A 69,995-nucleotide genomic window follows, 5' to 3' on the forward strand; every position below is an offset into this window, starting at 1 on the left:
CTCTAATGCTTTGGTGGAGAAATTACTTCTAGGATCTCCTTCTGATGAAGATTTTTCTACAACTTCAGATTTCATCTTTCTTCATTTCATTTCATTATGCTTGGTTTCTTTTCCACTCTGTTGCCTTAAATGACTCCTTTTATTAGACTCCTTTTATTAAGCTGCTGCTTAATAAAAATGCAGTGGGAAACGCTGAGGAGGAAGTACTCTTAAACACATCTTGGGTCTCTCCTTGCTTTTTACTCATGCATTTAAAAATTCTGTGGTGGTTGGGTTTGGGTTTTTTTGTTTTTTAATAATGAAAGCCAGTGTAAAAAAACCAAACCAAAACAAACCAATCAAAAACAGCAAACAAACACACAAACATACAAAAAAACCAAACCCAAACTGGAAAACTGTCTGGTGCCCGATTCCTGTTTTTCTTTAGTTCTGGTGCCTTGTTTTCTCTGCCTCCCTTAAGACTTAATTTCTTTATCTGGAAAAGCTTAACCGCCTCAGCTTCTGTAAGGCTAATTTGAAAAGCACAGCTAAACCTTCAGGTAAAAGCATAATTAAATTATTTAATACCGTTAAGACAAATCCGTTTGTGTTTTTCCATCTCGGAGCGCAAAATATTCTCCAGAGTGACATTTAGTGCTACTGCTAAAGTGTGCATACTCTTTGCCTGTGCGGTTATCCACCGCTGCCTATGGAGCTCTGCTTTAATACCACCTGATTTGATCACTGGCTCGGCTTTGCGAGGAAACAAGCGTTGTGATTCCCCTGGCTCAGCCTGCTGATCACCACCGCCCCAACCCCTTTTGACCCGGGGGGTCAACATCAATCCAGCGAAACAAAGGAGGCTCAGATGTAACCTGTTCCTGCTTGTGGTTTTGTTTAGCTAGCTGCAGCGATCTTATTAGTCCCCTCAGAGCAGCAGAAAAGCTGAGGCATTTTCACTGTAGCACCGTGCTGCGGGGTCAGTGAGCCGAGCACGGGTATCTGCTACCTGGGGCTGGATGCACAGAGGCGGGGGGGGTGGGAGAGCCGAGAGGGTGGCGGTGACTTCGGGCAGCGGGAGAGGCTCTGCAGTCATTGTGCTGGGTGGAAAACGGGTTTTCACCAGCACAGCCACCGGGCAAACCTGCTGGGTTTTGCTTCGCTCTGAGAACAGTGTTAATGAGAGAGTCTACCCCGTGAGGCTGAAAAGCCCCATTAGCTCCCAGCCACCTCTCAAGCCATGCATCCTGCTCATGGGGTGTGCTGGTCTGCCTCGGGTTCTGTCACTAGAGGACAGCTTCAAGCAGCAAGGAGGCTGGATGCTGTGGCATGCTCAGTGGGTAGGAATGGAATACGTAGCTAGAGGCTGTAAAGCTTTTTGTTTCAAACCCAGCAAGGAGAAGGTGCACACCATGCTCTCCTGTAGAGATGGAACATGCTCTCCGCCCTGTGGGTTGCAGTGGCTTGGAGGACAAAATGGCTCCAGCGCTTTGCACACACTGACACTCTTTTGAAATACAAAGATGTGTGTTCACATCAAAAGGCATCTCCATTTCACAGGTAAAACCCAAATGAGCCAGGTAGGGGCAGCTGCTCAGGTCTGTTACATCCCATGGATGCTGTCTGCAAGGCTGGGCAGATTCCGGCTGTCCCTGCTGTCAGCACCTCACAGCCCTGAAGCCCTGAGAGTGCAGCCACATCGGGCTGCTCATGGTAAAACTATTTCAATTAGATTTAGAAATAAATTTTATATCTTTACCAGTTTAGCCAGCTACTTGTTCAAGAGTCACTGTAACTCACAATACTTCTGTTTCTGCCTTACTGCAAGATGGGCTTAGTTATATTATATCCCTTCCAAAGTCAGGAAGAATTTGGTATCATTGGTATTTTCTAGCCTCTTTTAGAGATCAGCAGCTGCTGACTGGGATGTCCTAGGAACCAACCTGGGGAGGGGGGGAGGGAGGGAATCCCACCAAAACTCAGTTTGCAGGGAGGAAAAGACAAAAACACAAAAGGAAGCCCCAAACACCAATAGCAAGAACATAAACCCCAGGCTTCAGAGGCTGCCAGTCTGCGAGGCAGAGGAAGGCGCATGCTTCGGCACCGCTGCCAGCAGGTGGACTCTGAAAGCCCTCAGAGGAGCTTAGCTTCCTGTGGGGCTGGCAGGCGCCCAGAGCCCGTGTAGGTGCCTCTGCTCCTTGCCCTGTGCCTGTGGCCTCCTGCTCCTCAGCCCTGCCTGGACCAGCAAGATGAAGTGGAGGAGGATCGTGACCTTTGCCATCCTGCAGGCTCAGCCCCTAGTCACAGGTAAGGCGGGATTTTATTTTAAAACTTTTGAGGAAAGAACACTTTGTTTCTGTGCTGGATTCCCCACCATCTTGGTAGGAGGAGGACCTCCTGTCCTCCTCATCATGTCTGGAATCATGGTCAGCTGTGAAAAGGGAGGAGGATTCATTGTGTAGGACTGCCCTCATGAAAGAGACCTGGGGCTGGGGAGTGGAGGGAGGGGGCAAGGATGGCTCTTGCTGCTGGTTCAGGAGGGACATCTCTCCGGTCAAAGCAAGGCTAACAACAACTTGTCTGTAAATAAGGCACTCGGCACTCATTTGAGTGACTTTCCTTGGGATTTAACAGGAGAAATTTGGTGCCATCATGAAAATGTTGTGACTTGTAGTAATCTGTGCAAGAGAAGCTTTTAATTTAGTTAGGTAAAGTTAGGGCCGTGCTACTCATAAGGGTATTTTTTTAGGGGGGTGGGTATTGGTTTGCAGTAAGCAGCATACCCATCAGGCTGGAAATAGGGTCTTTCATTTCATGTCTCTGCCTTCATGCTCCTCTCTGCTAGAAACAATGTAAAATGAGGTAAGTTTTACCTTTTTATATTTACTCGTGGTGGTGCATATGCTGGCCCCACCTGGGGAGAAAGTGAACTTTGATATGCACAACTCTTCAAAAGTCACATTAATTTTATGAGAGAGGAATGTACTTTTTAGTGGCTTAGTTAGTCCAAAAGAGCTACAAAATTTACATCTGGAGAAGGCCTCAGCCAAGGCCGAAGTTTGGAGAGGCCAGCTAGATACTAGTAGGCCATGTTTGTGCATACCATAAAGCAAAATACGCTGGAGGAATTTCCCCCATAACATATGCCCTAACTCTGCTTAATGAACAAGCCATCCTTACGCTGAAGACCTTTGGTGACTGCCACAGACTTTTTATTTGAAAGTTTTCTGGAGATAGGAGGTTGTGCAGCCATTTACTGGTGCTGTGGGACCAGTTGTGGTAATTTGCAGAGGTTGTTTCAGGAGGATTTTTAGCAGCTTTGAATGCTCAGTTGGTAGGCCTGCCTTCTGTTCATCCCCCATTAGGTCTGAGGCCTCTCTCATACCTTTCATACTTACCTGTGATACGTCTGGTGCTTACATTTTGTAGTTTAAAAAAATCAGGTCAAAATGTAATCACAAAAAAATCTTTGCATTTTCTCCTTTTAATCTGTCACAAGATACCAGTAGTTCAGGCTCCTGTTTGTACACTTTTAGCGGAAAACTTTTATTGAAATACATTTAATAGAGTTTGTGGGTGGGTAAGGCCTATAGGGCTCTCTGGTGCAAAGCTCTTAGGGGGTATTCACACTTTTAAGGAATACATGAGATCAAATTTTGAACAGGCTAAAATTGCCATTCATTTGTAGATGATTGCCTGTGGATTTGAAAGGAAGTATTTTTCATTGGATACCTATAGTAGTTCAAAAAATAGTAGTATTTAACCGAGGAGTATAGGTATAAGTAATGTAACACAGTTGCTACATTGTTGCTACTTCATTGACGCAAAACACACAGCAACAAAAATGTAAGATCACCGTGAATTTAGTTCAAAAATGAGGCCAAAGAGATGGGTCTTTTAGTTCACAGCTATGAACAGAATCAAAGATGTGCTGCTGCTGCCTGGCGTGTTTTCAAGCCTTCTTAGAGTGAAGTGAACTTTCATTTTTCATAAAACAAGCTCAGATTCCGTAAGCTGCATACTGCCTTACAGGGAATTCGTCGCACTTTACTACAATATATTTTGTGGTTATTCTTCAAATGGTCAATTGAAAGATGCTGCCAAGACTGGGACTGCTGAAATGGCAAGGCCTTTCCTATTGGTCTTCTGAATGCCAAAGTAAATAGGCATGGGAAAAAACCAACCAAACCCAAACCTGTTTAAAAAATAATTCTAGAGATAGGCCAAATATTCTGGTTCAGATTTTGAATTATTGACATCAGACCAAGTTTCAGAATGCTCATACTTTGCCTTCAAGCAAATTACAGAGGGAAACCATATGATAGACACATTCAGTTTTCTGTGTTTTTCTCTCAGAGGTACAAAAGTGTACATCTGCATGTTTAGCCAAGATCCTCCCATAGCTGCTCTGTTCAAAAGTGCATTAAAAAATAATTTTAATTTCTGAGCAAATGACCTGATTAATCATGTCATTTAATGCAACTTAGGCATATTAAAAGATTTCTACCCAAATACCACAATTTAAATGGCAAAAACTTTTGGACAGTTTACAGAACTTTTAGTCTGGGGTGTGACAGGCTCCAGTGGCAATAAAACAGTACTGCAGGTGACACTGTTGAATTGCTCCCTTTTTTTTTTTTTTTTTTTAAGGATGATGAGATGACACTTTGATTTATACAAATAAGCAACACACACTTGTATATATGAAAATATGTGCAAGAATTTCTTTAAGTATATTCCCTGTTTTTCACTTTTCTTGTAATCATCTGCTAAACTGAATGAGATATTGTCCACTTTTTTTTGTGAACTCTGTGGAAACTAAAACATGTCAGCTTTTGGCAGATATTACACAGCTTATTTTCAAAATATTTTGCTGTTCTGCATAATTATGTCTTCTGCCCATTGGATGCCATGATGCCAGGAGTCTTTTTTTTTTTTTTTTTTAATCAGCTCAGGGACAGGGGGATAAAACAGGCAGGTAATGGATCTTAGTGTTCATTTGTTCCTTCCTTTTGATCAGATGACTTGGCAGGCCCACAAACTGCAAAATCTGTAAACTAAAAGTTGTTTTCAAGACTATTCGGGGAAACCCAAACAAGTAAATACGAACTATTTTGACTACCATCCCCATGTCTTTATACGCTGTCTCTTAACTCCTCCTAGCTGAGGTCTTGTTATGCCTAGGGAAAAAATAATTTAAAGGCTTTCTTTTACATGCTGCCTTTCCTTTTTCCCCTGCCTGTTCACGATGATTCCTTAATAATTCATGGCAAAAACTGTGAGCTGACACATTCCAGCAAATGGAACAAAATGTAGGCAAATGTAGCCTTTTTGTGTGTGTAAAGGGACAAAACGCAAAGCTCTTGCAGCACTAGATTAAATTCTCTGATGCTTATTATAAAGGAAGCATGTTCTATTGGAACCCTTCCAAGCAAAATTCCTAATGGATAAAGCAACTAGCTAATGATAACTTTCTTTTTGATTTTGCATGTATGCTAGATGGAGAAGTATATATAAGCCAGAAAAAAAGCTGTCTGAAAACATATTTTTATTTCTCCTGTGTGTGTGCGTCTTACGTAAGGTTGAACAAAAAAACAGATTGGGAAGTAAAATAGAAGGTTCACTAGCAGCTTAAAGGGGACAAGAACCTGATTTATTAATGAATGTACACATGAGAAACACTTGTGACAGCAATTTTTTGTTATTTGCACAAACCTGGATTGTGACCAGCACTGTAAGTAAAAACCCATGAGCAAGGAAAAAGGATATATATAAAATTAAATCATTTGTTTCATAATTATCTCCAAACTGTAACCAAGCTCCCTTTAAAAAAATTTTTTTTTTTAATTTCTTGCTTGCACAAGTGCAAAGAAACATCGGACTCCCATCCCATCCTCCAATTCATTCTATATTTGAATGTCTATACTGTATGTAGAAACCCAAGATGTATCAGCTATTCTGGAAAGAAAACTGTAGGGGTCTTAGGGTGGCCTGAATGAATGATATGACTTCTTAAAGATACTTTAAATATTTATGGTGTTAAAGATACCTGTTTTGTCTTGTTCCAGCTGTAGTCTTATAGGTACTATAGATTTTCACTGTTCCACTAATATTATGACTTCAGTCATCAGCTAAATGAAACATTTACTGATGTTTCTTTTTAGCATCAAGAAAACAATTTATGTTGTTTCAGTGTCTTCAAGAAGCTGAAAGCTTGCAGATTTTTCTGATATGTACTTTTGCATAATGTAGTATTTTGAGTTTGGGCTTGAATATTGTCTTAAGTAAATTCCATTCTGCTCATTAAAAAATACATAGTATTTTTAGCTTTTAAGGTACGACAGTCCAAATAATTTTTTTTTTCCAGAAAGCAATGAAGGTTGTTAAGTCAAATTTGTTGTATGCAACCAATTTATTAGTTAATATATATATGAGATAATATGTGCAGGCAAATGGAAAGCTTAGTTTACAGTTCTGAAGTCCATACATAGATCTCAGAAGGCAGTGAAAATGCATGTATTTAACCACATACAATGGATATATCAATCTTTGTGAAAGGTAAATTTACCAATGTGTCATTCTTTCAGTATTTTGGCAATTTAGCTGTTAATAATAAAGTGAAAACATCTAGCTTCTAAGCCTCAGATTGCAAGCACAGATGCCTGTAAGTTCTATTTAAGGGACAGGAGCCACGTCAGTTGAACCATATAGACTGGAAAGATTTGGATCCCTGCAAGTTTCCTAGGAGTAAAACCATCAACCTTCAGCAGCCCTCTGTGTGCCCAATACTTTGCTATATGTCTGTCAAACCTCACAAGATGAACAGCAAGTTTGGGGTTTTCCATCTCCACATACTCGTGGTATGCAGGATTATGATAAACGCCGCCCTTCTGCCAAGCAGGTGCCTGATGAAATGCTCAAACTGTTTGGGTTATTTATTTCATGGGAGTTGCAATTGTAGTGAAAACTTCATCTATATCCCGACTCCTTTTGAGTAGGAGAACATTTTAAAAATTATATTTATAAGTGAAGGAGAAGCCTCTTTGAAAGCTCAGATAACGAGGAGGTCAAATACGTATCAAATTAGAATTTGGTGGAAGATGACAAAGGAGAAAGGTTACAAAATTTTCAAAAAAATGACAGAATAAAATATAGGAGGAGACACTGGATAAGTCTAGATAAGGTGACTAATTGTCAACCTTTCTGTTTATTTTTTTAAAAGAAGTATTGCTATGTAGGATTTATTTTAAATTCAAGCTGCTCTCTCAGGTGAAAATCTTAAAATTCACCATAAATAAACTTTTTGAGTTTCCTAGTCAAGTTTTCTAGCTTCTAAAGGAAACTTTGAAAATGCAAGCCTGCCTGGCTCCACAAATGGAAAAAGAGGAAACCAGATATTTAACCCACACATTTTTTATTTTTTTTTTAGCCATTTTTTGGGGGGTGATAGGTCAACCTTCATCAGGATGCTGCAATGCTTATGGCTGGCAAGCACTGAAAATAGTTTTCTGGTGAAAAAGAAAAACATACCAGATATTTAGAAACAGAGGACGCATAGAGAAGCTCTCCTAAGAGCCCCAGAACTTGAATTGTAAAAATTCTTTAACAGATTTTTTTATCTAAAAAAAAAAAAAAAAAGTCAGAATAATGGACTGGAACACTTTTTTCATTAGATAAGATGTGATATCCAGGAAATAAAGGGAATCTTAATCTGGGTGGTGTTTAATTTCTTTTTAAGTAAAGGTACATTTGCCATTTAATAAGGAAGGATCTATGCAACTTAAAAAAACAAAAAAAACAAACAAAAACCCCCCATGTTTCTCTGGTTGTTCATCCAAATTTCTTAATCAGTTTGTTCCAGCTAGGAACATGGTGTTTTGCATTCATTTCATTTAGAATGTTGCTGTCATGTGCATGACAACCAAACCTGAAATGCCAAGTATTTATCAAAATGTTTCCAAAATATTTAATACATAAGTATGTGCTGTAAATTCATTCCAGTTCCCCATGTCATATATCTCATCACAGAGCAAACTGAGGCACTGACAGGGCCAAACAGCAAGATGTCAGTGCTCTCTGGATGGGTAAAACCCTCATACTTGCCCAGATCCTGCAAGGGGATAAAGGTTCTTTGCACAGAAGTAGAAGCAAGGCCCAAAAGTATTAGATGCTTTGTTTGCAAGCTATTTATTTTGAACTAATATAGACATCTAGGTCAAACTAAAAAATCTTTTATGATAATTTATGAGGTCAATCTGAAGCAAGAGTTTGATATAGTGTGACAACGTTACTGTTTAAACTTCTTGGTAAAGATAATTTCAGTGAAAGAGCTGAACTTCCAGATGTTAGCTACTGCACATTTCTGGTTACCAAGTGTGAGGGGGGTTTTTTTGTCATTCAGAAACAGCTGAATGGTTTGAATTATGTCCTGTAAAACTATACATAAACTAGATTCCTAGGCGTGGACCTTCCAGCTCACCATTACAATACAGCAGAATTTTAATCCTTTAAAGAAAAATTTTGAGTAGTACCATATTGCCCACTATAGCCATCTAATTATGATAATATTAGATCGTTTTTCTTTGGTTGCATATCAGCAAGCTTCAGTCAGAGAAACTAACATAAAATCTTTAGTAGGAGAAGTAATTTCTGTGACTATTCACCATGTGTTGTTGCAATTTACACTGTTTCCTTGTTCAGCCACGTAAAACCAATTGGAAGAAAAGTCTTACCAGAATTATTTGGAGTTATCTCCCTCTCTTTCTCCTTCTTTTTCTCTCTCCATGATGTGAGTTTGCACAATATCATAACTTTAGGCTCTTATGTAAGAAAACTAATTTCAGTAGCACTTTGTGCAAGCATTCAGATAAATTTCTGAAGACTGAATAGCAGAATAAATTCTTGAAAGTTGTGTTACAAATCATATTCTGAATTAATGAAGACAGGATACAGATAAGGAAGTATTACATAACTGATATCTTGTAAAAAAAAGTCTACATAAACTAAAGATCATTTTGAAGAAGCAAGTAAACCATTCTGTGAATTACTCTGAGTATAGTTGCTCTGTTCATAAAATGTCTTGTAGCAAACTAATTTCTTTTGGTTTTTTCAAGAATGCTACTTCAGTTCTGCAAATTTCTTCCTAACAACTTGCAGATAGTTTTCACTTGCTATTTTATGTTGTTTTATGATTTATTACCTAAAGGTATAATACCTGACTGAGTGTATGCAGGTGAACTGATTCTTAAAATTCTTAGTCATTTGTATTAGACGTTGTTAGATTCTTAATAAAATATTTTCAGGAGAGATGTATGGCAGTGGTGCTTTATGAAGTATTGTAAATATGCATTTTTGTTTGATTTTTAATTATAATTTTTATTTTTTATCTTAGGATATGCAAAAATTCTTGCTGCTAATTTTGGTTCAGAAGTTAGTACTTTGGTATCTGGGGAGTTACAAAGGCAACACAACCGAAGTAATCCATATGATAATTAACTGACTTTGGAGGCTTCTGCCATCTGTCACTGTGACCTCATGCTTGTCTGTTACCTGCAGTTTTTCTCTTCAGTTACCTGTTACATGATTTTCATTAGTAATGGGTTTCTAGGTTTTTTAGTCTCTCTCTGGACATGTAAATTCTCTGCATGTATTTTGCAGGGGGATTACTCTGATGAATAAATAGTAAAAATTAAATCTTTGCAGGTGGTAAGCTTAAAGAGAGTGGGTGAAAATAAATGAGAGAAGCATACCATTTGCCACAACTATCCTCTGATTCTCCTATTCCTGAGAAGAAAAAGGAGTTGTACCCCATCACAGGTTGCCTATTTTTTATGTTCTAGAAACTATTGACCTTTGAAAGGTAAAACTAAGCATTCACGTATTATACCCAGTGGACCAGAGAAGAAAAGCAAGGTTAACCCATCTGGATTTCAAGCAGAAGGTCAAACAACCAGTCCAATTACTTTAAAAAATAAGCACCTAATATATGCCATAAAGACTTTTTGGAATTCAGCTTCTCGGAATAAGCATCTAAAATGGAAAGAGAAAAAAAAAAAACCTCAATCTCTTGCTGTAAGATTAGTTTTAATTATGATTTCAGTAGAGTCCTGTCACCCTTAGGGAGGTGATGGGAGCTTTGCCTACACACTTGCACCGTGCAGCATGTGAGTGGGATTGTGCCGTGACTGCTAAGACCCAGAGCAGTGTTGGTCAAAGCACAGATGTGTGGCTGGGATGTGTGGCTGGGGCTGCCAGGGAGCTGTAAGTGCCCTCTCTCTCTTGAAAGCTCAAAACACTGCATGGAGTGGTTGCTTTTCCATCCCCATTTTTGGGAGATGACTCCTGCTTTCTGCATCAAGTGTAAGTTGGCTGAGAATATGGCTTTCTGTGTCTGGCAATTTACAAATAATTCTACTGAAAATAGCACAACATAGTCCATTTTCTGTGTAAAGTTTGCAAGAGAACTCAGAATAAGATTTTCAAGGCAAATGCCTCCCAGATGCTTGTCTGTTTTAGCTGTAATCTAAAGTCCTGATGAAGACTGCTTATAACTTCAAAATTATGGTCCATCCTCAAAAGTTTGAAAATACAAATCTCCAACACTCTTGTTCTTTACAAGAATCTTGCCTAAAATATAATGAAATGCGAAAAGTTATGCATACTGTGTTTGTTACCTGACTTTTTATCTAAGGATGCATTTTGATCACAACTCCAAGTGTTTCGCCTTGACCCAAATGTTAAAAAACCAGGAGATTTTCACAAAATTAATTCTCTCTAGAAGCAGGAGTTTTAATTTATTGTATTTTGAATTCTCACAATTTCAGAATTCCTTACTATTAATGTGAAATAGGCGGAACCGGAATTTTCCCTCTTCTACCTATTCACACAGATAATTTCACATCTTTTCTTTGAATAACTCACGTGTTGTTTTACTACTTGCCTCAAAACTCAGCAAGGTTATAATACTTTTGTTGCTGTTGTTAGCTATGTGTCTTCTGATGGAAAAGCAGCAGCAGATTTTCATGCTTGAGACAATTTTAAAAAGTTTAATTTTTGTTTTATTTTTTATAACTTCCTTAAAGAACTTAGATATGAAGCTTCAGCCCTATCTCACTGTAACATCTTTTCCAAAGTGTTTTTATCTGATTTTATCTTTCTCGGCTACGAAGAAGTAGGTAACAGGTTTACCCCCTTTCTCTCTTGATCTTTGTTTTACATCTGGAGCCAAATGTCTATTTGTTAGACACGATGACTTTAGTAGAAAAAAATAACAGGTTTAAAATAGAGCTTAAAGAGAAGCAACTTTCTGCTAAACTTTGCAAGGTATTTTCCTCCTTGTTTTCCAATAGGGTAAAGCAAACCCTTCCAAAGTATTTTGTGAGGCATCAAACAAAGCCTGTGAGCAATTAGCATTCTGCATTTGGGAAGAGGGAAATCCATATTCAAGTCCTTATCCTGTCTGACCCAAAGGAGGAGCTTGAAGGGGGCTCCTATATGCCAAGACATTCAAGAGACTCACTGGTTTTGGTGAGATATTCTAGTGGAAGTCTAGAAACATTCCCTGGTTAATATGCCATTAGAATTTGTGCTGGGAAGTTTCTGATAATCAAGTGTTATTTTGATAAACATTTACAGTGAAAAACCAAAATAAATCTCAACTTCAGTTGTCATGTTCTATCCTTTGCAGTGAATCAATAGATAAAATGTATTTTTGTTCTGCAGAAGGCTTAATGATGTTCTCACCTTTTTTGCAGAGCCTTATAGTAAGGGTCAGCATTAGAGAGTGGAGTATCTAGGTCTCCTCATCCATCCTTGCAGAAATTGTTGTGCTCTCTTTCGGAATAACTGCATTTCAACATGACTGAGTCCCTATGCTGGTTCCTCTGTGTGAGACTGCAAAAGGGGGTGTAGAGATGGTGCTGTTCTCTTGTGCATGGGTATCTAATAACATCAATATGAGTACTGATAATATATGCTTATATTGATGATTCTGTCACTTTTGAAACTATAAGTAATTACACAGGACTGGAAGATTTAGAAAAAGGTCCTAGGATACTAAATCTTTGGGCTATGCAATGGATCTGAGGGAGTCAACTACATGAAATATGATCAGAAGAGGCAGTCTGAGAAAGCTCAGCACATGTGCTGACCTTTCTTGAAGAGGATTATCTGGATCCAGAAAGAAGGGCTTTAAAAAAAATTGGCAAGTAACTTCACCTCTAAATGTGCTATCTACATGCTGTAACTAGTGTGGGGATAGAATTATTTTCTGAAAAACCTTTCCCTTTTAACCAGGTCAAGTCTGTGTTTTAGTAATTGCTGTTTATTTAAATAGACCTAAACTAGCTTTAAATTATCTGTTTTGTTTAGGCAGCTCCCCAGTGGTGTCAGCAGGAGTTTTACTTGGGCAAAACTGCTTGGGCATTTACCAGACTGCTCAGCCAGATTTTTGCAGCTCACACTAAGTTCTGTGTTGGAGGAAAAACGCTGTTACCAGCCAGTCGGATATCAAGTTAGCAAAGTTTTTGTGAGCCTCTGCTACCTCTGTAATGACTCCAATGTACACAAACATTCTGGAAAGGAAAAAGTTTCTCATTCTGTGCCTTTGGGTTCAGTGAGGTCTTAGCCACTTCTGAAGCTTTAGGTTCATACTGTAATAAACACATCGTAGTGTTCAGCTTTGTCCATAGATAGAAGGTATCTTGCACCCAAGGAAAAGAGTGCCTCTAAGTAGCTATACTACCTAGCTTTTACTTGTCAGTTGATACGTATAAATGATTTTATGAAGTGGTTTTTCTCAAGTCTGTCATTCAGTGTTTTTTTTCCTGAAGCAGTGTTTTCTCTTTAGGTTTTTATTTTTAGTGTTTTTCCATTTAACTCCTCATCATCTTAATTTGTTGTAGCTCTGAATAGTTTTTAAGTGTCTTGTGGTGTTTTTTAATGTTACCTGATTAGGAAGATTGCTTTCAGGTACTAAGAAAAATCAATCAGAGTGGAATGTAAACTTTTTAAATTGGCAAGTGCCATTTAGATCCCCCATTGTATTTTGTTTGTAGGAAATCAAAATAGTGCTTGCGTCTACATTGCTGCTACATGCACAGTGATCCTTACTACTTATAGGACAGCCTTTTCTTGCATTGGGAAAATGACTGGCCTGTTTCCTTTCCTCTTTAAAACACTTCTATCTTTCTAGGTTCAGCTGAAATTATGAGAGAAACAAACAAACAAAAAAAAGTTGAGTTATGGATATGCTCTTAGTTTTCCTGAAGGGGAGACAGGGAGGAAAAAATAATGTCCTGTACAGACTGTTATTTCACGCTTACAAAGCATCTTGAGCTCTTTAAATAAAGCTTCCTAGTGTGATGAAGAACATTTATTGAGCTCCATGCAGCAGACACGTGCTGTCACTGTTGATGCCCATACAGCTCTTAATGTGTTGAAGCTGGTTGGCACCTGAGTGTTATTGTTTATAGACTGCAGTAGTGGGGTTACAGATATATTTGCACAATTATTCTAGCCACCATTTACTCCCACGAGAACACCTATGCTAGGACCTTATAATTGTCATGTCTAAATATCTCATTTAGGCTAATTAAAACATGCGTTATTTTTAATGGAAATCGTTCCTGCTATTTCAGTAGATGTTGAAGTTCAGCTCTTAGCTGTCTGTCTTCCTATAAGTGCTTGCTGCTTTTCTCATGGGTAGCTCCTGGCTACTGAGGACTTGCCCTATGCATTAACTATTAACCAGCCATCAAGGCAAGGACTTCCTCTGGGGATTGACTGCAGTTTATTTGCTCAGTGTCTGCAGTCTCTTTTGCCTCCAGCGCTGAATATAGCAGCGGGGTCTTCAGCTCCCTGGTCTTTGGTTCCTGAAAAGTGAAATTGCCTAAGGGAAGCTATACTTAAGCAAAGCTTTTGTTCAGGGTGTTTTGGCTTATATGGAGTAACATCTATAATGTGGCTTGGAAAATGCTCATTGCATGGCACCTATCTCTGTCACATGTGGGAATGTGATGGCTATGAGCTTGCTTGAAAGCTCGTTCGGATTTTTTCCCAAAGCTTTTCATTCTTGGGGTCTTGAGTTGAGAAGGGACAAGGGAAAGTGGTAAATATTTGACAATAGAGCCCTGAAGTCAAATGGCACTTTGAATGGAGTTTATGTATAACTAATAAAAAAATAGCATCCTCAACACTTGTATGTAGCATGTAAAAGAACACCCACTTGTTTATTCGTGCAGAGGCTTTGGGACAGGTGATGATTGCTGTCTAAAATACACCAGGAAGAAGATTAAATGAAAATTAAATGTAAATCAGAGTGCATGTTATAAAAATAACTATGAACTGGTGGCTGAATTACTTCAGGGGGATTGGAAGAATCATTCACACCATCTGAATAATTTTGGCACAGGTTATTCTTGTGGAAAGTGGGTAGGAACTGAATTCTTACTTGGGAGAAGTTTGCTGAGTCTATAGAAAGGGCTTTTTCTGAGGGATGGCTGCAGGAGCAAAAAACACTTTTGCAAGGAGACCTTCTTCAATCCTTTGTCCTTTTTTATGTATTTGAGATGTGCACAAGAATACACAACATTTAAACAAGCATGTTACACACATTTATGCTATATAAGTTCATGGGTAGATACAAATGGAGATACTATTGATGCTGCACAAGTGTATGGGTGGAAAAATACATGGATCGTAAGTATGAATTACCAGCAGATCTCATTAAGTTCATATATGCTATTTAGTAAATTAGCACAAAAATCTGATTTGCTTCCATTGTTGAAGACATTTTTCAATGTAGATTTAATAAGGATCAAAGATGATCTTTAGCAAGTGTTTGTTTACTGCTAGATGCATATGTATTAAAACTACAAAATCTGTTTATAATATTTCTTCTTACATCAGATAAACAGGAGTTTTGTGTGAGTAAGTGATATTCTCCTATTCAATAGATGCAGCCCAAGGTGCGGGAGAAATGTTTTCTAAGCAGGTGCCAGGAATAATGAAATAGTTCTTTGTTAAGCTTGACATTACTATTTCAAAGACAGTGAGTTCTATTGCTGCTGGGAACTCTTCTGTTTCTGTCCTACTTTATTTCCCTTGCTGACTCCTACCTGGATTTTGTCTTTTATAAGCAAGAAGTGTGGGTATGTCTTTCTGGTTATTAACTTTCCTGCCAGTGACACATCCAAAATTTATTACTGTTTCTGTAATAATAAAGACAGCTATTAAATGGTTTGAAAATCCAATTAGAAATCAGGCAGCCCAGAAACATGAATTCATAAATACCTTTTAAAATTTCATTATATTTGTCTTTGACCATGCTGTGTGTATATCCCTGGATGTTGTTCTAAACACATATACGTAATATCTTGCTTGTATCTGGTGCAAGTCAGTCATTCCCAGGGGTCCTTCCAACCTGACATACTGAACTTATAGCCCAGTCTCTACTTGAAGCCACTTTCTGAATGAGCAATACAAACTTCTCTCCTTTGATTCATGTACATATTAAAGATTAATCAGTCCTGATTCAACTTCCCAGTATGAAACTGTGATTTCAACATTTACTAAGTCAGTTAGTTTACAAGTGACTTATTAACACTTAGAAGAAAGTCTTGTAAACCCTATTTGTCTTCTTGTTTTTCATTCATCTTATTTATTCACTTGCTATTTTTGATACAAATCTGAGATGTGTAACTGACCATTTACCTTACCTAATTCATATGAGAGGTACAGTCTTAATAAAACCTGCTACAGTTAAACTGAATAATTTAAGGTGTATATGTATTAGAATGATATACTGGCCTTAACTAAACCATAGGAGTTTTGGTTGGGTAACACAAACACTAACAAAATGTGAAATATTTCTTGATAATATTCCATTTGCTCCGAACTGTGAAGCATAGTGTTAACATAACTGTTGAAAAATAAGAGCAGCTGCATTACAGTTTTCTAATAATAAAAAAAAAAGCTCTGTGTGTGTGCCTGTCACATTTTACATTACTGGAAATTAAAGGCTAACAAGCTTCCTAGCTTTAAAATATTGAATTTGTTGAATGACAAGAGCCTGCTAAGAGAAACACCTTTGATATGATTTTAGAGAAATGTGTAACTTCCCTGCTGTAAGAAAGCTTTGAGAGAGAACAAAATTCTCTCAGTGTGGCTATATGGTCAGATTTGCTTTATTATGCCTTAAGGATAGATTGGGAAATGAAAATACAAAGAATCAAAACAGCTTTCTTCAAACATCATAGCAGAAGAATTTAGAATAGAAGAACAAAATTATTGTTACTGAGGATAAAATAATTATTTGACCTGCTCACTGGGTTTTCTGATTCAGATGATGTTCATGTAATCTAGTGAAGTACCCTCAATAAAACGTGTATTTTAGATGAGGAGAATATGTGAAAGTGGTTATGAAAGCAATTAATTTCTTCCTCTAAAGCTGCAGCTATCCCTTCATGTGATCTTTCTGTGTCCTATTGTTCTTCTCTTTGGTGTGGAAGTATGAGGTTTTTATTATGGTTGGCTTAATTTGTCCCACACTCTAATACCATATTTCAGTAGCAATTTCCTTTTAGCAGTGAAAATAATAAAGGAAAAACAACAGGTTAAAACTGCTGCTGCTTCAGGAGAATTTAAAACTGAGCATGGAGAAAGGCATAATACAAATCCTTTTAATGGAATTGTGAGACACAAGATTTTTTATTTTTCCCCTCTGTATTCCTTTCTTAGGCTCTCTGAACTGTCAGTGGTGTGGGAAAAGCAATAGTACTTGCAACTAAATTTAGAGAAAGGGCTTTTCAGCAGCCTTCTTGCTTGGATGCATCAAACAATAATAGATGTGAATATGTTTAATTTTTGAAACTTCTGGTATTTATGACCTTTGCTAGCCAGCTTACAAGTACAAACATAGTGCAGCTCTGTGACATGCATACTCTGAAATTTACATCAAACCCTATTTTTCTGAATTGTAACAAGTCTGAAGTCTCTAGCATAGTAATAACTGCCTGTGCACTTACCATTAAATAGAAACAACTTGTCTGTTCAATTCAAAATGAAAAAAAAAAAAAGAAAAAAGATAACATTTTGTTTTGATACTATTTCAATTAAATGTTCAATTTTATGACAGAAGTTACCTAGACAGTTGATCATAACCATGGCAGTCCTGTCAGCTCTAGAAAGGTGTTGATGGGCCTGTTACTTAAAGGAGAAAGCAGTCAAGACAGGAAACCATTAAACCAGCACCATACATCTGCTTGGCTGTATGTATAAGCCTGAGACATTCTGGGCTACAAGGAGGGGGACAAGTCTAATTCTTCCCTTTTCAAATGGGTGGGGTGATGCCCTGCCATAAGGAAATGTACCTTTGTTACACCTGTTTTGATTGGGGAAGGCTGTCACATTGCTTACTCCAAGGTGACTGCCAAAATCACACTCCTCCTTCTCCAAGTGGGTGACTGCTGGTGGGTGGGATGGTGAGGCCATGGAAGAAGAGGGCTTTCGTGTTGTGTGGGGTGTGTGAGATGTCACCTTTGTACTCAGCATCATCTATCAGAAACTGAGAATTGCACCTAGTGTATGAAATTAGTCTAGGCTGGTGACACCAGATTTTTGACCATTATTAGCACCTCAGCAAGAATCTGCATTGCAATATGAGTCTCCTAAAAGCCTCACTGCAGATGGATTCTTTTGTGAGAGCAGACAGAAGGAAGCCACTGTGCAGAATCAATCAAGCTATGCTGCAAAATCTGTTTTGTTTTTTTGTAATTGTCATTACAGTGTGGTTAACACATCTTGGTCTTGCAATGTAGATGGGACTATGAATTGTGTCTTTGCACCCCTGAAGTATGTGATTGTCTTTGGTTTTGGTTGGGCTATAACATGATTTGGGAATGTGGCTCCATACCACTAACACTGCAGAATAAACTGTGTTCTTAGCAGGGCTTGAGCACTTGTAATCTTGTGAGTACTTTTTCATCTCCCAGTGTAGACTTTTTTTAATCCTTTGCTGAATCATTACATGCTACTAATGATTTCTTAGAAATCTGAAGTGCTTCATAAGCATTAATAGAACCTTACACTACTCGTTCCTGTAATTTCTATTCTAATGGAGTAAATCAAGTCACAGAATGGTTAAGTGACCTTCAGAAAGTTTCTGGCAAAGCCAACAATGGAACTACCAACTGCTTTACCCATTAGCTATAATATGTTTCCATCTCTGGATTACTGATGGACTAACAGAATAGCAGACTAGACTAGAGGAGGCAAGAAACTCCTTAAGCAAAGGTACACATCAAGACCCTTGATTGTGGGTTTTCAGCCGCAGTAAGGGGAAGCTGTTTCACGTTGCTATTTGTAAAGAAAAACAGAGATATAAATAGAAACCCATGTTGAGATAAGAAAAGTATCTCCATACAAGCTGCTGCAGCAAGAATGAAAAGGACTGCAAAATAAATGCAGTGCTGAAGCATGTAGCAGATGAGTTGTAAGATAGTCTACATATCTTGACAATCACCAAATGAAAATAATTAAAAATCATAAGCCAAAGCAAAATCTGATTGACAGAACATTAGTGCCATGTCCAGCATGCAGAGGCCCAGACGTGGCAGTATGACATAGAACATGGTTAAAATCCATTCAGTGCTTCACAGCAGAATGCTGGGAATGCTCTGAGCTTACCACGCAGAAGACTCCAAAAGGACAAGCGCAGAGAAAAGAAAAGGAAAGGAGTGAATGAGATTCATCAGGTAGCATGTAGGTTAAGATAGAAAGGTCGCTGGGAAATGGAAGTCTTACCTGATATCAGATAAAAGTTTTGAGACTGTTTTTTAAAAGATAGAAATATATTATCATACTAGCTTTATTACTGGGAATGTGCTGGGAATCACAAAAGTAAGACAGCAGGATTTCTCTTAAGCAACCATCTGTTGGATAGAAAAGTTGAATCTGGCTTTTCCTTGAAAGAGCTGGGTATCAACAGCTGGCATTAGAAGGGTCTCAAGATGAAAATAAGCACCAAAAAGCCTGCCATGAAGAAAAATGATGTTGTTATGGCTGGAAGGGAAGCCTCTTTCCTTTGAGTCAGTTTTTCTCTTGAAATAGGAATCCTGCAACTGCTGAACTAAATTAAAGGCTTCAGTGGAATGAAAGCTCTCAATCCACCTTCTTGATTTATTTCTTATTTCTGGCAACATTTTAATAGAGATGTATGTTTGGGATTTTTAATTTTTGGGTTTTTTTTTGTTTTTTTTGTTTGTTGTTTTGTTTTGTTGTTGTTAGTTTTTTTTGTTTCAAGAGAAATACATACGAAGAGCAGTAATAAGGTCTTGAGTTCCCAAGCAATTGCTATGAGATTGGATAGCATGTGTTTGTTGATCCAGATACCCTAGGATTAGTGCCAGGTAGAAAACCTCAGCAAAGCTGCTATTGGTCTGTGCAAAACAGTAGGATGATGAACATTTGATTAGCTCAAAATGTTGGCATGTGTAACTGAAAAAATATGAAAAAATATGAGAACAGCAGGGGTTTTCTAAGGTGTTGGAAAAGGGTGAGGAGAGTGGGAGGCAAAGGAGCCACCATAAATTTTCTTCAGGCACAGAGGCTGAAATTGTTTTGAATTCTTCCCCTTTAGACTTGCCAGCCTAAGTTAATGGCAAGAACCAGAGTTTGTTTTGGTTTTTTTTCCAGAAAGACCCTGTGTAGGTGTGTAGAAAATGAAAACTTGGTAAGGCCATGGTCTTCAAATTCATACAATGAGTAAGTTCAATAACGTCACAGGATCTGAAGTTGTGATATTGATTTCCCTCTAATACAGGTAAACCACGATGCCTCTCACACTTCTGGTTTCATATGACTGTCACATACCTTTCCCATTTGTGGTGGGTGGTCTGATGTGAACTTCAAAAAGCCACTGCTTCTTTCTCTGCCTGTGCCTCTTACCAGCCTTTGTTACTTGACTACTTGGATTCTGATTCCGTGGTACCTCATAAGGTCCAGAAATTAATGTACTTACTGAAGGTAAGATTAAACAGAAATACAGTCTTTGCAGGACTGAGGCAAGTGCAGTCATTTGGGGACAATTCCTGTATTTAAGCAAGTACATCTGTAATACCACTAACATTATCACCCAAAACTGTGATGATTGAGGGCTGGGGACCTCATGACTATTTAATGATTTATTATAGCGATTGAGTCTTGCTGTTACCAATTTAGAGGCACTTAACACAGCAACAGCAATTTAGAGGCAAAACACAGCCCCTACAGTAAGGCAGGATACGATTGGGAGCTTCATGTGAAGGTGAACTGAACAGCTGAGTATCTCCGTCAACAGTCTCTAATTCAAAGCAAGATATTTGTTGTTTTGGTTTTAAATTTTCTGTTTCCAGAGGCATGGTTGTTTTCTTGAAAGAGCTTCTTAGAAACTAGCATTTCTTCCACTGCTGACTTGTTTAGCAGGCTGTTTCAGCACTGAGGCTGACCCTTTTCATTTTCCGTGTCTTTTGTGCTCAAGCCCTGAAATGCACAAGTTTCAGGCTGCTTTCCTCTCAGCTCAGCAGAAAATGTTAGCACTGCTGATCTCTGACAGAGCAACGGGTGACAAACTGCCTTGTCATTTCAATCAAAGCCACCCACCCTTGTCATTAGATTTATCCAGGGTTAAACCCTTCATTACACACCAGCCCCAGCTGCCCGGGGTAGCTGTTTTTCTTAATCTCTTGTCATAACTGTTGTAGGTTGGAGGTAGGAATGAAAGCACCTACTGACTGAAGTGACAGCTTTATTCTAGGAGCTGGGGACTCAGCTGAAAGGAAAAACAAATGGGGACATGAATTACTGGGTATACAGCTCAGAAGGATAATGAATTTTGTAGAATTAAGAGGTTTTTTTAAAAGAAATTACATAGCAGTTCTCATCTCCTACTTCCTATATAATCTTACTTCTTGCATATATTTTTCTGTATTCCTCTTGCTTAGTTCTCCCTTGTGAAACTGATTTTCAGATTTGTTTGCTTTTTTTCTTTTTTTTCTTTTTTTTTGTTTGCTAAGAGACTTCACTGTTTTAATTGGAACATATTCAACAAAACTTCCTACCAATCCATGAGCCTGTTTTTGTTTAAAAATGCAAATATGTAAGAAAAGATGATGCAGACCCAGCTGGTATAATCCATTTCACATTGTAACAGAAAAAGTACAAATGCATTTCGTTTTTAATTTTGTTACATTATGTCTCAATGTGTTAACAGTCTCTGATTTGTAAATTTATTTTTTTGTAATCTTGTCTTTATAGTGTTAGGGTAATATAGTTTGGTGTCTTATCTCTTGGAAGTAGGAATCTTGTTTTGAGTCTGACATTGATTTGCTTTACCGCCCACTTACCTTACAGCTAAGTGGAAAAAAAGGTTGCTTTATTATTATTATTATTATTATTTATTTTTCATTAAGTACTAAGCTACTTGACGTAAATAGCCCAGCTATACCCCTGGGAGACAGCTACTCCCTGAGTAGCTAAAGGAGAAAGGAATAAGAGACTTTATTTTTTCCCAGCCACTGGAAATACATTGGCTCTACTAGAATTCTTTTGAGTAAATCTTCTACATTATACTTCTTCATCGGATAAAATTTACTACAGGTACATTAGACCTTTAATTAAATTTGTGTAGTATGTTTAACTACTAGATATAGTGAACATGTATTTTTTATGACTTAAACCACTTCTCCTTTACCAGGGGAGAACTTGCTACTAGGGCTGTTAGGGAACAAGCAAAGGAGCACAGAGTAACTCCAAAGGATTTATAGTATGGTTGTCAAGAAAAAACCACATATGGTTGACATTTTTCTAAAATACAGTGGGTGTCATCAGACATCCTTTAAATTGATTATAAGGTAGCAGCAGGTGAATCCTTTGGCCTGATACGTTGAGACTGCAGAGGTTATGCAGAATCAAACCTTCTGTTACACAGAATTATGTGGTTACCAATGCCCTGTTTTGAGTCTGATTGTAATTTATTACTGGATGATTTAAAATTGGAGAGCTTTTCTGTAAGCTGTATGTGGAGTACAGAGAAAGGGAAAGATGAAAAGAAGGGAAGGAGAGAATGAGGCAAATATTCTCTAAAAGGTTAAAATACTTGCAGAGCCAGCCAAGGTGGGAACAAAAGGGAAAGAGTCAGAGGATAAGCAACAAGGCATAAGATTATGGGGAGAATTGTAGGTATGGTGGCCCATAACTTACCTTCATATGTTCCCCTTCATGTTAGATATGATCCTGGGAAGCCAAGCCATGATTCAGAGGCAAGATGCAATTCAAACACTGCTTTGATTGTGACCTTTTAGGTAAAGGTAAAAATTACCTTCCTAAAGTTTTGCTTGCATAGATGAGGATGAGTACAGAATCCCATAAGGATTGTGATGGTTGAATCTCTCACTGTCTGAAGCTGTGATGGCAGTATCTCCCTTGCAGGTAAATGCATAGGTTTGGATAAATATTCATGTTGTCCATCTGAACTGTCCATACTGTTTTTTCCTCTCTGTTAAGACTTTCTGTCCTCAGATATGATTCATGCATTACTCAAGTCTGTAAATAATCCTTACTGTTCCTTCACTGACTGCTAAAATTGGGCTTCAAACACTATAGGGGCTGTTCTGTGTTTAACAGAAGAATAGTGAACATGCTGTTAATATTTCAGGAAGAGGATAACCAGTGATAATATACAAATCTGTTGCTTTGTACCTCAGTGGGCCAAAATACTTCAGGATAGGTTCTATGGGAAAGACACGAGAGGGACATGGAAAGTAAGATAAGATGTAAAACAGCTATACCAAAGATTGATTATGAAGATAACTAAACCGATTGCTTTGTAAAGGATTATTACTTATTTCCACATAGGAATAAATGGTGGATTTATCTGGATCATTTTCCATGGTGTGCTAAATGGAGCAGAGAGGAGGACAGGTAGTATAGATATTCTAAAGGGTATAGTGAATTGGCTTGCAAGAACATGCTGCAGGAGAAAATTTTAAACTGAAGAGGTAATAAGTGAGAATCTTTAAGAACTTACATGGATGTTATTATTTTAATATTGTATTTAATAAGAGTGACAGAAAAATGTAGGAGTATGTGAATAAAATTTACTGATTACAAAAGATGAGAAACATGACATCACAGAAGAAACATTCATCACAGAAGCAGACTGTAGTATCAGGCAGGATTTTACAGACTGGTAACAGTACAGAGAGAATAGGCAAGCCTTGGGAAATGGCAACAAATTTCTGCCCACTACCAGATGGGCACATAGTAGAGGGGGATTAGTATGTTGATTGTGTGTGGTATCATCAAAACTAGCAGTGAGAGAAGCCTCATAAAGAGAATCCAAGCTTTATTAAAATCTGTACTTGCCATAAACTGGAATAATATTTATGTCAATGCATAAAACACTGGCAAGACGAAATTTAGTGTTTTGTTTTGACCACTCAAACATGAAAAGAAATGCAAGTAGAAGAGGTATGGGCCATAGCTACCAGGAGGGGCAGGGAAATGGAGGTTCTGTTCTGTAGAGAAAGACCAATGGGCCTTGGCTTGCTCGGCCCCAACAGAAGGTTGCTACCTTTTCTTCAACAAGTGCTTTCACAAATGCTGAAGAGAGAAGTTAAAGTGTGTTTCCTTTTCTCTGGTAGAATTTTCAGTTTACAAGCTTTCTCCTTCTGTTTGTGCCATGTCCTTACCTTTAGGCAGCAGATCTGCCTGTGAGAGCCTGGGCAACCAAAGCCATGCAGTAGATGAAGAAGCCCGGCTTACAAGAGATGGATGTGCTGGAGCATGTCCAGACAAGGGCTCCAGAGAAGGATGATCAGAGGGCTGGAGCACCTCTCCTATGAAGACAGACTGAGAGAGTTGGGGTGCTTCAGTCTGAAGAGGAGAAGGCTCCAAGGAGACCTTATTGTAGCCTCCCAGTATCTGAAGGGGGCCTACAAGAAAGGTGGTGAGGGACTCTTTAGGGTGTCAGGTCTCGGGGGAATAGATTAAAACTAGAGGAGGGTAGATTTAGATTAGATATTAGGAAGAAGTTCTTCACCATGAGGGTGGTAAAATACTGGAACAAGTTGTCCAGAGAGGTGGTGGAACCCCTATCCCTGTTTTTAAGATTTTAAGGCAAGGCTTGACAGGGCTCTGAGCAACCTGATCTAGTGAGAGGTGTCCCTGTCTATGGCAGGGAGTTTGGAACTAGATGATCTTAAAGGTCCCTTCCAACCCTGAAAATTCTATGGTTCTAAGGGCTAGGCTTGCAATGGGCAGCCCAGGGCCAAGGGGAGCAGGGACGAGTGCTTATTGAAATAGCATTGCCATACAAAGATACAGGGGAACTCTACTTTTTTATATGAAGCTAAAATAATAATAGTAATAATATTGGAGGGGGGAAAAAACTGTGTAAAATTAATATTTAATTAATTGAAAATGGATATTGGAAGACCTTTAGTGTCTCTTAGGGCATCTCAGGTTCTTGGTCTGCCAGGGAGCAGGGGAAATAAACTATTTACGTGTGCCCATAGCAGTCTTAAAACACAACATGAACAATGCTTGTGCACCTCTGGGTTGCAAGAGTGGGAAGGCATTCTTGAACTATATGTATAATGAATCATCCAATGAGTTCCATTGTCTTTGTTTTCAAAATCTAGGATCATGGCCACCTTCTTTCCCTGAAAATTGTGTCTTCAGAATTAACAAAACAGTGGTAGACTGATTAGCTCATGGGTTCCCCTCTCTCCTGTCATTAGTAGAAGGAAGAATTAGATATAAATTGTTATCTTAGGTTGAAAGAATGTTTGTACCACCTCTAGTGATGCTTGAGTTCACCAACTGCTGTGTGAAGTTATGTCTTTTTCAAGATTTATTTTAATGGAATGTGCTTATTGCAGTGCCTTATACCTTTAGCTGTGTTTTGCTCAGTAGCAAGGCATTCAGATCAACATGAATCACATATGTCAGAAATCTCATGATTACTACTTGATGTACCACGTTCTGCCTTGGTAAACAAGAAGACATGACTGTTTACTTTTAAGCAAAACCAGGAAATTGAATCGTAGTGTTTTCCCCACTTCCAGCCAGTTTAACCTGGGGTTTTGTCTACTACTCAGTGTTTCGCCTAGTGATTTTGATTGGGCACACTAAGAATTCATTTTCTTTTAATGTGTTTTAATGCTTATTAAAAGGAGCTCATAAATGGTAAAAAACATGAAGCATGCAAGTACGACTAATACAGGCACATCGAACCCCGCTCCTTGAGCGTGTTTCAGAATTCAGAGGGAACTTGACCAGAGCCTTTGTCAAAACCACCAGACGTGAATTTTATTTTATTTTATTTTATTTTATTTTATTTTATTTTATTTTATTTTATTTTATTTTATTTTATTTTATTTTATTTTATTTTATTTTATTTTATTTTATTTTATTTTTGTATTTCTTTTAAGTACTGAAGGCATAATAAGTTTGCAGGGAAGTGTGGCTCCTGGAAGGAAGGTGATAGGTGAAAGATGGTAGCTTGATTTTGTGTCAGAGTACCTGAGACTGACATTAATCCCTGCCTCAATATCTGCATAACTGAACGCAGTCCTGCAAAAAATATTTACCTGCTTCTGTTTCTTACAGAACTGTCAATGTGTCATTTTTTTTTTTCAGGTACCCATGGTTTTGCTTTTGTTTACTTTTGGGTGGAATCTAATTATTTATATAACCCTGACTTTTTTAAAAGCATGTAGCATGTCTGGCAGCTCAGTGTATCTGCTCTTCCCACGCCATCCTATCTCAATTTGCTTGTAGCTTGTCAATAGCTATGTGCCTGCCTTCCTCGATGCATTTTTTTCCCACTCTCCTGCAGCAGGAACATGAGTCCTCACGGAGGACGTAGCTTTGGGTGTTGCTGAATGTTTCTTAATGGTCACCTGCGTTGTTTCTTCTCGACCTCATTGTACCCTCTGCTTTTTGATCCGAAACTTGCGGAGGTGCTGATGAGCTGGAAAGTTTTTCTGCTTTGGGAAGGAGGGTACTGGGACAGAGGCTGGCTGTGAGGCTTGGATGGAAGAAAGTGTTGGTGATGACCTGCTCAGCAAACACTTATGAGTATCGGAGCATCACCAGGCTGTGACTCTGGGGCACAGTTTGAGCAGTGGAACATACATAGCTGCGTCGCAGAGACTGAAAACAAGCAGAAGAAAAACCCATGAAGAGTCAGAGAGATGGTAATTTCTGTGAACTCGTCATCTGTTTCCACGTGTAAGCTGACTCCAGCGGGCTCCGCTGCTGCCTTTTATCGTAAACAGAATCATGCAGCTGAGCTGCTGCCTGCCAGGCAGACCTAAGCCACAGAAAGCTCAGTTTTGACTTTTTGGGGAACCAGTTGGGTCCAGTCTGCAGTCTGGCAGGCCTCTCACTCAGCTTTTTGATTAAAGGCCAGTGCTGTGGTTCTGTGCTGTGATATGTATCCCAGAAAGATCCCTCTTGTCTAAAACAGAGGAGTTCTTGAAGTTGTTTCCCTGACATTCAGTCACTGAATTTTCTCCATCTGAAACTGTGTAGACTAAATTTAAAAATCAGGCTGTTACAAAGCTTTATGTATAATTGTAGTGAATGAAACTGATAAATGCTGTTCTTTTAATACCAGCATAGCAAAGAGATGTTACTGAATCAGAACAAGAGATTCCAGAACAGTGAGACTTAAAAGCCTTTTTCTGGAGTAAACTGGAAAACTGCTACCTGTTTTTATTTTTACCTTTTTTTTCCAAAAGAGTTTTCTTATAAGCGCTCAATAATTCCTTGTTTTAGAAAAGGTGTATTTTTTTTTAACTTCATTATTTGTTAAAAATGAAATACTACATGAAAATATATTTTTCTTATTTCTGTTTCTGTTATATCAGGAAGCCAAACTAAAAATTATAATAACAAAAATATTTCTGGTTTAATTTTTCAGAGAAGAAACTTGTAAATTGCAGTCTCCTCTGAACAGGTACTCTGAGCTGTTGCGCTCTATGAGTACTTAAGCAAAGACAGACCTGTTTCTTTTTTGGTTTTTACTTATTTTTTAAATCACTCCATGGATACAAGTTAGTTGCAAGAAGTATTTAAACTGTCTTTTTGCCACTCCTTTTAGAACTGTAAGCTCTTGTTTCTTTAAAATGAAACCAGCTCCAATGTTAGCAATGAAGACATCATTTTTATTTATAGCACATTGATAAATGTAGCTTGAACTTTTTAGCATGCGAACTCAGCTAACAGTCCAGGGCACCAGAAGGTACGACGTTCCATCACTAGAGTGACTTAGAGCACACATACCATTTTCTTCAAAGCACACTGGGACAAAATAATTCAGCTTTTCAGCTTTTTTGGGTGAGTTATCGAGTTCATCTCAAGGTTGAAAAGGACATTCGAGCAGGCAATTAGCTTACCAGTTTAAGTTAGAGCTTTAGTTTTCTGCCTCAAGGAGGATGGAATCTGGGCCCTGGGCAGTTATTTCTCTTTTAGCATAAATGAACATGTCAAGTATGAAATTTAACACATTCTTATTTTTTCAAAGAAAAATGTTCTCATGGTTACATGGCGTAAATACCAAGTGCAACACAATATGTGCTCACAGATGAAGACCTTAAGATTGAAAGAAAGTGGAGAAATGATGTGTAAATATTTTTAAAAATAAAATTAATTATTCTAAAGTCCTCTTTGTGTACTGTCCCATTAACAAGTTAGTCCTTTCTATTACAGATGTTAACAGGCTGTACTTAATGTAATTTATATACTATATCATCTTGGTTTCTGTTTCCCTGTAACTAATTTTTGATATCTGAGGCTCTGCTATCTGTCCAGGCAGTTTCAGGTTAACATAATGAGGTATTTTGAAAGAGAGATGCAATGCACTCTTCCACAGAGACTTTGATTTCAACTTACAATTAACTTCTTCAGCTTCTGTGACTGGTATCTGAGCTTTGTCAAAGAATATTATAAATAACCTCCCAGGCAAGGAAGAGAACAGCTGATTTTTATAGCTCTTTTCTCCATGCAATTAAGATATTAAACAGCTCTCTGTAAAGCCACACGCAAACTCTCTAGTAGCCTAAGGTACCATATGCTGAGTTCATTTATTAACCTGATTATTTTTTTAGCCTCTGAAGGCATTTATGACCTGCCATTAATTTATGACCTGTCTCAAAAAGGTGATAATTTTTCTTTACCACCTGGGCTGTTGGAGTTTGTGCAATTGCCTGCATCTTTAGAGTTTTTTCTCCAGAAAATTGCACATACTCTTATTTAACTTCTCAGTGACAGAAAAACTTGAGAGTGTATATGGCAAAGATTCTGATTAGAAACAAAACAGAAGATGCCACTCTCTTTGTCATGATATTGGCATGTGAGGGCCATGAATGCAGCTTGTAGCATTTTGGATTGCCCGTGATAACACAGGTCCCAGGTAACAGATTGTTGAAATATATAATAACAAATTAGATAGAACTAGTACATGGATGTGAGTGCTAATGTGTGTGTGTTGTTTTAAGTATTAGCCTTGTCCCTGATGTGGTTTATGTGGCAATCCAGGAGCATCAGCAAAGCCTGGACTCTAGGTAAGGAAACATCGCACTCTCATCCAGAAAATCACAGATTTTTGCCAGGGAAAACAGCCTGGTTTCTCTTTGAAAGCTGTATCCTTACTGTGTGTTTTCAGGAACGCTTCCTGAGCTGAAAGCAGGGCTTGCCCATTGATAGGGGTGAGTAACACTAGGAAGAACAGGCGAGAAAATGATGAACAGATGAAATATTTTCATTCCCATTGCTTTGTCTGTATTGTTCAGGTGTCTTCCTTTAAATACAGGAGTCAAATTATAAATGGAGCTGTAGCTCCTCTCCACTCAAGTGGAAAATATGTTCACCTGGGTTTTTATGAATACATTTAAAGCTGCTTGCTCTTCTTTTCCATAGCTGCTCTCTGACTCTTTCTCCTGCTGATATGCAGCTTTTTATCACCTTTCCCCAAACTCCTGCTCCTACTGGACACTGATGTCAAAGGAAGCAAGAGTGACACAGCAGTAAAGCCTGGGCTGTGTGGATGCTGAAGGTGGCTCCATACAGGGGAGATCTTCCAGAACAACACAGAGAGGAAGGGGCCGGGCAGAAGAGAAACCCTGGGGAGGTCGCAGCCCTGTGCTGAGCTTTGTTTCAAAGGTGGGTGCTGCTTCCTCCATGCTGCAGTCCCTGGCACTCTTGGGTTTGTGAGGGGGGAGGCAGGGAGGCTCTCCTGCAACAAGGCAAATCAGGGCAAGAGGCTCTCTTCATTGCTGAACCTTTTTTTTTTTTTTTTAACTTTCACACATTCATCTGCCTGACTGAAAGTCACTGGTATTACATGAGTGATTTGTTTGTCTGAGCACCCTCCCTGCTCTGGTCTGTAACCCACAAAAAAATGAGAAAAAATGGTTGGGGTGAGTATATGTAGATATATCTATATACATAAATGGAGACACCACACATCCCTGGTATATATTTGTGTGTGTGTATATGTATGCACCCTTGGTATAAGGATATTGCATGTATGCTCTTAAGGAAGAGAAAGACAGTGAGCACATTACACTTAAGAGAAAATGGCAATGGGTGAACCAAAAAGTTTGAGGCCCTCATTTAAAACTGAATAGTATTGCTGTTTTAGCTAAGTCCCTACAGCTCTGGAAGATGGCATCAGAGTAGAATCCTTTTATATCTCTGTATTTCTTTCAGGAACTGTCTCTGCCTTATCAGCAGTCACTTTGGGAGCAGAATGCTCTGAGGAAGCATAAATGCAAAGTAAATGGGGAAAAGGCAAAACCAGTGTTTGTGAATTGAAGATATTTATCAAAAGTTCAGCATATATTTTTATTTTGATTATTCCAACTCAGGTCCACCACGTGTTTTGAATAAAGTGACTTAGTCTTCTTCAGTAAGTGGAAAACCTTCAAATAAAATATTTGTGATGCCTTTGTATTTCTGGTTGCAGCTTATGCCAGAAGTTCTAAAACACTGCAGCTCTGTGAGCAGTGCTGTATATAGTGGCTACCTCAAATTTCCATTTCTTATGAGAAAGATACAGCCTAACCTCATAAAACTTATATTCAAACTTCTGAATATTTATTCTGAAGGACAGAAGCTGCATTTTGTTGCTTGCTTGTGGAAGCCAATATAGTATATTATAGAGGACACAAACAGGGCTTTTTTGCCCTTTGACATAGTAACTTGACTTATTTTTCTCTAAATCTATAAAGTCACTTATTCAGATTGAAACCTTCCAGTTGCTCATTATTAAGGAGTGGGAGTTGGCAAGAAATATTCAGAAAAATGCATGCTGCAATTCTGGGTGCCTTTTATAAGGGAGAGGGAGAATCCATGCATCAGTGGTTACTATATATGGATATGAATTTGTTTTCCCCCCTGGCAATTTCATTTTTCAATTCCAGAGTAAAAGCTGCCTTCTGAAAAGAGATCCGTATTTTGCCTTTTATAAAAGAAAAAAAAAAAAAAAAAAAAAGAAAACAAGAAGAAAACAAAAAGAAAGCAACCTTGTAGCCTTCCCTTTCTGTCTTAGCCTGACAGGCAGCATTTGCACTCCCAGTGCCCTGTTGAACCCCGAGTCTGGCTCTGCAACACAAGATCATTTAGTGTGCTTGTCTTCTTCGAGCTTCTGAGATGTCCCAAGAGCTGAATTCTTCAGCTCAGGCAGCAGAGGTCCAGGATGTTAAATGTCGAGGTGTTTGGTTCTCATTGCTGTACTCTCCAGACACGTTCCATTTCATGGATGGATGCAAAAACTCCTGCATAGACAGCCACGTTTTGAAAACAACCAACCAACCCCCTGCCACCACCACCTTGCTTAAAAAAAACAAAACAAAACCAAAAACAAACCAAAACCAAGCAGGTTGGTGTATAAGATTGCGTCACATACGTATTGCCTTCAGAGTGCTGATAGGGCTTTCTTTGGAGCCAGATACTTCAAAAGAAAAGCAGTCCTTGCCTATGCTGAACCCTTCTGTGTTGTGGGGTTGGCACGATGCCTGTTTATTTGGTTGCAAACCCACGCAGTCTTTCTCCCACTTTGCAGAGGTGGGAGGTTTCTCCCAGGCATTACTGCTGCTTCTTGCGTCATGGGGGCAAATGTCTGATCCCTCACGATGTTCCTCAGAGGATTACTTGCTCCAGTCTCCTTAAGGTCCCAAGTTTGGGAAAAGGATGCCTGTGACCCAGTTATAAGGGAAATAATAGGTTGGTTTTGCTTTGTTTTAGCCAAGGAATTTTTCTTTTTTTTTTTTTATTTTATTTCTTCCTGGAAAAAGGGGGGGTAGACAGCCCTGAAATTACAAAGCCCTCTCCTAAACTTACTTTATTTTGAGGTGATGATTTCTAGCTCAGTTAGAGCAGCTTTCAGCTACTTTGAGCAAGTGCTTTCTCAGACGCACCTGGTATTGCCTGTCTTTGCTCACAAAAGCCTCAGATGTGTGTTTGCTGAGGCGGGTGTGTAGAGGGTGTAGATTTGTATCTGTCTAAGTGAAGTGTAATGCTGAGGCTTCAAAGAGTCTGGGGTGTGGGTGAGCGGGGGACCATGAGCTCTGTTTTGTCACTGCAGTGATGGAGTGAAAAGTACTCCATGGGCCCATATGGATATCATGGTTGCTGTCAGATAAGTTACTGTGATTTCCCCCCCCCCATGATTCTCATGAGTCTGGGAACAAATATGTGAAAAAAAGAATGTTCAAACCATTTCATAATCAGCTTCATAGCTCAGTCTTGGAAATACCAGTGCCAGCAATCATTTGTCTTGATCTAGGAAGAAAGGTTGAAGAACTGGACTAGAAAAAATTAATCATGTCCTCACTGATATTAACCTGGCCTGAGAGACAAAGAGGATGGAGATTTCTAGAAGCAGCAGCCAACCTGTGCTCTGGCAGTGGAACACAGTGCAGCAGGTTGTGCAGTGCTGGAGGTGAGCAGATGCAGTGAGCAGGCTCCCTCCCTCACTAACCCTGTGTCCTACTTATTGGCAGAAGGGACTAAAGCAGTAAAATCATGGTCAGTCTGCTGGGTGAACAGTTCCTGGAGAATTCTGAAATGGCATCTGGCCTGACACTGGTTCTACACAGCACGCTGGGGAGAGCTGTTCCCTGTGGGAAATGATTGGGAATTTTCTGAGGCTGCTCTGGCATGCAGCAGCAAGGTGTTTCAGCAAGAAAACACATTGGGATTTCTGAAAGTAAGGCATTAAGCCCTGACTTGTATGGTCCACACTGAAACATGCACCTGATCCTTTCTGATCAAAGTAATACTTATCTAGAATATAAAAGAAGGGCAAAGAGAAGTCACATAGAAGCTCTAGTATCGTACAGTACCTATGGAGAGAAGTGGATCATCATTAACACAATTCACTAAGGAGATGATTAGTGGTCAAGATGGAAAGCTTTAACATATAGGTGAGCAGCTTGGATGGGTGTAAGAAATGTGATTCATCTGTCTGCAAAGAATAATGAGGTAGTCATTCTGTACTTAACAATGGCTATAAAGCTATTAATAAAACCAACCCAGAGTGCATCTAGTGTGCAATGCCCAGGAGGGCAGCAAGCAGAAAAGGGTGCCTTTTGCTGATATCATGGCTCTGTTTTTCTGTTCCTCTCTGAACTAGCTTCATCAGCACTAAAATGACATTAAACTGCAAGTGCTTTTTCACGCTTAGAAGTCTTGTCTAACTTTTCACAGTACAGAGTAACTTTAAAGAACAAGAGAAACACTGAATAATCTGTAGTAGCTATAGAAAATAATTCCATAAAGTCAGGTTAATGATTTTCTGTCATTTTCCACTGTTAAGATTAAGATTGTCTTCATGAAATGGACTCTTTCTCAGACTTTTGACAAGTACTCAGGTTTGCCTGTCAGTTGTTTGGATAGGATTGTTCTGATGTCAACACAATCACCTCAATACTTGTTCTGTAGATTTCCATTCCTATGTCACCTAATCAGTCAGACATGATTTTGCTGAAACTGCTAGGGTTCTGGGTTTGTTTTTTGTTTTTATTTTATTTTACTTAGAGTGGTGCATTTGTGATTTGAATAATGCAGAAACAACTGAGTGAGTATTTCCAAGTTCTCTGTAATACTGCAATCAGCACAGAACTAACTACTTCTATACTTCTGCTCAATAGTAGAAAGAAAATAGAATACTTGACTGAAAATAAGTATACTGATTTTGCTTCATCAGTTGCAAAGTGAGTAAGTACTGGACAAAACAGCTATACATTGTTTCCATGAAAATACTGGTGTCATCAGCCACACTGGAATAAGCACAAAACATTTCTGTGGTAATTAGTAGAGTCAGTCAGGGTTTCTGAAAGTCAGGAGTGTTCACAGGTTGACCCACAAGTGTTAACAACTTTGATTAGAGCTTTTATTATGAATTTCAAAACATACAGTTAACTACATGGGTGGTAAAATTAAAGCTATTGATGTACTAGTAGAACTTGATGATTCATCTACCCTGTGTTTGCAGAATCATAGAATCAGCTGGGTTGGAAGGGACCTCAGAGATCATCAAGTCCAACCCTTGCTCCACTACCGCTGCAGTTACCAGACCATGGCACTGAGTGCCACATCCAGTCTCTTTTTAAATATCTCCAGGGACGGAGAATCCACTACTTCCCTGGTCAGCCCATTCCAATGCCGGATCACCTTCTCTGTAAAGAAATTCTTTCTAATGTCCAACCTCAACCTCCCCTGGCACAACTTAAGACCATGCCCTCCTGTCTTGCTGAGAGTTGCCTGGCAAAAGAGCCCAACCCCCCCCCTGGCTACACCCTCCTTTCAGGGAGTTGTAGAGAGCAATGAGGTCTCCCCTGAGCCTCCTCCAGGCTGAACAGCCCCAGCTCCCTCAGCCTCTCCTCATAGGATCTGTGCTCGAGTCCCTTCACCAGCCTGGTTGCCCTCCTTTGGACCTGCTCTAGGACCTCAATCTCCTTCCTGAACTGAGGGGCCCAGAACTGGACACAGGACTCGAGGTGTGGCCTCACCAGTGTTGAGTACAGGGGCAGAATCCCTTCCCTGGACCTGCTGTCCACGCTGTTCCTGATCCAGGCCAGGATGCCATTGGCCTTCTTGGCCACCTGGGCACACTGCTGGCTCATGTTCAGCTTCCTGTCAATCCAGACTCCCAGGTCCCTTTCTGCCTGGCTGCTCTTCAACCACTCTGTGCCCAGCCTGGAGCTCCCCATGGGGTTGTTGTGGCCAAAGTGCAGGACCCGGCACTTGGCCGTGTCAAACCTCATCCCGTTGGAATCAGTCCAACTCTCCAGTCTGTCCAGGTCCCTCTGCAGAGCCCTCCTGCCTTCCAGGTGATCCACACTTCCCCCTAGCTTAGTGTCATAGGAGGAATAGTGTCAGAGGAGGAATATGATCTTGATTAGATACAAGTCTGTATGCAAACAGACAAAACTAATTCCTTCACAAAAATTGTACTAATCTGCTAAAAGGAATTAAAATAGCAGAGTTTATTTTGTTTTTAAAATACAATTTATTGACATGTCCTAAAACTGATAGAACAGCTATTTTGTTGGGTTTTTTGTCTGTGTCTTTTAAAAATTATTATTATTGGAATTATTCAGTTATACCTTGAATTACAAATTTGTTGTGCATGATTTCTAATTGTGCCTGATATTCTGCAGATAGCATAACCAGTTGCAGAGTTTAATGTACTCTCCTAAAAGCTCCAGAAATAGTAGCCTCCAAATAGGCTATCTAGAGGGTATTTATAAGTCATAGCCAGCTGAGAATTTTAAGTGAGGCAGGATATTCAGTGTGAGACTTCATTTAGCTTTACCTAGGCTTATAAATTCCACTATAAAACTGTCATTTGTTTACTGCTCCTAAAGAGTACATAATAACTTTGCCTAGGATTTGTTGAATATTTTTTGGCCTTATATGCTCCTAAGATTATAATAGTGCGAGAAATAGGATCGCAAAGAGATAAATTCTGCTTTCAAGCTGGTGAACGGTCTTAAAACTGTAGGGTTTGGATCACTGAATGTTAACATGATACCAAAACCCCACACTGACATCCTGTATCTGCCCCAGGTTGTTGGGCTTTTTCTTCTTTAGGCACTTCGACAATTCTGGTCACAAATTTGTGAGGCTGAGATCCGTATCAGTGGGGCATTGGTGGAGGCTTGTAGCAGGGAAATTTTGCTTTGAGGGCCTCACAGCACTGATTTGGTAAAATTAAATTATCTTACACCTATGCAGTTTTGCTAATTATTTCTCTGTTGAAATTTTCTTCAGTCTTTTCTCCAGCATACAAAATGCAATATATTTGTTTAATTTAAAGCAATGTTTGTTCATTTATAGCTCTATGTAGATCTCTATGTATGTTTTGAATTTAGAGTAAAAAACACGGTGAGACAATGGATGCCATAATATTTTAGATATTTCAGGTGACCACATGGAATTTGTTAAGTAATGATTTCATGTCATGTCCAAGCTGAAAACTGCCTGATAGGATAAATACGTGTTCTAAACAACATCAAGCAGAGCAGGTTATAAAGCCAGACTTCTTCTACTCCATGCACATGCACTTTTCTCTTAGGCCTTTCTATCTTGTGCATGTTCCGTGCTCTTTCTTGATGAAATTGTTTAGAGGTTAGATGCATGCATTTTGGTCCTGTGTGATAAACTCAGCCATCTGGTCCTTCCTGTTTGTTTTGTTGTTTTTTATTTTGCCATGTGGTAAGTTATTCTAATGTAGTCATGTAGCCCTTGTAATGGACTTCGAATAAACTGTTGTTAATTTTTCTTAATGAAATAGAAATGCAAGGTTCAAGGTCTATTTGCATTTTTAAAAATGTGGTTTAAAGTGAAGGGTTCAGACACAACTATTTTTTTTCTGGCCTTTGATGTGCAGACATGAAAATGAGCTGCAAAAGAAGAAATTGTAATATTAATCTGAAAAGAGGGTAGAATACAGCGTAACTAAAGAAAACTTTTATCTTAGAATAAAATATTATAACATATTATATATAACATATATAACATAACTCCAAACCTATTCTTTTTTTTTTTTTCAGTAGGTAAAGATTTCTTGTATGATGAATACTTTGTTAGAAAAGAAAATGTGTCTCTCTTTTAATTATTGTACATCACTGCATGTTTCTTGTGTGTCCTTGAAGGTAAGGATATATACTTTGGGAGTAAACCTGTTCTCATTGAATTAAATGGCCTGTGCTGATGCCTGTTGAAATCAATGGTGTGGAGAATGAATTCACCCCATTACTGAACTTGGTATTTATTGGGAAAAAAAGTGGGACATTTGTTTACATTCACTTGTGTTTCTTCCTCCATTTGGATGCAATAAACCTAAATTTAATCCTCTTGAGTGCTATTGGTTTGAATAGCTTTACTATTTTTATCTGTGAAAACAGAGTAACTTCTCCAAACAGGTTTAAAAGGAGTAGATTGAAGTAATTAATACACATTTAATGGCTAATTTGGTGGGGAAACACTTCACTTAATAGGATTAGTTCTATACTTGCATATACAAGAAACTCCTGGAGATATAAATGAGGCTACTGCAGAGCAACTCGAAGTAGTATTTTTCACTAGTACCTTCCCTCTTCCCTTTGTTCATGTATGGAATACACACTAAGTATGAATGAATAATGGATTAATCAAAGCTAAGCTCAAAAAAGCATTTAGGGAGAACACAGTTTTATTTTCTATAAGCCCATGCATTATCTGGGCAGCCCAGCTTTATGTTATGTATTTTATCTAATACAATATACAGTAAACAGTTCTGTGGCAGGAAGAAATTTTAATGGATAGAAATAGAAGAAAGAGTTTCATAGAGAATACCTAGCAAAAGGAAATGCAGTGCCAAGGATCTTTTTTTTAATGTTTAGGAGAAAAATTATTTCCTGTGGGCATTTGGTCATGTGGCAATTTTTCACGCCATCCAACAGTTCTGTAACTGCACTTTCCAAACAGTGCTTCGAATAAAGCTTACTTAAGCTCCCAGTGTTATGAAAAATGGAGCTTGTGTAAATTTCCTTTGCATTCTACCTCCCTCTCAGTTGCACATAGAAAGCAAACAAATACAGTTTCCAGGCAGTCTTTTTATCTGTCTGTGCATCTCAGAGGCTTCCTAATAAGGCTTTTTGTGGGGAAAGAGGGGGTGTTTAAATTAAATATAATTTGAAATTTTTCATCCATTTTAGCAGTAGCATTAAAAACCTTAAAAGAAACATGTTTTATGAGATTGGAAAGCAATTAGATCAATGTCATTACAGCGCAATTCATAATTCTACAGTTACAAAATTAGAGCAAGCAAATTCATAGAGAACATAATATTCCATTTTGAGTGGCTGTTTCAGATATGTGCTTTAAAACTGGAAGCTATGAACAGAATTGTTCCATAAACTGTCTTCAGTAGGTGGCTGAGAGATACTTGTCTACATTAAGACACAAGGCATAAATACAAGGAATCTAATTGCTCTAGAAATAGCTATGACAAACCAAAATAAAATCCAGTCATAAACAACACAGTAGAATTTCTGTGTGAGGGTTTTTCTGGAAAATCTTTTCATGAAACATCCCCCCCAAAATGCAATAGGGTAAATTCAGTGATGAATTTAGTTTACATGGCTGATAATAACTCACCTTTCCAGGTTCCTTATTCATTTACTATCTGATGACCTAGACAAAGCTGTTGAGAAAAGGGCTGTGCTTTACATGCTTTACATGGGGTGTACACATACTAAACTTCACAAGCAAGATCAGTATTGTAGCCTATAGCAATATGTGTGTTATCAGCTGTGTATCCTAATGAGATCAACCTTATGCAGTCACGGTCTTTATTAGCTGGACCATTTTCACCAAACTTAGGAGGGGTTGATGTTTCTGTAGGCAATTAAGCTTCTCCAGGTTTCTTGACAACTGGATAGGGAAACTCAAGGTGGTCAGTGCCTGTGTGGCAGCAGCATGAGCTCAGCAGCAACTGGTTTGTTTTCAGCTGCCTTTGGTCAGCTGATGGAAATCCACAGCAAATATTGCTCCTGGGCAAGGCTGGAGTTGTGTGATCTGCAGGGACATCAGAGTGGGGGAAGGTTTAAGGTGTGTTCAGAGATGCTGGGATTTTTTTTACAATGTAAGAATGAAAAGAGGGGGAGGAGAGGAAGCAGAGATTTGCATCTGGGGATATAAAACAGGGAATACAAATTAGTATAATGAATAATTTCTATAGCCTTTTTTTTTTCCCACACTTTGTCCTTTGTGTCTGTAATTCAATTTGTCTCTGCTTTAACACAAATACAGAGCAGCTTCTGAAACCATCTCTCTTTTGTTATATGTGCTTGACAGCATAAGAATATAAGATCCTGCAGTGACATTTTGACCAATGTCAGTACTCACCAGAGTGAGTGCTCTAGCACTCACTGGAGGGACTGTTATTGTAGTGGTTGATTGACTGTTACTGTGGAATATTGCCATTTTTTTCCATTTACAAAAAAGATCTGCACAAATCCCTTTGTGTTAAAGTTCAAATACTTTCTTCTGCTGCTCCTCTGAAACCAGTATGTTGAAGAACTATATGAAACCTGAGGGTCTGTGGTGCATTTCTGTCATCATCCCATCCTTTTTTCAGCATGCAGAACATGAGCTGGTCACTTCATCATTAAGTGCTCGCAGGAATCAATGGAGATGTCCTACGCAGGGTTTGGCTTCTGCTTTTCAGACAGGCAGAAAGCAATACTCTGGGTCACTAAACCTTTGTACAGCATTGTCTGTAATTATTCCTGGCAAATGAACTCTGAAGTTGAACCCCTTTTGGAAAATAGTCTTATGGTAATAACAGGTCTTTGATGTAAGCTTAAATACAGAGTATTTACTTGGACTTAACATAGAACACTGAAAAAATTAAGAAATGTGGAAAAGATATGCTTTTCCAGAATGCCTGCTATGCTGAGGATTTTCTGCTTTACAAAAAATGAAATTTAATGCCCATCAAGAAATGAAACGGTGATTAATTTTTCCCTTACCCTGCATCACTATATTCTTAAAGTTGTTGTTCGTACTAATTTTAGATAGCTTTGCTTAGAAGCTCTACATTCCCTTTCAGCACAGTTATTACAACCAATGAACACTTGGAAAAAATATTGACAATACAATAGAAATTAAATACCAGAACAGATATCAGACATGACTGCAGACTTTGTTTAATGTTTGCAAAAATAGTTTGGTGGCTAACAGATACTTCTGTTAACACTTCTCATTTCTTAGTGCCTATGTAGAGAAATATTTTAATGTATGTACTGAATATTGGAATTAACTTGATAAATTTTATTATTAGCTCCATGCACTGCAGATATGGGCAAAGCATAATTGTTTACTTTCATCTCAGTTACAAACACCATCCTTGGTTAATTTATTTTTTTCTTTATGTTGAGAGCCTGCGGTCCTTTTCTTTCATTGTTCTGGTTTTTCCACAATCGCATCTCTCCATAGAGAAGCAATTGAGAAGGTACTTCTAATGTCTGAGATTTTGAGAGCACTTCTATATTTTTGACTGCTACAATATTACTTTCATTATTCTTATCATAATGGGTGGTAAGATAAAGATATTACATAAAATTATCAATAAGGAAATTCTTTCCTCCTACTTCCCCCACCCCCACAGGAATGCATTTCTCTTTAGCAATTCTGTCACAATCTTTATATATGCTTTTGATACTGGCCATTTCCTACCTACGTATGAGAAGGTAGATCTCAAAATATTTTTTTTCTACTTATTCTGTAGTGCAATCTGAGATAAGGTTTTCTACAACTGGGTGTAGCCCCTCAGGTGACTTGTAATAAAATGCAGTGTTGGAGGCACACCAGCCACAGTTGGATCACTTGACAGAGGACCCCAGACCTCAGGAGGGAGGTGTCAATGGGGACATAAAGCCATGTGCTCCACATGCAGATCCATCACTGTGTCTTTACCAGTGTTTTACTTTGTCATAATTTTTTTGCTGTATAGTTGCTACATGCTATGAAAATATGAACGCTCCCAAATTAGAGGAAGAACATTTCAGAGACAGGAGAAGCAAGGAGAATGTATGGAGATCCATGGACTTAAGAGTTTCTTCCAAGACCCTTGGCTGCAGGGCTCTGTGGAGGACCCAGGCAAGATTTGTTGTGATATTTCCATTTTGTGACAGCTTATCTTCTTTTTTATGAGGCCCATGAAATGCTTCATGTTCAGAGCCTTTTTTTCAGTGTGGAGTATTCCTCAGTGTGGCAGTATTACTGTTGCTAAGCTTTGGTGAGCAATACCAGGGATACGCAGGGAACTAAAATTAAACTAACCCCTTAATCAGCCTTGCTCTTTACTCGGTACTTGACGTACTTTTTACGTATTTTATGTACTTTTGGTATGTAACTATGTTTTCATGGTTGTTTTTTTCTCCATGTGTCTCCTAGCAGAGGGAGGACGTAGCACGCGTGGCTCTCCACTAAGTGGGTCAGTACCAGGGGACTGAAGGCCTGCTCTGAAACCACTCCCTCCCCAGCATGTGTAGCTACTACATAGAACCTCAGCCGTTTAACCTTCTTCCTGCCCCCTAACCTGGGGCCACCACTGCTTCTGTAAAATGGTTTAACTCTTTCTCTGCTTGACACCAAGCTTCACCAAGCTCCTCACCCTCAGAAACTTTCTTGCTAGTGGGTGTCTATACAGGAACTGTGATTAAAACATCTTGAGACCTTGCAATGTCAAACTCGAGATTTTGCTCCCAGTTGTTCCGCTGGATGAGCAAAAGCAGATCTTGCAACCTGTCCACAGGTTTTCATATGCCTGCCTCCCTTATGGCTCAGTCATTTATCTGCTGAACAACATCATTAGGAATGTGTTGAAAGCCTCATCTGACAGCCACCTGGGTTTTGCAAAATGTTGCAATAAGCTTAACCTAAAAAAGTGGATGGCTTTTGTTACTGGGGATTTGGTGCCCTTCCTGACATTGTCAGAAATTTATCCTGGAAGAAGAAAAGGAAAACTGGTGTCATCCCAGTGGGATCAGCTGTGATGAGTGTATGGTCACAACTTTGACCCTTCATCAAAGACAGCTCCTGTAGCTGTCTCAGCTTTGGTCTGTGTTGGCTGCAACACAAGGAATTGCTCATGAGCTGACTTATGTCTCTAAATAGCCTTCGAGCTGCAGTGATGGACAAGTTTTCTACTTTTCTTCTCTGCAAAACAGCCCTCTTAAGTCTCTTGCTGGGTTTGTGCATGTCTGCTTGTCTGTTTAGCATGAGCTGTGAAATCAGAGCATTCCCTCCCTGCACTAACACTGAAACAAGAAGGAAACACTCTGGTGAGTCTGTGCCTGCTGACTGACTGACTATTTTGTCCACAGCTTTATTACTTATCTAGTAGAAAACTATTTCCAGTCAATAGTAATAGCCAGCATAAGCTTAATGACTTTTGGAGTTTGAAACTAGGATAAAAGGGAGAGAAGGGTGCCTTATAAACCTTCCAGCTGGGAATCCTTCTTATTGTCATCAGTATATTTGATTACTGGAGTCATCAGCAGTGACCTAGCTGCAAGCTGTTTAGCATAAACATACTTCCACTGCTTTTTGTAAAGTCTGACTTAAAAGTGCTAGTTTAAAGTGCTAGGGAAGCTTCTGCCATGTCTGTGAGGTGCTCACTGAACAGAGAAACGCATCTGTTTGTGATCAACAGCATCTTCTGTTAGACCTAGCTGACTTTCTTCAGCCTTGTGGCCTGTAGCCTCTTTGGGATTCCAGGTGAGCTGAGCTGTGTAGACTGAATTCTAAGCAGTCCATCATGTGCATTGGGCTGTAGGAGCTAAACATGAAACAGCTGCCTAAGAGTAAATGAGTCTGGAGTGAGTTACTGTTAGAGGATTCTCAGGCAGAATTAGTAGGGGAAGAGAAGGTGTAAGTGACCTAGGAACAACCATTTGAATAATGTCTTGCCTCTTGGGACACTGAACTCCAGATTGGATTAGACAATAGAAATTTTACACCAGAAAACATCTTTTACATTAACTAGATTAAACTTCTGCTATCCCGATGAAGATGAGATTAACAATAGTGTATGTATCTAATCTAACCCCCCCCCCAAAACCTGACAGAGCTGCATGGCCAGCATCTGTCACCTGAGCCTGCTGGATATGCAGGTTCTGTAATCACCCTGCGCTTTGTTTGCTGTCTCCAGGAGGCAGTATCAGGTTTGCTCAAGGAAAGCCCTTTGCACAGAGTTCTTGCAAAACCAAGAACTGAAAGCTGTTGCTTTTTCTGAGAATGACTGACTGTTTTGATGAAGAGAGGAGTCCCCTTCCAGTGAGGAGCAAGGCACTGCCCTCTTTTCTGTTTCTGACAAGGATCTGGAAGGATTTGGAGAGTGAAAGTTTGCCTTATTTGATATGTGTAGAGATAATCTTCATCTTCAGACTAGAAATGTTAAAACTTTTATTATTTAACATTATTTATTATTTACTATTATTTATTAGGACCATTTATTGTTGTTTTCTGTACATACCAGGTCCTTTTTCCACAAACTGGACAGCTATTGGAGATCTTTCTGTCTTTCTCCTGTTACAGTACCTTAGACTTTATAATCAGAACCTTTATTCATGATGTGCTAGAAAATATTTGGCCCTTTGTGGCATTATAATCCTCTCCTTCTTTTGCATCTGTTTCTTCCTGAAGAAATGAGCGGGAAATTTGCATTATTTTAACTCTATTATAGGGCTCTCTGAAAAAGATCCAAGGGTCATTAAAGGCTCACAAGGATCATAAAGCATCTTAATTTGACCTCATGTTTCCATAGTGCTAACATTCTTTGTCATGAAGAGGTGCAAGATAATGACCTGAAATACTTGCCTTATTTTAAATGTAATTATTCTGGCTTCCTGACATCTTGTATTGTAACCTGAATCCTGATCATATCAGCAGTTTGCTTTTTGGCTTTAAAGCTGAGGACAACAGCAAACCATAAAGTCAAACTTCATGGCTGTGCCTTTGGGTATCTTTTAGTTCATAAATACATGATGGTGTTTTGGTGACAAAGACAAGAGTCTTCCTTGGCACTAAAGTAACCGGTGGTAAGAAAAAACCCAACCAGTAATGTAAACAGCCTTTAACTTCTTTGCCAAGTCAAGTGGCTGGTATGAAAAGACAGTCATAACATTTTTTTCAGGCAGCAAGCTTGATGCATTTTCCTACTGTGTCTTCCTGTGTTAAGACCCCGGTGGCTTTCCTTGGCTCTCTTGATTTTGCAGATATGGCAGTGGGGAAGTTTTATGTTGAAAGTGTTACTTGGCTCTGTAATCTTAATATAATTTAATGATCAATAAGACTATCTTTAGTCTCTGCATAGAGGGAGAAGCTTTCTGACTTCACATTCTTGGCTTGATGCAAGGGACACTTTTTACTAAACTAATTTCTGTTAACTGGATACTGCACATCAGACCTCTTAATATATCGTGCCTGGGGTAATCCAGGCCTTTTCTCCCTTCTCCTTTTCAGTTTTTCTTTTGTTCAGATTTTTCCATTGATGTGCCCAAACAATAGCATGAAGGATCCTCTTCCTTCTGTGAGGAAAGAGGATTTGGGGTCTGTTTCACTCTTAGAGTGTCCCAGATTTTCTTATTATTTTTATCTAAGAGTAAAAAAATAGACATATAAAAGTATAAATATATAAATGCCAGTGTAGATATGTTCTTTATGACCAGGACTATCTTTCATAATTTTAGATGGCTAGCTTTTAGGCACTTGGTCTGGGCTGTTTGAGGTAAAATCCATCACACCTGAGCTCTCCCTTTGTTCAGCCTCTATGGATAGAGTTTGGTGGACATCTGACACACAATGTGGTGATGGTGGCACACACAGGTGTGAAGGTCTTGTCCCCTGAGAAAGCCTGGAAACACAGTCTGGCAGCAAGAGGTTTTTAGAGGGTAAGAGGTAGAAGTCAGATAAATTTTACGCAGTGATTGTGAGTCCTTTGGAGGGACAGTGGCTTCACCCTGGTGTGTAGCTCTGGCAGCTCTGGGTTGTTGGAACAGGGCACTCCAATTTCTGCCTTTAAACACCTCTGTATGTAACTAGAGAGGCACCAATAAATCTCTTGTGCTGGGATTGGTTTTCATGGGCTTCACTGAGAAACTCAGTTTTAGGGAAGAGAAATCTCTCCATTTATAACCACATTACTGAATTTTGGTAATTCTCTAAAAGCAAAACTCTTAAATGAATCATTAATGACATCCATGGGAGAGAGAAAATCTTATGGTGAACACATTTTACCTAAATTTTCAAGTATTTCAGCCTTTATGGTCTTTATTTCTTAAACTATTACCAGGAATCTGGGTGTAATTCAATCCAGATGCACGATAAAAATGTTGGAGACAGAAAATCCTCTTTTAAAAAAATGCACTGGTACATTTCAAGGGTCCAGGCCATGCTTCAGTGATTTGCTTCATCAGATCTTTGTTGGCTGCATTGAGCTGGCAGTGAGGGACGGCCCTATGGATCCAGCCTTGGGCAGCCTTGAGATGCAGCATCCTCGGATCATGCCATGTTTTGGACCAAGTCAGATGTGTCTGAACATGAGTTTTGGGACTCCTCAGCTGACTCTGAGCCTGGAGCAGGGCAGTGGCCAGCAGTGCATTGCAAGTAGCAGGGTGGGCAGGTGGCTGGAGATAAACCCCTGCAGGGAAGTTGAGCTGGGCCTGAGCTGGGGGACTGAAATTGATTTCTGAAACCAGACAGCGCCAGGCAGGCTGACATGCAGAGCTCTTGTCCCTTGCTGGCCCCCTGGGCTTCCTCTCTTCTGGCTACTGAGGTTGCTGTCAGTCTGTTGCTAGAGGGTTTTTTCGCACTGGCTTGTCACTAGCAATAGGTGTAAATTGCTTTTTTTTTCTTATTGCCTTCCCTCACACCCCACCCCATGTGCCAGCCATGTCCTGCAGTGATACCCGAGAGCTGCAGGGCTGCATCTCTTGAGAGGGAGGACGGAAGAACATGGGAACCAAAGTCTGAGCTTTGGAAGGAGGAGGTGCTGGGAAGAAACTTTTCAGTAGCAGAAGTGCAGCTTGGGGAAGAGTGTCAAATGTGTTGGCAGGTACCTGTGGTTTGGGACTGAAAAGGGGCTGGCAACCTTGTTATGAAATGCAGCAGCCTTCCCCTTATTCTCTCCTTTCCTACAGCCAGTCCTTATTCAAGCTGCATCAGCTACTTGAACAAAACCTTCCATAGCTTCTCCTGTGCAAACTCCTTAAAAAAATTATATATATAAATACCTAGTGCTGTAAGTTGCATAGTTTGCTTTTTATTTTCCTTAACATGCTGGTAGACTGTAAATAGATGTCATCCCCTCTGTGCAATGGGAGGTTTAACTGTGCATCTACTTGCATAGGAGTACGTGGTGAGCAAACTTTTAACTGTTATTCCTTTACAGCTTTCTTCCTCCCAGTAGGAGCAACACCTTAACCTTATCTTTAAACCCTTGTATATTTGTGTACCTAAACATCAACTTGTGACTATTCCTTTTTAACGCTTGGAGAGAGAGATGCTGTTTGTCTGAACTACATTTAAGCAGTAAGCTTGACTTTGCACTTTACAGTGCAAAGTGACTGTGCTCCTCAATGGCCTGTGACTTGACATTAGCTGTGCTGTGTGTCTGAACTGTGGCATCTTGTGTTAAACCCTGCTGTATTTTACTGAGCTGATGAAATTTGGACTGGTAAAACACTGGTATATGAATATTGAGAAGATGCTATGCAACTCAGAGTATGCACAGGCACAGTAGGCCTGTAAAATTAACACAGTGGAAATTATCAATAAAATGTTTATTATTTGTGCTTTGCTCTGCAGGAGGTGGGTGAGTGTGGAGCTCAGACGTAGCTCTGCCCAGCTCCCACCATCAGCCCATGTGCTGCAGCAGCCAGACCTTGGCCTCAGGCCCCAAACCACAGCTCGGGGCTGAGGAGCAGCAGAGTACACTTTAGTGGTGCCTAAGAGACTGCCCTTCTGTTTGTGCACGTTGTGCAAATGTAGAAGAGGCAGTAGCCTCTCCTCTGGTGATTTAAAAACCTAAGCTGATCCTGCTTACATAAATGGATGATGTTTTAACTGCTTCTCATTCATTATGCTTCGTATCTCTTTGACCTTTTGTTTCAATAGGCTTTGTATCTTTTGTCTTTTTCTCTCACTTTTTTATCTGTAAAGCTGTTGCAAAGATTATTATTTAGGAACTGCTTTGTACCTTTTTTTTTTTTTTTTTAAGAACACAGAAATTTAAAAAAATTTAAGGAAGAAGAAGATATGAACTGATCAGTTTACTTGGTTTGTTTCTAAATGTTGGGCTTCATCATTTTCTCAATACATATTTTTCCAGGAATCATCACAGCCAGATTATGTCTAACAGGATTTCCCTCACTGAACAGCTTTAACCCATTACCCAGGGTGCAGGCTCCCCCAGACAAACACCAGATAGGCACTTGGGCAGTTCCACAGAGTCACCTGTGGTTGTCCGTGGCTGACATGAAGACACAGCTAAGTGCCCTACACTTAGTGCTCTATAGTCCTCTACCTCTCCCGGTCAATCTCCTTCTGCTCTGGGGAGTTTATTGGTACTGCACAAACACTGGAATTGAGATGACAGTGTGAACATGCCCTGCTTTGGTACAGGAAGAGGGGACCCAGAGCCAGGATCCTCAAAGCCGCCATTAGCAGCATCTCGTGTCACCCCAGACTTCCTGGCTCTGAAAGGCTCAGGCCTGTGCTGCTCACCTTCCGTACACTGCATGTCTTACCTGGGCACAGTGCTGGAAAACCCAGAGCTGCTTCTGGACACATCTGGGTCAAGGCCAAGGTAGGCTGGGGCAGACTGCTTCACTTCCTGAAAGCAGCTGAATTACTGCTAGAAACAATGTGCCTCTGGATGCTGTACATCTGTATTCCCTGGTGCTGTATTTTAGCTCCCAAGGTTAATACTATTCAAGCTGGTTTTGTGTAGAATCAACTCTGGCATAAAATATTGTCCTGTAACTATTTAGAAGAACAAAATCTAGGAAGATGATCTCATCTTTTTTGTTTGGTTTGGTATAGAATGTTGGGCAAATAACTTCTACCTCCAGTTACCTCATATATATGAGGTTTTATAATCCTGAAAAAAAAAATGGTAAAGGTCATTGTTTCTAAAGTGCTTTAAACCGTATTTTTTAAAACACAGAAGTAGATGGGGAAGAAGGAAAAAGATTTAGGGTCTTAATCCTAATTTATTTCCATGGATGTGCTTCTAAACACATGGTTTAAAAAAAAATGAATGCAAACTCTTAGTTCAGACAAGCAAACAAATCTACTGCTTGGAAATGTGTTGGTGTTTTTTTCTGGCTGTGTTAGGTTCTCAATGTGAACAATGATTGTATAATCATCTGCTTCAGAATTTGCAATTACATTACCAAGTATCCAGGCACAGCTGTTCAGTCATGCTTTATACAAATGGCACACTTGAGCAGCGTGACAGGCCACTGTCATTAACTTTACCTCCAGGAAGGAGAGTTCTTCACGGTGTCAAGTACCTGCTGCCTGAATGCCATCTGCAATTCTCATTAAATCATCAGCATGGCCTGATGGGTCAGGGATAAACCCCAGCCTACAGAATGCTCCCACTCTCAACGCTGGAGTAACAGCACCCTGAAGCACTGCACTGACTGGTTCAACTGCCCTCCATCACGTGTGGTTAATAAGAATTGCCAAACTTGGTTCACCTTAGGAAGGAGATGAATCATATCAGTTCTTTTCAATTTATCTCCATTGAAGGGCTTCACAGGTTCTTGATCATTCTTGTCTCTTTTGAACTCACTCCAATTCTTTGTACAAAGCACATCTCAGATTAGTTTTTTCAGCAATACTATTTTGTTTTTGGTTTTGTTTTAACTGTGCATCACTGTTTCCTTTGAAGATGGAGGAGGACATGGAGCTGCATGATGAATGTATAGTTACTTAGGCCTCTTGACCTGAATTGCTTTGTTTTTATTTTTTTAGCTATGTTTGTGAACTTACTACCTGTTTATGAACTAATACATGGGCAGTTTCATCAGTTTTTGTTGCTGAACACCAACAATATTCCTGTGCCCTGCTTGATGTGGTCATAGTATAAATATATACCATGTTGAGTAGGAAATCAACATCTGAGTTTTTTTTCTTCAGCTACTTTGAGTTCTCAATTAGAGTTATAGTAAATTCTTCTTCCTCAGATGTTTTAACACTTATCTTAAAACTAAATAATCTTCTGGGGGTGATCCTTACAACCAGAGGCAGACAGCTGAGGTTCTTGTGCATGTAATTTAGGTTTAAAACCTTCCTACCAAACTGAGAGCACATCAGGGTATCTTATGGGTATCTCATGCTTGTCTTCTGACATCTGGGGTTAAAAGTCTGTCTCTCCTGCCCAGAGTTCCCTTCTCATGATTAACGGTCTCCCACAACCCCATACCAAGACCTGAAGAGAAGCCCTCACAGAAGGTACCACAGCTTTATGATTACAAGATATAACCTGGCATATAGGAAATGCATCTTCAAATTCCTCTTCTGGATAAAATAGAGTAGCAATTTCAGCCTGGCTCTCCAGCTGACTATGGTGGTGTCAGTCTTTACACAGAGTTTTGTCCTGGGAAGCCCTCCCCTCAAATTTTGTTGAAACAGATTTATTTTCTCTCTCACACACGTTTTAGTTGATGAAGGAATCCTTAACCAGCCCCAGTACTGAATCCATGGAGAAGATGCTGCTGGGTTTTCCCAGGAAATAAAAGCTCTCTGTGAGGCTTTCCTGCAGTAACTGTGGTGTTACGACCCTTGGTTATCTCCATGAAGATCCTGAGCTTGCTCCCTGACCCATCCCTGTGAGCTGAGCCCCTGGGTTCTGTAGGTGAGAAGCTCTGGGTAAAACATCTTGTATGCTTTGCAGGAGGTTGCAAATTTTTCCATCCTTGGAGGCAGTCTAACTCTGCTGGCTGACGTCCTGGACAGTCTGGTCAAACAGACTTTGCTTAGAGGGAGGGTTGGACCTGCAGTGATCCCTTCTGACCAGTAAATCTTAATAAACCCTATTATTTTTATTCAGATTCCCATCTCCTTTGCAAACGGACAGATGTACCCTCATATTGGCTGTATTTTCATGACGGACCTGCAGCACTGCCAGTTTATGTTGTCATAAACTGGCAGAAATACCAATGGACTTGTTTGTTGATGTATTTGATGTTTCTGTACAGATGCTGTACCAATTCTTGGACTGACAGATCCAAGACTCTGCTACTTACTGGATGGATTCCTCTTCATTTATGCAGTCATCATAACAGCTCTGTTTGTGAAAGCCAAGGTCAGTCTGCCCAAACACTGATGCATTTGACTTTGGTGGTGTAAGCAACTTGGGCTTAGCTGCAGTGTGGGGGTGGAGAAGAAGCATGTCTCTTACAAAAAATTTTTTAAAATTGGTTTATACTCTTGTTGTTGTTGTTGGGGTTTGGTTTTTTTTGTTCTTTTGCTTTTCTACTTCTCCAGAGCAGTCTGGAGGAGGTCTTTCTCCAGCTTATGAGTGGAGGAGAAGAAAGCATATGAGAATACTTTGATGTAAGAGTTAGGGATGCAGTCAGAAATTCTCAGTATTGTAGCTGGGAAATGCCCAAGATTTGGAAAGAGATGTCATTGGAAAGAGAGAGGGGATATAAAGAAAATCTGGGGTAAATGCTAAGCTTGAGAAGGATGTATTAAAACATCTCAAGAAGGCAGACATTTTTGATAGCATGAGTATGATGATGCAAATGATATAACTAGAAGAAAGTATCCAAGGGAGATGGACTGAGCACAGCTTTATGGTCTGTTGATACCATCCAGCAGCTGATAGCATCCTGGGAGAAAACTAGTAGCTTTAGTGCATTTCCAGGGAAGAAGATAATGTGTTGGAGACAGCTATATTTCCATGCTCTGAGAGCTCTGCTAGCCATAGAAGGGAGCTACCTACAGGGTGCTCCAAAGAAATGGTGTTTTCAGCCAAGCCTTAGCAGGCCAAAAGGTGTCTTGGGCACTCTCTGCACATCTGTCTCAGCCTCCTCCCATAATCAAAGGCTTGCTGCACTTGGGGTCTCGGCTTCCTCCTTGACAGGTTGTGGCTGAAACCACCAGCAGAAGCCCTGGCAGGGTGATGTTGTGCTGTTGCCAGTGCCCCACAGGCTCCTCGATGGGGTTGTAGGGAGGGATGTTTGGAGGCAATGAGCAGAATTTGGTAACAGTGAAGGAGAAACGTTTTTTTGCTGCCAGTGCAAAGCCTGAGGGCAGAAGAAAGTGCTGCTCTGGGACTTGGGGTAATTTTTAGGTTGCTGGAAGGATGAGCTAATGGGGCACATAGAGCTAGAGCTGTTCCTACCAGTGGGCATTCTGGACATAGCTGAGGGCTCGGCAAAATATCCTAGGAGGAGCATGAATCTGGCACAGGGAGCTGCTGCAGCCACAGAGTGTGATTTGAGTGAGCTCCTGTGGGGGCAGAAACTTGTGTGGGGCTCCTTGTAGGGCAGAACTGGAGGCTGGAAATGGCAGCAACCTTCACCTTTAGGCCTGGGAGCACTTGCTGTCCTCCTGGGGTGTGCCTGGTTGTTTGCTGGTAACATGCATAGCATTCAGCTGGTGTTGCATGAGGAAGGCAGCAGAAGGAAGGGGAAAGCCCTGCCTGTGGTTACACTGGAGTCCCACAGCTGAAAGCAGCAGTCGTGAAGCAGCTGAACCACCACCTCAAAGCACCAAGATGCTGGTGGGGCATTTTCCAAATGCTGTCTGTCTAGACCTAGGAATTTTTATAAATATTCCAAGCTGTGTCATGTCTCTAACCTCACCTCCTGGCTGAAGGAATTGTTTGTGGAAGCCTCTGCCAAGGGCAGAGCCTTATCTCTGCTGTGAGCTTTTTCATTTATGCACTGCATGGACGATGCATATGAACATTTAGTCTCTGTTGCAAGAAACATGGGCTAGATCCTTGAAAAACTACTGGCCTCAGCAAAAGCTCAGTGTCAATAATGGCACTTCCACAGGGAAAGTGGTGAGGCAGGTAACTTGTAATTACTACAAATAGTTTGACACTGTCTTTTGAAGGGACTTGAAGACAAAATGGATTCTCCCGCTGGCCTAAAACTGCCCTTTTCCCCAGAAAAGTTTGTCTCAGCAACTAACTGCCCATAAATATTGTGAGGAGGAAAGTCGAAGAGTAACTGCAGGAAGTAAACGCTTTACCTGCTCATTAGTTGGCACCTCAGCCCTGGCAGCCAGGTACTGCTCCCAAGGAAGGCAGGGATCCCCTGTGCCCTCTGAAGCCAAGGACACCCAAGGACTTTGCAAGCAGCACTTTTGGTGGCGGTCTGGGGTTTTAGAGGGTGCTTTGGGTTGTTAGCAGCCTGAGATAGCCACTTTTTTCTTAACACAGGCTGCAGTTGTGGTTTCATAGCCTGATGGCACTACTTTCTATAACAGAGGGCTATGACATGCACAGAACAGGAGTGCAAAGCAGCCGGGGAGGGAGAAACCCCGCAGATGCTATGGTGGCAGTGAACTAATGTTATGTGCAAGTAAAACAGCCTGGCTAAGGTTGCTGAGAGCAACGTGGTGTGTAGATAAATGTGTCAGCACAGCAGTGTCTTGTACTGCCTGTAGCCCCCTCAGTGCCACAGGCTGGCTGTTTATGGGTTGCCCTGTTTCTGATGAAAGTAACTTCTAGGAGAGAGGGAATGTCAGGGTAGAACAGATTCACTGTCTCCGTGCTCATGGTATGGCTCTCTTCCAGCTTAGCCAAGCCTCTGAACCACAGCTGCCACCAGGCCAGGATGATGTGTATAACGTAAGTAACTACTGGTTTTTGTTTGTTTGTTGCTGCTGTTCACATCTGCTGCCCAGAGAGACCTTTTTGCATGCTTACAGATAGTGAATTGCCTGTGGATTCAGAAAGCTTGATGACCCTGCTAATGAAAGCAGTGTACCCAAGTGTGCAGCATAGCAACTGTAAGGAGGGAAAATAAAACCTGACAGGGGCAGCTTCCACTGTCACTTGTCTGTCTGGATGTCAGATAGATATACAGGCTGTAGGACCCTGATTTGATTCACGTAATGATTCTATGCTGTTACTGAGCTGAAGGTGTACCAGGAACCCAGACCAGTGAAATGTTGTGCTGGTGTGCTGCACCATGTAACATGCCTACAAGAGCTCTCTCTGTGTGCATAGGTGTGTGCAGTCACTGGACTGTGATATGTGATGTCCCCTTGTATCACCAAGTGTGTGGAGACTGAGTCATTGCAGCCCTGCTGCCTCCAGCCCTGAGCTTTCCTGTTGCTCCAGACCTGTTGTACCAGGCTGTGCTACAGATGAACTCGTCTGCTGTGCCCTGATTGTAGCCAGCACCAGATGACTCTTCAGGCAGTGATAGAGGACAAAGATGAGATCCTGTCTGTCCTTCCTAAATTGCTCAATCATGGCAGCAGTAAACTCTAGCTATTTTTGCTTATGTCTAGTTGTCTTTTGATTTTAATTTTTTTTCTCTCATGCTTTTGCCCATAGCCACATCCTGTGCTGAATTCTACTGTTTAACTGTGTAATGTATGAATGCTAACGTTGGGGGTTTCTTTCAGTTTAAGGATTGTTGCTTTTCACCTCAGTAGCACTGTGTCAGCTGTGTTATTCTGAAATCCTTCCCTTGCCCTCTTCCAAGGTCACCTTTCCCAGATAAGAAATATGCTGTGCATAAAATTTCTACAACAACTTGATGTAAATTTAGACAAACTGTTCTGCAGGAAAAATTGAGCTACTGGATCATCAGTTAGACACCAAACTGGGCTCCCTTTCCTTTCCTGTGTAAAGTCAGGAGCTGTTTTCTCCTCCTCACAATGTCCATCACTGCTTCTTGCTTTCTGGCTTCAGAAACTGTCTCATGGACACAGAGATGAATATGATGTTCTGGGGACAAAGCGAGGTGCAGACCCTGAGCTGGGCGGGAGATACCAGGTAAATTCCTCCCGTTCATACACCTTTTTTCTTTTAGTTTGGTTCCTTCCTTCTCATGTCTAACCGTGGGTGAGACACGCAGGCTAAGTGCAAACAGTGCCTTCCTGGAGAGGGAATGGCAAAATCTGTGCAGTAACTCAGGCGGCTGGCAGCGTGGTGGGGATGAGAGTAAACCTGCCCTCCTCCCCTTTGATCTTTGTCCCTTGCATCCCCCATCACTTTGCTGAGAGCTTGCAGCCACCCAGAATAGGAAGTGACACCCAACCTTGGGGCGGATGTGGGGCAGGCAAGGCAGGAGTGGGTGTTTCACGAGAGCTCACTGTGTGTGATGCAGCCAAACAGGTGCCAACAAAGTAAAGCAGCAGCCAAAATAACTGTTTCTGCTGCAGAGCCCAACAGTTTCAAAGGAAAAGGGAGGGGAAGCCGTCTGCATCAGCCTGTAGGGCTTGCCTGCAGGTGACAGCTTGAGGGATTCAACTGAGAAGGTCTAAGTTTTATCAGTTATTGAATTAATTTTCCACAGAACAAGTTGTCTTTACAGAACATTAGGGCCGTAATGGGTATGGCACGTCCATAGAACTGTAGCTGTACCTTAGAGCGAATGCCCAGACATGTACAAGGTGGTGGGGGTGCTGGCACTGCAGCATATGGTCAAATTATTTTTTTTTGTTTTACAGCAAAGAAGAAAGAACCCTCAGGATACTGTCTACACTGTGAGTAGAGAGAGCTATAGGGAAAAGAGGAGGAGGGATGGTTGGAAACAGGAGTTTCTATTTCACAGGAGATTTTTTCCCCCTACACAGTTTCAGCTTTGACTCAAACTAAATAGCTGCTTTCAAAGACTTCCCTTCCACACACACATCTTTTTTGCTAGAAACTTTTTGCCCCCTTCTCCATGATAGGAGAAAAACACTGGCAAATGGACAAAAGAATCTGGATCAAGGCACATGCTGATCCCTTCACATGAGCCATAGGTGATTACTAACCAACCTTTGTCCCACGTGACTGATGATGCAGTAGGCTGTGTGCTGGTTCCCCAGCCTTTGTGACAGAGGCCAAACACCAGTGCATCTCAGAGTGGCTGCTAACAAGCCTCTTGATTTAATTGATTTAACTCTGGCTAAATGTAGTAGACTACACTCCAAAGGAAAGATACATGAATGCTAAGGCCCATATCTTACCTCGAGTTTTTCTGTGTTCAGAACTTGCTGAGGAATAAACTTCTTTGCAAGACTGGCATTCATCATTATCCAATCAGACAGTCTACAATCACAATTTGTGACTCAACAATTTGGAAACTGGATGGAGAAAGAGCTCCTCTTCCTTTTCCCTCACTCTGCAGTGTTACATTTCCCTTTTTTCTGGGCCTGGGCTGCATGTTCAGGTTTGCCTTCAGAACATATAGAATGACAGAATGGCTTAGGTTGGAAGACACCTTAGAGAACATTTACTCCAACCTCTCTGCCGTAGGCAGAGATGCCTCTCATCTAGATAAGGTTGATCAAAGACTCATCCAACCTGGCCTTGAACACCTCTAGAGATGGGGCATCCACAGCTTCTCTGGGCAATCTGTTCCAGAGTCTCACCACCCTTGTACCTAAGAACTTCTTCCTAAGATCTAGTCTAAATCTATTCTGCTTCAGTTTAAAATTATTTCCCCTTGTTCTTTCACTGGACACTTACGAAAAATCTCCCTCCAGCCTTCCTGTAGGTTCCCTTCAGGTATTGGAAGGCAACCATAATGTCCCCCAGAGTCTTCTCTTCTTCAGGCTGAAGAATCCCAGCTCCCTCAGCCTCTCCTTGTAGCAGAGTTGCTCCAGCCCCTGGATCATCTTTGTGGCCCTCCTCTGAACTCATTCCAGTGGATTTATGTCCTTTTTATGGTGGGGATAGCAGAAGTGGACACAGTGTTTGAGGAGGGGTCTCACAAAAGCAAAGTAGCGGGGGATCTCTTGATCTTCTGGCTATGTTCCTCTTGATCCATCCCAGGATACTGTTGGTCCTCTGAGATGAATGATCACACTGCCAGCTCATATTGAGCTTCTCATTGACCAATACCCCAAAGTTCTTCTCTTCAAGGCTACTCTCAACCCACTCTATACCCATCTTGTACTTGTGCTTGGGACTGGTCCAGTCCAGATACAGGACCTTGTACTTGGACTTGCTGAGCCTCATGAAGTTTGCCCTGGCCCATTTCTCAAGTCTGTCAGGGTCTCACTGGATGGCATCCCTTCCCTCAAGTGAATCCACACAAGTTGGTGTCATCAGCAAATCTGCTGAGGGTGCACTCAGTGCCATTGTCCATGTTGCTGACAAAGATGTTAAACAGCACTGGACTCAGAACAGACCCCTGAGGAAGTCCACTTGTCACTGGTATCTACCTGGACATTGAGCTATTGATCACAGCTCTTTGAGAGCAACCTTCTAGCCAGCTCCTTAACCACTGAGTGGTCCATCCATCAAGACCATGTCTCTTTATTTAAGAGACAAGGATGCTATGTGTGACAGTGTCAAATGCCGTGCACAAGTCCAGATAGATGATATAAGTTGCCCTTCTCATATCTACCAGAGCTGTAATTCTATCATAGGCCACTAAATCTGTCAGGCACAATTTGCCCTTGATGAAGCCATGTTGGCTGTCACAAATCACCTCATTATTTTTCATGTGCCTTAGTACAGATACCAGGTGGATCTGCTTCATGATTTTACCTGGCACAAAGCTGAGGCTGACTGATCTGTAGTGCTGCTTAAAGCTTGTCTTTGGAGAGCTTTGCTGGTAGTATCTGGCACCAGTCTAAATAAATTGCTTGTTTGAGGGTAGAGCATTCATTTAAATGTTTGGAGACAAGGTGACATTGATTTGCTAAGCAGATTTGATCATGTACAGCATCTGCTTAAATGCATTTCAGTCAAGTCCCACCACAGTCCCTTCTTCTAGGGAAAATCTTGAAGGTTTGCAGGCAAGGCAGCCCCAGAAGCATGGGCACGGATTGCAGTCACCTGGGGGATGGTTTGGTTTTTGTCTGACTCTTTCTCCTCTGCTTGCAGTCCCTGCAGAAGGACAAAATGGGTGAGGCATACAGTGAAATTGGGAAGAAGGGAGAGGTAAGTCCTACTTTCTTCCTAGCAAAAGCCTGGGATGAAAAATTCTTCATTGCAGCTTCCCTAGAAAGCAGCAACCCCAGCTGTACATAGCTGTTTGCACAAAGAAGCCCCTGTGCTGTGCAGCAGCTACAGGCACAACTGAGAGCAGTTGCCCATTTCCTACAGTAACCTGTGTGCTTGGGCAGCAGTAAGACAGACACGTGCCTACAGCACTACAGTAGCCACAAAACAAGACCCATCAGTATTAGAAACACAACTCAGACACCAGCAGTGACCCTGGATGGACTGAATAACATCAAGGGGAAATGTTTCAGCTTTTGGGCAGTAAAATTCTGAGTGCTGCCACAGCTGAGAAGGCAGGGAGGATATGAGATGAGTAAGGAACCACTGAAGGAAACATTTATTTTCAAACACTGCAACATCTCTGGCCCAGCAACTCATTCATCTGGAGCAGTTCAGAGTTAGTGGGTCACGGTTTTCCCTCTACGAGGTGCCAAGGCTCACCTGCTTTACAGGCAGAAAATAAGCGTTTGCAAGCTCCTCCTTGTACCTGTCTTCAGACAAGTCATGGGGGAAACATTCTCTCTCCCTCATCCCTACTCTCAAATTTTTAAGAAGGAACAGATCACTTATGTCAAAAGGTATCAGTAAATGGATAGGTTTAGCTCTGTATACAAACTGCTAAGGGCGGGAAACTTGCAATGAGAAAAAGAACAACAAACCAAAACATCTGGGGATACCATTTAAAATTTGCTTTTACCTACACAGGTTTTATGTCAGTGTCTTAAATATAACCTTTCATTTCCTTCTAAAAACTGAAAAAAAAGGGCATTTCAAAAAACAAGTTTAATGCTGAGAAATGCTGAAGCAACACTGACATTTAATCTCCTCCCCATCTGCCGTATTTAAGCTCAGATTGCACGCTATGAGTAAAGGAAGTCTCACCATGTTTTAATGACTATTTCCATTACTGGACCACTACCCCCTAAAACCTTATCACGCTCTAAAGAGGGGATCTGCTGCAGTTTTAATTGTGGCAGCCACCAACCTTCACTGTGTGCTTGTGAGGTACTTGGGAGAGACAGTGCTCTGCTGCTGTGGGCACTTATGCCCAACCATGGGCTGGAGGTGGCAGCCTCCACCTAGGGGCTGCAGGCTCATCTGGACCTGGTTCTTACCTGGCAATCACACTCCCCTGGACAATTTGGCTCCTGTGCCTGGCAGTGAAGTGTCAAGAGAGTTCAAGGAGAAGGTATTTTTCCTTGTACCTGGCTGGTCTGAGTGATGCTCTGATTCTACCTTGACAGTCCTAGTACCTATTTTCCTGAATCCTGTGTGATAGTGTCCTCACACAGCCTTACCTGCAGTTCCTTTTGAATGTCTCGAGAAGTTACTGAATACATGCTGGAGGATTTACTGATCCATGTCTGCCCAATAGAGGGCAGAGTCCCTCCGACATCAGCTGACATGCAGGAACTTAAAAAAATACAGCCCCATTTCTTGCAGGCGTGCCTTCAGCACATAAAATAATGGGTGTCTATAGGAAGGCTGCCAAAGTTCTATATGTACTGTAAATCGAAGAAATAGTAGCACTGTAATGGTATGACAGGGAAATATGTCAGCAAACCAGAATAGTTTAATTTTTATTTCCAATCCTCACTATTTTCTTCTTTGACATCATGACTGGTCTGGTCCAGACTTGAAAAGCACTCTCTCTCCTGCATCCAGGGTATCCAGGCTACGTGCAGCTGCTGAGCCTCAGTACATGACAGGGGAAGTCAGGGGTTTCTTTTGCATAATGGGAAATACATCTATTAATCTATGCTTGATTTTTTTTCTCAAAGCAGCAGAGGCGGCGAGGCAAAGGGAATGAAGGTGTCTACCAGGTAGGCAACACATCCAGCACCTGCTTCCCTCATCTGTATTCATGGCTTAATTGTAGCTTCTAGATACAAACCTTACCCCACTGTTAGCAATGAACAAGGAAGGAGAGCCTTCAAAGCACCTATTTCTGAGGATAGATACTCAGACTCAGGACAAAGAGCAGACACATTACTTTAATAAAGTGGCTGCATGTTCTAAATACAGCTGTCAGGAACACTTGGTTAGCTGCTCTTGTAGGAACCATTTCCACAGCCCTATGTCTTGGGAGAACCCACCTCTTGGCTGCAGCAGGTGACACGTAACGGTCTCTCTCAGAATTGTCACTCATCAGTGTAGTCAATATGCTATTTAACATCCATAGCAGAGCTTCTATAAAGCTAGAAGCTTTAATAGCAAGCACCATGAGTCTTACTAAATCCTCACTCATGGAAGCCCCACTCATCGCTGCTCTGGCAGCTTCCTGGGCTGACCTGCAGCTCTGCTACATCTTCCTCTGCCTCCCCTCTTGGGAGCAGTTGGTCCTACAGCTGCAGCAGGGATCTGTAATTCAACACATTACTTCTGACTTACCCCCCCCACCAGACCAGGCTGACAGGAGAAGGGCTATTGAGTCACAGAAGGGGTGTGAGGGGATGCTTCCTGGGATTTGCAGCCATCTGAAACCACAGCTGTCATTTACCCAGAGTTGCATCTGGCTTCCTACCCAAATTACAGAGAAGTCCAGAGAACACAGTCTGCAATTTGACCTCTGTTAACTTGGCTAGCAACATAATTTTCTCTAGCATTAGTTAGCTCTTAACAGCCAATAATATACATACAGAATGTATTCTGAAGATCTGCGTAACCAGTTAGGATGAGTTGCTGTACTCACCAGTTATTGAGGATACATCTTCCCTTGGTGTAAGTGACAGCTATGGACACTATACAAAGCCTGAGGAAACACTCCTGAGTAAAAACCTCTTGGGAGGGGAAGGAATTAACATTGTGGTACTGAGCCCCTATCATGGTGTTCCTGACCAGTCACCTAGGGAGAAATCACCTTTTTTTCTCTTTTCCAGGGACTCAGTACAGCAACCAAAGACACTTACGATGCTCTCCAAATGCAGCCTTTGCCCCGCCGCTAAGAAGGAGTCATGGGAGAGCAGGGGTGGGCAAGGGGGAAAGATGCCCTCCTGCTTTTTAAAGGAGAAGAGAAAGCCTTTTTCATCCAGAATAAGCCCTGTGTATTTTCTCAGTGCAACAACCTTCTTTTGTTGGTGCACAGAAAGAATATGTTTGGACTTGGTCAATCCTTTCTCCCTTCTCTTTTGGATCATGTAATTGCTTTAGCTATTAAAATGTACATATTTGTAAAGCTGTTTCCAGTAACAATGGTTATTAGGCAATTTTTCTTTTTAATATCTGTGGTGTGGGACCTACTAGCAGCCATTTCCATTGCACTTACTTGCCTCCAAGACTTGTATCAAGACATGTAATTATGGTTTCATTGCATTTAAAGAACTTCGAAAGACAGGGCTGGAGTTCCTTCCTGTAGTATTTATCTTTAGAGTGTTTGCCACAGACCAGCTAAACTTTTTGCTATAAATTTACATTTTAAAAACTGCTTCTGTGGAGAATGACTTTTTTTTCTTCAACTGTAAGAAATTATGTTACTGTAGTTAATGACAGAGGCTGAACACCCACTTCTCAACATGAAGGAAATGAGCACTAAGCTCTAACCAAAGATCAAGCACTGGCATTGCCACTCATCCAGCACCTGGAGCTACACAAGAGCCAGGTAGCACACTCCTTGGAGGCAGAAGATACCCCTTACCTTGAAAACAGGGAGAGTGGAAAACCCAGGAAAACTGACTCAGGAGAATCCCATTTGGCCAAAGGGTTTGGCTGAAATTTCTGGCCCCTCACATTAGCAACACCTGCAACTATCACTGCAGAACAGACCCCACATGTAAGAGTTGGTATGGCAATTCCAGAGTCAAAACCAGACCAAAACAATCACTTCTGGGCAGAAGTGTAGAAAGGCCCACTTAAATGCAGTTTCCAAATTAATCTGCCATCAGGTTACCTTTAAAAAAACAATTCAGGTTATAATTTCAGAAAGATGCTAATTCAGTAGTAATTTTGTTTTCAATTAACTAACAAAGCACCAAAGGTGTGTGTGTGTGTGTGTGTGTGTGTGCGCTGTGGGAATGATAGAAGCTCATTAGTTGATGCAGTCAGGCCACTGGACCAACTTCTACCCAGCAGCATAATCTTCTAAGCAAGTTGAGGAGGATGGCATTTCAACAGAAGCTTCTAAACACATCCTGGGAGGTGGGATGTTGGAAAAAGGCTGTAAGCCCAAGTATAAAAGTACACTCCCCTCCTGCACCCTCAGTTTTGCCAGTGACTCATGAGAGTGTGCAATGAAGCTTGTAAGCAACTCAGCAAGGACAAAAACATCCCAGCAAAATAAAGGCAATTTCATTCTGCCAGTTCTGACAGAGGGAGCAGAGCTAAAGCAAGACTACAGGAATAAGAGCTGCCTCTGTGAGCACTGCTCAGATGAGGTTCTCTGTTCATTTCTTACAGGACTGGCTTAGCAGCAGAAAAACTTGCTGAACTCACTGCTGTGTAAATTACAAGGGTGTGCCTAGATTCTGAAACAGTAAAACTATGCCTCCAGTAGGTGCTTGTAGCTTTTAAAGAGTATTTTAAAGGCAGTAAATTAGTTGGGGGGGGTGAGGAGAAAAAAAAAAGCCAACTGAGGCATACCATGCATGGCAATGAATGTTCCTCGCAAAGAATTTTCCACCTGCCTTACTGGTCTTCTGCAATGACAAGAAAAAAACTCTGAGAGCATCAAGTGATAACTCAGTTGATAAAAAAGAAAGACAAACAGTGGAGCAGAAAAACTACAGTAAAGTTGCTACCGCAAAGAACTCATCCTTGATGCAAGAACAAAGATTACTATAAAGATACTTAAAAAAAAAATATCATGGTAACCATATTTGCAAGCTGTGGAAGTCAAAAGTTTCTGCAGTCATAAAAGCACCAACTACTAAGCAGTGGGGAAGAAATGCTTAGGAACTGATACCACTTTTATGCTCTTTACATATAAATGGATTTTGATTTCCAAAAGCTTTCAACACTTGTTTCAGGGACACTCACCACAGGTGTGAGCTCAGTCTTCCTTCTGCCTTAAGGAAGCAACTGAAGCTGCTCATTCTTTTAGGAGAGTTGATAATACAGAAGTAGAACAGAAGCTCTGAGTGGAGTGCAGACTAACCTGGGTTCTCCTCCGTTTTTTGCAAGACACAGAGCATAAAAGAACAATCTCCTATCCCAGTTTGATGCACCAGAAGGAAACAGAATTAGCTTTCCCCTGACACACGTAAAAAACTACAAACAAGTGCATACATGTTAAAACACTTGGAAAATGGTTTAATGATGTTTACAACAGAAATGAACTGTACAATTACAGTAAGTTTAATATATATAAAAAATTACAGCAGACAAATGCATCTACACAAAATCTACCTTTCCATTCTGATTTACTGTAATCTACACAATCTCTCAATGCCTACAGCTATCTGTAGGCAACCACTGGGAAAATAATAATAATAATAATAATTAATAATAATAAAGGACATCTTTAAAGAGACAGCATTTCGCCTTCCTCCTCACCCCTAGTGTGATCAGCAAGGTTTTGAAATGTGTGGGACTCTCACATTTCAGTCTCAAGAAAAGCTTGGGTTGTGTTTGGGTACAGGTTACTCCCATATGGCCCTTACGTCAAGTGTTCTGCTACCTGAAGCATATAAACGCAGTGTATGAGGAAGGGCAAGAGAAAAAAACCCTTCCAGCCAGTGTACACAGGCAGTTGCACAGAGTCACGAAAACATTAAGACTGAAAATGTCTCTTACTTAGAAATGAAGCAAAAGGGACTGCCCAGACGCTAGACATTCACAAATCGCCATCGCTTTGAAAACTGTTGCTGGATTTAGAAGAAAGGGTTTGTTCTTTCACTCCCAATTCGTTGTACAAAGGGTTAGCTTTCAAATTAACATGTTACATATATTTTTAGAAATTAAATTTAAGCTACTTCCTCTTTGGCCCATCCCTTACAAACAGTAAAAACCCCTTTACGCTGAGAAAGAACCTCAGGTCAATGGGGAAAAAAAAAGAACATGCTGTCTCTTTAAAAACAAAGAATCCCAGTTGGGAGCGGCCATCAGTGAAAATGCAATCCAAATTGGCGGTCTGGTGGAAATTCCTCATGGAATACTATGTACAGTTTAAAAACCCTTTAGTTGTTTTTTTTTTTCTTTTATTTATGAACACCTAGGCAGTGAAAACTGTTATGTTAATACATACATAGACACACTCAAAACATACAAAAATACTATTATTTCAAACTACTAAGAATAGGACAAGTTCAGTTATCTCCATGCTATGACTTTAAGAGCATTACACTGAAACAAACAAGAATTTAAACAACAATTTTTTAATATCCCAGAAATATACCAAAATATACATCTAAGCTTTGGAATTACTGAGGTTAGACTAATGCAAGTGCTGGGTAATCGTACTTAATACACAAGTCTAAGGTTCTGCAGGAAAGAAATTATCTTTGGTATCTGCATCAGGCTAATAATATTAACATTTGGATTTTGCTTTGGGATAGAGCTTGTATGACCCTAGAACCAAACACCCCCCAATCAACTGAGATTAAAAAGATCCATGTAAAAAGTTCCTCCATTCGCAATCCCCCCCCAAAAAGTTAAAAAGTCACAGGCATCTACCTAGCATAAAAGGTTGAGAAATACAATGCATAGTTGCACAGTGGTGCTGCAAAAATAAAAGAAATCTAGAAAAAAGGAACTAGAGGAGAAATGAAAAGCTGCTTCTTCTTTCAGGGATTTCTCACAACAGGACAGCCTCTTCCAAGCAGTGACGGGGGGAGGGGGGAAGCTCAGAAGTGCACCTCAGCGTGTATTAATCAACATCACCCAGCCCCCAGAGGGTTAAAGCACCCAGCAGAGCAGCCAATCCTGCACCCAAGTCTTCAGCTCCTCAACCCACCTGTGAAGCCCCTGGCAGCCCAGCACCTGCAACCCGGATTCTGCGCTGGGGTGGTGAGTTTCTGCCCGAGGCGCTCGGCGGCCCTGGGTGGCCCCTGCAGGCTGGCCAGGTAGGCCTCACAGATGGGCTTGGTGCTGAAGACGCCCTTTGTCTTTGGTTTGTTTGTTTGTTTTGAGTTTATACAATCATTAGGAAATCTTTGGTTTTGGCTGGAAATTTTAAAAGAACAAAACAAAACAAAGAAACCACCCCCTCCCGACTTATAGCAGCCACCGTGACCTGACAAAGCTTCTCTTTCCCATGGGGATAGGGGAACTACATTCAAATAAAGATGGACAGGGTTAAGGATGCAGCTTCTGGCCAGGCTGGGGAGCGGGGAAGGGATACAGGATTGTCAAATAATAAAGAAGAAAATTAAATACTTGAAGGAGATTTCTTGTTTGGTTTTTTTGTTTGTTGGTGTTTTGGGTTTTTTTTGGTCATGTTAAAAAGCGAGTAGTGTGTATGCAGCACTGGGCTGAGTGCGCCTCTGGGCTCTGAAGCTCAGCGCAGCCCCGGGACAGCTGCCTCAGGTTGGGGAAAGGCAGCGTGGGCAGGCAGCCCTTCTTCGTGGAGAGTGGAAGGGAGCGGGGTGGATATTCACAGACTAATCAAGAGGACCCCTTGTAACCAAAGGAAATAAGGTAAGATTGCAATTTGCCCTCACTTTGCAGTAGCTTTTAAGCAGCGACATTCAGAGGCATTAGGGGGTCACTCCCCAGGTTGCAGGTCACGGGGTGCTATAGGCCAGAGTTCAGTGTTCATCAGAGGAGGGAGGGCAGACTTGGCAACTCTGTAGGGTTTGGAGAAAGTTAAAGCAAGTTACTCAGTTACGAGTTAGAAATGAGGTATACGACAGCTCCTGTACCTGTGGCGGATAAACACCCCACACCTACTCACACCTAGCCTTAGACACTACCACAGAGGAAGGAAATGGAACAACGGCACCGGTGGGGACAAGAAGCTACTGGCCGGGTCCTTCCCACAGACCACTGGCAAGCGAGGCACCCCGCAGGGACCAGCGCTGCTCCAGACCTCTCCAAACCACCCGCGGGTGGCTCTGCAGCAATCCCTTCCCTTCCCCATCTCGCAGGGAGGCCCAGTCCAGCTCCCCAGGAATGCACTGATCTCCAAGTCTTTCGCACTGCATTTTCCCCTTGAACTTGCTTGGGTGCAGCGGGCACCAGGGTCACAGAGGCCAACACATGGAGAGTGAATCGGGGAAGAACGAAAGGTTTTGTCTTAACTGCCTTGTTCTCAGGACACTGTCACGGGTGTTCTCGTTCCTAAAATTGTTTCTCAAGGGGGTTGTGCCGTGTCCACAATGTGCCTCGGCATACCATTTCCAATGTCTTAGGATTCCTTCTGTTTAATACTTTCAGATTTCTGTAGCACTGCAACGTGCCGGCTTTGTCCGCACACAACATTATCACATTCAGGGAACAGGGCTTAAGTAGCTGCTGCTACAAAATTCAGCAAAGGCAGTATGAATCCTGAAGTGGGGACTATGACAGATAAAGAGAATTTTGGGAGGAAAGGCGAAGCTAACGTGATAAATTAAGTATCTTACGGTTTTATGTAAAGCTCTGCCAGTAACAATTCACCAGCAGATCAACACAGTTTTAAGACAGATCAGCATTTTGGTCTGAGCTACTTGACAATGTCCTGTTTGGTAGAGAGATAAAATAAGGCAGAGGGGGTATGTTCCAGTTCTGGGGCTGAGCCTCAGCAGCACTAAGGAACGCCAAAGGGTACCATCTTCCCTCGCCTCGCACAAGCTGTTTCATTTCCTTCCTCAGATTTGTTTTCCTTAAAGCACACCTTGTTTTCCACTTCTTTTGTTCCAAGTGCTCTTTTCTTTGAGAAGTCATTTCTTCAATATCCCTATTACCTATCTATAAATCTAACTAGCTCTTTGAAAAGTCACACAATATTAATACCACTTTTACATAATGTCAGAACAACAATTCTATTAGTAAAGCTTTCAGTGAAGTTCTGCAACCCGATTGGTGTCCGGAGGAAGAGTAGCTGGACACAGCACCTCTACCCCTTCCTCCCTCCCTCCCTCTCTTCACAAGAGCTCACCAAGTTCACTGATAAAACAACTCAGCCCAATAGCGCAATACATGAACATGTACAAGGCTACTGTGGGGAGCAAAGAAAGGAGTCTTCAAGGTCCCTCCCTTAAGAGAAAGACCACAAGTAAAAGCTGTTCAACAGACTCTGACCTTGGATTACACTGCTTCCACATTCGAAGGAAAGAAACAGTTTTCCCTGACTGTATCCCAACATCAGCCTAAGACCCGCAGCACTGGGCAAGCCCCACACACCATTTGTCTTCACAGAGCCAAGGCAACTCTATGCAGAAAAGGTGGGAGTGCCCACAAGAGATGAGGTCTTTACGGAAAGGGACACTGACCCAAAGCTCAAAAAAATCCCGCCCAGCTTTTCCTCTTACCCGCTCTGAGAACAGCAGAGCTGACAACTTATCAGTGCCTTTGGTTCCCTACGAGGCCACTGGGAATTCACCCGCCCCAGTGGAGTCGAGCTCCTTTAGAAACCACCTCTCTCCACCACCACACGCAGCCAGGCACACACGCACTTACACACACACACCCACACATGCCCCTCCCCTGCTCCATCAGCCACGAAGGGACAGGAGAAGGGAGCCTTGGGGTCTGGATGGAGGGGGCTGTAATGCCCTCCCAAGGCAATAACCACTCGCTCTTCTGCTACCCCCACCACAACACAAAGACATATGCCAGGAGAACAACCCACACCCTCACCAACAACCCCTCAAAGCTCCTCTCCCATGACTGTCTCACAGTATTTCAACCCTTTCAGGCATACCAGCCAGGTGTGAGGAGTAGGTTAGCTTTCACTTCTCAGTTTGGTTTTTTCTTTCATAGTTTTTGGTCTAGACAGGATTAGCATTGCTATTAGAAAAGGAAGTGTTTAAAAAGTTTTCCACCTATTATCAAGCACTACAAGCCCTACATTCAGTAACAAGACAAGGGGGATAAAAGGAACCTGTTTCACTTTTGCTCTCCCAAATAGATTAAGATGCGACAACCATTCTTCTCCCTCCCTGAAAGTTAAACACAATGGACCCAGTTCAGCTCTAGAGCAACTCAACTAACTGAAATGGATTTATACCACCTAGGCTGATTCTAACCCAGTACAGCCATCTTCTTTCCCCTGAGCCCCCCAGATATGCGTTGCCACATCTTTAGATCTCAGCAAAGGGAAAGGAAAGGCTAAGAGGGAGGGAAGTGTGCGCATACTCGAAAGGACCCTGAACAGCAACCCAATCAGTAACCTGCATGCCACCACGTGCTGTGCTGCAGATTAGACCACAGATAAACCAACCAAACAACAATCCCAAACCCAGGAGCGACAAAATGTTTCCTTTGGCAAGACAGATACAAGGAAAAAAATTAATAAGCAAACATTTTCCTTCTAACACAGTCAACCCCCTTTCTTTGCCCCGAACATCTGCCCACCCCCACCCGACCCTATAAAGTTGTAACCTATAAACAGGATCTCAAATACATACAGCATAATCATGTTTATCAATCATAATAAACATCAGTTCAACTAAACTCTACAGCTAGAATTATCTCCACTATTTATAAAGTTTGCTTTTCTCTTCTGATTTTTTCAGTTTAAAACCAGTTCTGCGACAATGCTAAGCTATGCTGAGGTATTTTATGAAGGTGCCAGAAGCCAGCTGCTACCCACAAGTATTGTTCTCAGAGCTGTATGGTGCTACCTTTTGCTGAGGGAAGATGGGGGAAGGAACAAGGAGGGAGAGGGGAAGAGAGGGAGGGGGCCCAGATGATTCCACTTACGGATGGTTCTTAGCAGGGTATTGCAGATGGAGCTAAAAGCAGCCCCCAGGCAAAGCCCAGTAGTTGTTTCAGTTTTAGGAGTTCTGTCAAATACACTCTACATCCTCACCTCATCTGTCTTCTAAACTAAAAGGTGTCTTTTCCCTTCTCTCACAGTTAAATTATTTGTAGTTTCAGTGCAAGCATCCTAATACACAGGGGCAAAAGCTCAGAGAACGTACCCATAAGAGCATCCTGGGAGAAGCAGCAGACAGAGCCAATGGAGACAGATGAGCTGAAAAAATATCAAGTTCATTTTCATATATTACTGTGTGTGCTCATCTGTGAAGATTTGCAAGTACAGGAACCGCCTTTTTCCATCATCCCAAAAGCACCTAAAGTACTTGTGCTGACATACAAGGAACCAGGTACTGTTCAGATCACGGAGCAAAAGATATGAACATTTTAAGAACTTGCTAACGTTTGCAAGCTAGTCAATAACGTCATGACAAAGGCTCCTCCATCAAAATCTTTAAAAGTATTTTAGGGGTCTCCCTGTCAGAAAGAAGAGGAAGATTCACAGTCAACAACAGGAGTGAGACTTAATGACTGTAAAGAGCAGAACCTCCACTAGATATTCATCTTGCATTCTGTATTCTTTGTATACCATTATGAAAAGGGAGGGAAATTAAGGAAATTTGAGGGGGTTTTTTTGAGGACTGACAACTATGAATTCAGTGTGTAGCAGTGGATTAGCTTACTCCTTTGGTAACACTCCATCCTAGGCAAGAGTCAGGCATATATCCAATGCATGTACTCATGCCCTGCGGATAAACATCAGTTAACTGTTTCAGGCAGAACAGAAGTAGTGACTGTTAATAAAGTTAATTTAGTGGGGCAATTAAAAGATTTACTTTTTTAACTTCTGGCTTAAAAACAACTATCATTGGAAGTTTGGACTAGATGCACTATTTTGTCTGTTCCAAAACACTCCAACGACCACGAGAAGTGACTTGTTTCTCTTAAATGATTTTGTAAAGCAAATTTTTATCTATGAAAATATCATTTGATATTTAAGGTAAATCAGACATTATTTTGGTTTAGTATCTGTGGTATAGTTCCAGCTGTAAGGGGCATTGTGCTACATTCATAACATAGAAAGAGGGAATCTCTGTTTTAAAGAATGTTGATTGGCAGGAATGTGCACAGTTACAGAATTAGTACTGCTGTCTCCTTCAGAAGCTCAACTGCAGAAATAGGTCCTGAGCCAAAGCACACTAGAAGGCTTACAGAGGTGATATTTAAACATTAGAACGAACCAAAACATTAGGTTACAGTTCCAAGAGAAGTAAAAAAAAAAAAAAATGTTGATTATGGATTGTTGGCATGGACGCACATGGAGAATTTTCTCTAACTTACTTTGGTATCTACCAGTCTTTTACTGCCCCCTGAGCAAAACTGCAAAGCTGGTTATTCCTATGCTCTTCCTATGCCTTTTTGGTTTTAGGTTTGTTTGTTTGAAAAAAAAATACTTATCCTAAAATATTTTGGGAAGATACCAAAAGATCAGCAGTATAAATTTTGTTTTGACATTTTATGCTCACTGTAAAATATGCAGAATTAAAATAAGCAATACAAGGACATTGTGCTTGCTCAAACAGAAAGCTATCATACTATGGGAAAACATTTGTTCTTGTGTGTTAAGACCAGTCGATAACTTCTTTGCTTAGTGTTGTCACAACCCCCTTATTAACTTAAAAGGTGCAACAAATCACAAGCTGTAACTCCAAATACACCAGCAGCTCTAATGTTTTCACTGAAAATCTCTTTGTCAACCTGTTCGTTTAAAGATAAAATATAAACTTGAAGCTCCAGACGTCCTAAAAGGTCTATAGATCAAGATAACAGAATATATGTCTTCCTCTTAATGTTCTGACATTTTAATTTTCTCTGACAAGATAACCTCACTAGCACTCAAAGAAAATTACTAGCACAACAGCCGGAGCACATTCCTATATGAAACCCCAACTAACTTCCAAACATCTTCTCCTTCCTGGTTCAGCTAAGCACAGGTTTCCCATTCAGGGTAAGTTACTTCTTCAATGCAATTTAATACGTGCTTCAACAACTACTTATTGAAACAGAGATCTGAAGAAGTAGCAGATCAATTATGTGTTATCACAAGTTACCTGAACGTAACTCCAAAAAAATAAAAGGGCTAAAAATGGGATGGAAAAAAATTATTTTAAAAATCAGATACTTGTACATGTAACAAGTATGGTATCTCCCAAAAATGTTTTGAGTGTATGCACATACACATCATCTCAGAGTGACATGATAAAATGTATTTGGGCTAACACATACTGCACAGTAACTCAGAAACAAAATTAATCTTTTAAGGAGATTTAAATAGGCAGATGTGACTCTTGCAGGCAGCTGTAGCTGCATGTATTTTTTAATGAGCCATTCATGAATCATCCTACAATGATTACAGAGTGATTTCTGAGATTAAGTGTGCAAAAGCCAAACTGGAATACATTTTTCTAACATTAGAAAAAATTTCATCACTAGCCTACAACACCTCATCCTGAAGCCATTTCCTAAATTGTTCTTCCAGACCTTGAGGGCGTATCTGTATTTGTGTCTCTGTAAATCTCTTCCTTTTTGAGCTAACTGTCCTTGGCATAATAATGAGAGATTTTCACCTTCTCTTTTCCTGCATATGTCCTTTGGCATGCTTGCAACTATGAAAAGCAACCCACACATCTTTAAGTACAGAGACACGGAGCTAAAAAGGGATGCTCCTATCATTTTGTAACACCCGAAGAAATTCCTTCTGGTCCTGGCTGACAAATCAATATAGGAATGAATGTACCAACCTATCGTTAAAAGACTGTCTAAAAATCTTCCTTTAAAGAGAACAGTAAGGATTTAAGACTGCAAGCATGTAACAGAATCACCTCTGCCATCATCCTGTGAACCCACTGATAAATGGGTCTGCCAACAAGTTTGTCTC

The 69,995-nt window shown here is 40.7% G+C and overlaps 1 protein-coding gene across 2 annotated transcripts; it reads left to right on the plus strand.

The window, feature by feature from the left end:
- Window positions 1-2,158: 2,158 nt before the first annotated feature.
- CD247 (CD247 molecule) lies at window positions 2,159-59,399 on the plus strand. 2 transcript variants are annotated; one of them, XM_030458653.1, is made up of 8 exons: window positions 2,159-2,286; window positions 49,290-49,396; window positions 51,845-51,898; window positions 52,973-53,056; window positions 53,734-53,769; window positions 56,105-56,161; window positions 58,006-58,047; window positions 59,104-59,399. In XM_030458653.1, exons 1-8 carry the CDS (start codon window positions 2,229-2,231, stop codon window positions 59,167-59,169), a joined length of 504 nt encoding a protein of 167 aa, XP_030314513.1. In that variant the 5' UTR covers window positions 2,159-2,228; the 3' UTR covers window positions 59,170-59,399. The 2 variants fall into 2 exon arrangements, with proteins under 2 accessions (XP_030314513.1, XP_030314519.1); XM_030458659.1 differs by having other exon boundaries at window positions 58,009-58,047.
- Window positions 59,400-69,995: the final 10,596 nt, after the last annotated feature.

Source organism: Calypte anna, chromosome 1, assembly GCF_003957555.1.
Source record: "Calypte anna isolate BGI_N300 chromosome 1, bCalAnn1_v1.p, whole genome shotgun sequence".
Classification (NCBI taxonomy): Eukaryota; Metazoa; Chordata; class Aves; order Apodiformes; family Trochilidae; genus Calypte; species Calypte anna.

Bases quoted from the DNA above. Each gene is read 5' to 3' on its own strand.
- CD247 (XM_030458653.1), top strand. From the start codon at position 2,229: ATGAAGTGGAGGAGGATCGTGACCTTTGCCATCCTGCAGGCTCAGCCC. The intron at 51,899-52,972 runs GTAAGTAACTAC...TTCTGGCTTCAG, and splicing joins GCCAGGATGATGTGTATAAC to AAACTGTCTCATGGACACAG. The intron at 53,057-53,733 runs GTAAATTCCTCC...TTTGTTTTACAG, and splicing joins AGCTGGGCGGGAGATACCAG to CAAAGAAGAAAGAACCCTCA.